The 72089-nt window shown below is 35.3% G+C and overlaps 4 protein-coding genes and 1 pseudogene across 4 annotated transcripts; 3 read left to right on the top strand and 2 right to left on the bottom strand.

The window, feature by feature from the left end:
• Positions 1 to 9053: 9053 nt before the first annotated feature.
• Positions 9054 to 10980, bottom strand: XND1 (xylem NAC domain 1). The gene is made up of 3 exons (XM_078316353.1): positions 10471 to 10980; positions 9702 to 9988; positions 9054 to 9476 (listed from the first exon to the last, which is right to left on the bottom strand). Exons 1-3 carry the CDS (start codon positions 10631 to 10633, stop codon positions 9330 to 9332), a joined length of 597 nt encoding a protein of 198 aa, XP_078172479.1. The 5' UTR covers positions 10634 to 10980; the 3' UTR covers positions 9054 to 9329.
• Positions 10981 to 22996: 12016 nt separating this feature from the next.
• On the top strand, positions 22997 to 25475 carry LOC144566912 (Pentatricopeptide repeat (PPR) superfamily protein). Its single transcript, XM_078316954.1, has one exon. The coding sequence runs from the start codon at positions 23057 to 23059 to the stop codon at positions 24989 to 24991; it is 1935 nt and encodes a 644-aa protein (XP_078173080.1). The 5' UTR covers positions 22997 to 23056; the 3' UTR covers positions 24992 to 25475.
• Positions 25476 to 26027: 552 nt separating this feature from the next.
• Positions 26028 to 29758, bottom strand: QQT1 (P-loop containing nucleoside triphosphate hydrolases superfamily protein). Its single transcript, XM_078316806.1, has 10 exons — positions 29524 to 29758; positions 29299 to 29343; positions 29043 to 29122; positions 28851 to 28925; positions 28299 to 28402; positions 27716 to 27872; positions 27050 to 27137; positions 26877 to 26949; positions 26555 to 26690; positions 26028 to 26386 (listed from the first exon to the last, which is right to left on the bottom strand). The coding sequence occupies exons 1-10, from the start codon at positions 29613 to 29615 to the stop codon at positions 26307 to 26309; spliced, it is 930 nt and encodes a 309-aa protein (XP_078172932.1). The 5' UTR covers positions 29616 to 29758; the 3' UTR covers positions 26028 to 26306.
• A 12713-nt stretch (positions 29759 to 42471) lies between these two features.
• Positions 42472 to 48004, top strand: LOC144566599 (protein disulfide-isomerase-like). The gene is made up of 11 exons (XM_078316648.1): positions 42472 to 42762; positions 43516 to 43546; positions 43660 to 43947; positions 44345 to 44533; positions 44644 to 44769; positions 45068 to 45205; positions 45786 to 45905; positions 46191 to 46308; positions 46624 to 46736; positions 47216 to 47463; positions 47789 to 48004. Exons 1-10 carry the CDS (start codon positions 42590 to 42592, stop codon positions 47456 to 47458), a joined length of 1539 nt encoding a protein of 512 aa, XP_078172774.1. The 5' UTR covers positions 42472 to 42589; the 3' UTR covers positions 47459 to 47463; positions 47789 to 48004.
• Positions 48005 to 53631: 5627 nt separating this feature from the next.
• On the top strand, positions 53632 to 53802 carry LOC144566935 (U2 spliceosomal RNA; annotated as a pseudogene).
• Positions 53803 to 72089: the final 18287 nt, after the last annotated feature.

Below are 72089 nucleotides of genomic sequence, written 5' to 3'. Positions count from 1 at the left end.
GTGCGACTGATTCCGGAGAGGCACGAGAGTAGTAGGCCTTAGTAGCTTACCAGTATATGACCCTAGATATCTTTTGTTGTATAGATTTAGGGTAGGCCTCGTGGTTGGTATCCGGATGAGATACTTTTGTTGTATTATATGCTGACCAGACTGTGTACTCTGATATATATATTAGAAACTTGTTTGAATTGCTTGTTGTTTGGTTTGAAATGTGAGTAGCCTTGTAAGCATACACGGCGTTGTATGCTTACGGCGGGGGACTGTTACGACCCGTGGCCGCGGGGTGTGACACTTTCAAATTTTATTATTTTATTATTTTTCATCAAGAACTTTTTATTTGAGTTTTGAACTCGTGAATCAATTGAAAAAATAATATACATTATTTTCTATATAATTTGAAGTAAAATATCACTGTAAAATTGATTCTATTTTGACTCCTAAAATTAAAATTTTTTCATTTATCACTGTCTGACACGAAGAGTATAGTCTTTTGTCCCCGAATAATAGTGATGAATACTGAGACACCTAGATTAAAGTAAGACACCTAAGGCTCTGTCTTAATCTGCAAATTGATGAACACTTTATTTGTACAACATTTGTTGGAGAACTTACATATTACAACATTAGGGTCTGTTCGGCTGCAGCAACGAAATTACTGTTTACGTGGAAAAAAAAAATTCACTCAGATTATTTTTTTTTTCCCACGTGAACAGTAATTTCAATTTAAAAGTTTTGAAATTCTGTACTCATTCCCGTTTTCCTCGTACCGCCGACCAGGTCCTAATGGATGCTTTTACAAGTTATATAACATGACAGAGAAAATAATTTTTTTGGGATGAGACTACCTATGTAATAGGGACCCGATTAGCTAGGAGGTTAGGCACACGCCCGAATTTTTTTCAAAAACCATAATTAATAAAACGGTTTTTAGGGAACCAATATGATTGATTTTTTTTTTTTCAAAAACCATAAGGACCGTGGGGTTCCCACGGTCTCAAATTTTTTTTGTCAGACCGTGGGGTTCCCACGGTCTAAATTTTTTTTTTTTTTTTTATAAAACAGAATTTTTTTAAATTTTTTGTATTAAAATATTAGAAATGTTGAATATATTTCTTTGAAAATAGATGAAATACAATATAATTTGATTTATTAGAATTACTGCAATAAATAACCCGGATCAATATTTTTCAGGTCGGATTTTTCGCGGCTGTAAGAAAAATTAATATATTTATTTACGTGTTATTAGAAAAAAATAAAAATGCTTAGATTCTGAGTTATTGATCCCGGTTCAAAAGTCACTTCTAGGTAATCCAGAAAATATTGTGATTCTTCTAGGACATTTAATTTATAAAAAGTTATATCTATTTTGAGAATTCTTTTTGAATAACAATTATTAAATAACTTAAAAGTTATTATTTTTTTCAAAAATAGATACAACTTTTCATAAATTAAATTTACTAGAAAGATCACAATATTTTCTGGATTACCTAGAAATGACTTTTGAACCGGGATCAATAACTCAGAATCTAAGCATTTTTATTTTTTTCTAATAACACATAAATAAATATATTAATTTTTCTTACAGTCGCGAAAAATCCGACCTCAAAAATATTGATCCGGGTTATTTATTGCAGTAATTCTAATAAATCAAATTATATTGTATTTCATCTATTTTCAAAGAAATATATTCAACATTTCTAATATTTTAATACAAAAAATTTAAAAATTTTAAAAAATTCTGTTTTATAAAAAAAAAAAAAAAAAAATTAGACCGTGGGAACCCATGGTCTGAAAAAAAAAATCTGTCTTTTTAAAAAAAAAAAAAAAAAAAAAAAATTTGAGACCGTGGGAACCCCACGGTCCTTATGGTTTTTGAAAAAAAAAAATCAATCATATTGGTTCCCTAAAAACCGTTTTATTAATTATGGTTTTTGAAAAAAACCCCACACGCCCCTTTTGAACTTTATGTCACATATATTAAAGTGATCTCCTATAATTGCTTTTACCACATATATTGGATCATCAAATTTTTATCTACTTATGTTAATTAATTAACTTATCTTCCCCCCATACCATTATTTCTTTCTAGTTTGACCCCCTTTGCTTTGTCCTCATAGTTAAAGTTACAAATGTGTTCCATCTTTTTAGGTGCTTATCCAGTTATCCTAATTCTTCGACTTATACAATAATTGTTTGAGAAATGTTAGTTTGACCCCACTTAACTAAGACACCTAAGGATCTTGACATAACATCAAATCATGACATGAATAATAGTGATGCAAGCACACTTTGATTATTTAATTGTGATGTGATAGAGTTGCCGTTTAAAACAAGGAAGCTTAATTTCTTAAATTTTGATAAAGATATTAGCTATCAGTGGGTGTCTATTGTAAGAAATAATTAAAAATACAGAATAGTATGTAGGAGATAATTGGTTGGAGATGTTTAAAAAATTAACATAATCAAGTTTATAAATAGGTTATCCACACACACACAGACACACACACACACACACACACACACACACATATGAGTAAAGCTAGCTAGGGTGTGATGTGCTCACCAAGAGAGTTTGGTGAGCACAACTCCAAAAGTTCATCGGATTGACTTCAAACGCTGAATCTAAACCGTTGAAATCCATGTACTTCATGAGTGATGCATGTACATGCAAATTTTTGAAAGTTTCGAGTGTATTTGCTACACGGTCAAGCGGTCAAAGAAATGAACATTTTATAAGTTAATTTATAAGTTGTTTTATATATTCAATTTTTATTATTTCTTTGACCGCTTGACCTTGGAGCAAATAAATCCGAAACTTTCAAAATTTTGCATGTATATGCATCACTCATGAAGCACATAGATTTCAATGGTTTGGATTCGACGTTTGACGTCGAGTTGTGCTCATCAAACTCTATTGATGAGCACATCACACCCTAGCTTTGCTCTCTCTCTCTCTCTCTATATATATATCTATCTATATATATACACATACACACACACATACATATACATACATATATATATATACACACATATACATACATACATACATATATATATATATATATATAGAGTTAAGCTCGGGTGCTATGGATAGCATAGTGGCCTCTATGCTACGGCTCAATATTCGAGTTTTCAAAATCCAAACGGTCGATCCGAACCGTTCATCTTATTCTCCATATTAATATCTGCTTGGAGACCAAATTTTACATTTTTCTGAATTTTTTTACTATTTATTAAGTATTTTACAAAATTGTTGATCCAACGGTGGCTGCACAAAACAGTAAAACCGTTGGATTAGCGATTTTCAAAGTGGCTTAATAAATAGTAAAAAAAAATCAGAAAATTATAAAATTTGGTCTCCAAGCAGATATTAATATGGAGAATAAGATGAACAGTTCGGATCGACCGTTTGGATTTTGAAAACTCGAATATTGAGCCGTAGCATAGAGGCCACTATGCTATCCATAGCACCCCAGCCTAACTCTATATATATATATACACACACACATACATACACACACACACTCATTCATATAAGATTATTACAAGATCCATTTTTTTGGTATCTACCTCATCTCTCTTTTCTAAAACCATCACAGTATCAGAGCAAGAATAATAATGTTGAAATAAGACAAACATTTATTTTAAAAATTATACCGAGAATGGCTAAGCTCAAAACGTTTTTTCCTAGCCTCCGGAACAAACAACTCGGTTTTCTAATTTTCAAAGTCCAAACAGTCGATCCTAACCGTTAAATGTTTAATCTATATTAAAATGTGCTTGGAAACCAAAATTTACATTTTTTTTAGAATTTTTTTACTATTTATTAAGATGGTTTGAAAATCGTTGTTTTTCAATGATGCAGAATTTTAATAAAAACAACGATTTTCAAACCATTTTAATAAATAGTGAAAAAATTTCAGAAAATGTAAAATTTGGTCTCCAAGCACATTTTAATACAAGTTAAATATCTAATGGTTTGGACTTTGAAAATAGGAAAACCGAGTTTGTTCCGAGGGCTAGGAAAAAACATTTTGAGCTTAGCCATTCTCAAATTATGCCTCTTATCCCATTATGTTACAACTTATTAAAAAAAAATCAGAATAAATCCTTTCCTGTTCATTTCAATTCTCTTGTTACCTAAAACTATGAAATTATAATTAATTAACAACATGAACATAATATTTTTATCCTAAACACATATATTGAATGCACTAGATATCTTGCTTGTTGATGATGATATGAAAAAAAAAAAAGAGTAAAATTATAATTACAATTGAAAATCAAAATTTGTGTTCATACAAAGGTCAATCTTGCACAAAAAAAGGGTGGTTAGGCAATACCTCTTGTGTGTTTTGTGGTCAACCAAAAAATACTGATCATCTTGCTACTAGTCCTTGGATCACATCTATATGGAATTGGATTACTTCTTACAACAATTTTACTTATATTAATTGTGATAATGTACAAGACCTATGGTATATTGATGCATTAATCCCTTTGAAAGACATGTTATTAATAGAATTGATCAGGGGCTGTCCTTTGGGCAGTTTGGTTGAATATAAATGCTCTATGCTTCCAACAAACTCCTACAACAATCAGAAAATTGGTGCTCATCTCTATTGCTTCTTTCTGGTGCAAAGCAAAATCTGATGATTCTTTTTTTTTTCAATTATCTCACATACTACATAGTGATGTGACACTTTTACCCCTACAACATTCTACACAGCTACTGGTACAAAGGGAGGAAATGGTACAGTCCTTAGGCGTGGGAAAGGCAGTCAAGAGGAGGATTAGCTGCAAAAATTATGACTTTTAGTGTTTGAAATATATACAATAATATTCTGGTTAGAAATTATGACCTATGACCTATGAGCGGAATAATTAATATAATGAAGACCTATATATACAATAAATTCTGGTTAGAAATTTCTGAAAGGAGAAATGGGATAAATTAATTGGAGGAAAAACACAGTACAGAACGGACAGTACTGTGATATAATTGGATTAGGAATTTAAACAGTGCCCCAACTTAATTAAGGATTGATCAAGTGTGCTAGCCAATTAGAGACTCGCATGGCATGTATATTTTCATGGAACAACCACTTACATGCCATAAATGACACGCGTGCAATTGGTGCAAACTTAGTGAAGGCGTTTTTTTTGAGTTAAAAGATCAGCGCTCTTTTATTGACGACATAGATAGCGAAATGCTTGCGTAAGCTAGCTCCTACAGAACTACACTTATAAAAATCATGCTGCTTTTGCATGCTTACCCTTGAAATTTCTTATAAATTTGTACACAATATATAAATATTTGCCGCTGGAAAAATTTTAAAGACATGATAAATATTAGTCATGAGTGAGGCTACCATATTTTGTAAAACATATATCATTTTGTATTATGGATCATTGGATCTACATCTATATTTTCAAAGTTTAAACAATCAATATTAACTACTCAACATAATATTCATATGAAAATATACTTCAAGATCAAATTTTACATTTTTAAGTTTTTTTTGTTAAAATCTTTTAGATAGGTAGAAATCACTTGATCTAAGGATTCTAGACCATCCGAAAGTAGTGATACCTATCTAAGCATATAGTACAAAATTCTAAAAAAAATGTTAAATTTGGGCTCCAAATATATTCATAGTACAAATTGAACTTAAAAACTAAGATATATATTCATAGTACAAATTGATATGCACTTTACAAATTATTGTATCCTCACTCTAGAGCCGTTGTCAAATTGCAAATATATGTATACATATATATACAGATACATATCTCTATATACATCTTAATTTATAAATACTATTTTGTAATTGCAGAAGTTGAAAATTACTATTTTTTTTTAAATCGTTGTTTTTTTTATTAATGGTCCAAAATTGTCTGAAAACAATAATTTGTGCACATCTTAATAAATGCTAAACAAATTCCAAAATAAGAAAATTAATTTTTTTTGTCTCTAAACACATTTTAATATGGAGATTATGTTGAACAGTTTAGATCGACTGTTTGGACTTTAAAATTGTAAAAATGACTAATAAATATATGGTGTTAAGATATATCACCATAAAATGATGTAATTGGATCTCTCTCTCTCTCTCTCTCTCTCTCTATATATATATATATATGAGAGGGATCGGATGACACAGTGCATTTTTAAAGTCCAAACCGTTCAACTTGATAGATATGTTAAAATGTGCTTGCAGATCAAATTTTACATTTTTCTGAATTTTTTTACTATTTATTAAGATGGGTACAACAATTCAACGGTATGAATATAACAATTTTGTTAAATACTTAATAAATAGTAAATAAATTCCAAAAAATATAAAATTTTATCTGCAAGCACATTTTAACAAATCTATTATGTTGAATGGTTTGGATCGACTGTTTGGACTTTGAAAACTTTGAAAATGCACGATGTTATCCGATGTCACCAAAAAAGAGTGTCATCCGATCCCTCCTCTATACACACACACACACACTAGTATCGTGCCCGTGCGTTGCAACAGATACATTATGAGATTAAATAAAATATAAAAAAAAAACTTTTTTTATTGACATTTCATCCATAATTAGGAAAAAAAATATAAATAAAAATAAAAAAGCACAAATAAAAAATGAAGAGATTAATAATAAATAACACTAAAAGAAACAACAACAAATGAAAAAAGAAAAAAGAATAATAGATCAACATATTCACATACAAATGTAAAACACATTCTTTAATTACATTCATATTGACTTTTCTTTTAACTGATACATAACAATTTTTTCTTTTGAAGTTTCCTTCAATTGGCATATAATAATTTTTTTTTGTCCTTCAAAAGAGACGAATCCAAATTATAAATTTTTCTCACATGAAATGCATGTGGTCCAAAAACAAAAAAAATAAGAAGCTAACCTAGGATATCAACAGCAGATCAATCGATTGCCAATAATCGTTGATGGGTACGATATTAAGAACAACTCGGAGAGATCAAACTCATTGCCTGGCACAAAACAAATACACTAGTATAGAAAAAAAAATATTATGCAAAATATAGCTTTGAAATGGAGAATTTTGAGAAATGAGAAGGGTTTTGTACCAGATTGAATGCATTCTATAACATAATCAGGACTAACGCTATCTAAATCGACCCTAGATAAATTGATTGAGGGTCCAGAGAAGGACAGTCAGTGATTCCGGATGAACTATTGAGAGAAGGACAGTCAAGGATTTTGAAAATCGTAAGAAAAGAAGAAAATAAAAGTAAAAGATAATTCAAAATGAAGAAGCTAATCTAGGGTCGAGCGAAAGTTCATTCGATTGGGATATTGTTTCGAACGAATGACTGGAGTAGAATTCAACAATATTGATGTCAAAAAAAGAAATCTTTTCTGCAAACAAGTATTATGGTTAAATAAAAGAAATAAACATCAATGTCAAAGAAATAAAACATAAATTGTCTGCAAAAAAAAATATTATGCTTAAATAAAAATAAAAAAAAATGTCAAAAAAATAAACAATATTTTTTTTACAAATGAAGTACAACGTTGACCGGAAAAGCTTTTCATTTGAAGTGAAATGCATTTTCACCTCAAGCATTGATGTCAACAGGCTAAAACATTGTATCTGAGATTAAATCTAAACCGTACTAAGAAAGTAAGATTTTTTTTAATGCTAAAAATGAAAAAGAAAATCGGTCAATACCTAGATCTGTATAGATATTGTACTCGATGTGACCTTTCTAATTTTATTTTCTTTCTCTTCTTTCTGTCGCATTGTTTTGTGCTTCTAAGATTTTCAATTGATTTTCATCATGATATGTATAGAGCACTATAGAATTTTTTTTAATAATATTTCCAAATTTCTCATGACAATAGCTATGAAAACATAGAAGAGAAATAAGGAAACATAATTATATTGCTAAATTGAAGAGGGAGAAATAAGGAATGAAGGAAATAAGGAAACATATTATATCGCTAAATTTCAAAGTTCATTTAACTTTAATTGTAATGCATCATGTGACGGTACGTGTGGCAAGTATGTTTTTAGTTAAATTTAGACTTCTACACATTATTCATATGTATTTAATCAAAATAAGACAATTATGTAATTGAAGGGTTGAGATTAAATCCGAAATTTCATCTTTCAATCGTAGCCATTGGCGAATCAGACACCCAACGTGCTTAATAATAGAATGGAGATGCGCGCGTGTGTAATTTTTGTGTTTTCACAGAGAAAATAACAGAAAATATAACTTCTAATTTGAAACATTGATTTTATTTCTTTTTATGACCAGGGACTACAAGATAAAATAAACTCTTGACGGCTATCAAATCATACAACGTAACGTACACAAGTCACACATTCAAGATAAAATATAACAAATATTTAGGGATATCAATGCAAAATGCACACGTGCATATTAAAATAATGTTCTGACAATTAATGGATTGCCAAATGCCTCCTTTCCTTTGTTTTGTGCGCACTACAGAATGAAGGTCCGCGTGGATTCATCCAAGTCTCACAGAAAAGGGATCATCAATATTGGAAAAGAGCAAAGCATACCACAAAAAGGCATCCTGTAGAATCCGTACTCCCAACATTAACCCCACAAACCTTCCCCTATCCATGTAGCAAACAATAACACATATGCATGATGCACAAAAACTTCAGATAGATATATAGAGAGATAGAGAGAGACAGCCAGTGGCACATATGCATGATGCACAAGAACTTCAGATAGTTAGATAGAAAGAGAGGTTTCATATATATATCACTCTTGACAGCCGCTACCAAGTTTTACAAAAAAAGAAGAAGAGGGGTTTCATATCACTTAAGTACCTCATCGTTTGAGTTCGAATCTGGGCCGTTCATGTGAAATTTTAAATAGGCCCGCGTTGACTCGGATTCATATCGAAGGATTCGATTATAAACACACCAATTACATTACTTTAGAAGATGTGAACTCGTGGGTGGGGGTGGGGGGGAAGGTGGGGAGGGGTTGCATATATAAGAGAGAAAAAAAAAAAATTTACAGTAATATATATATAAGAAATGCTGAGAGATGATCCAGAGAATTAAGCATATGTAAGTACTTCATGTAAATAATACATAGTTCAGAAGTTTAACAATGGATGTATGGTTTTGATGACCCATCAGACTGTTTCAGTTCTAATTGATTAAACAAATACAACTACCTCTACAATATTTGTTCAATATACACTTGAACATGATGTGCTGCAATAATTTGCTTTCTTGGCAGTCTGATAGGCATTGAACTTAACATGTAACAAATTGGCTCGTCGAACGTAATGTACGGGTCCTATTTAGGCAAGCTTACTTCATCGAAATCGTCAAGAGATAAGAAAACTTCATCCAAGCATGATAGTTCATTGCCTTCATCCTGAAAGCTTGATTGCGAGCCACCACTCGAGTCATAAACCCGACAAACGACCCATTTGTTGCTCTCCTAAATATTAATTGAACATGAAGTTAGTATATATATGTATTTCTCCATCTCAAGGGTTTTTGAGGTATATATTGATACATTAGGTACGTGTTGAACTGCTTGTACATACTTCTGATGGCAGTCATCACACATGTAATTGAATGGTCCAAATAATATATATATGAAATGATTTCATTCGAATATATTGAATCGATCAAATAGTTCTAAAAATATGAACACTATTACCTTTGTTGAATGACCTTTTTTTGGTCTACTATTAGCACTTCCACCACTACTGTTTGAATGGCTTCCATCAAGTAAATGGAATTCATGCATAACCCAATTTGTTTTGATTCTCTCTTGTGAGTCTCTGATGTAAAAAACTAGGGTTTTCTTCGATCCAACATCTCTACCACCGCCGGTTCTAACTTGTTCGTCACTACCAACTTGGCTCCAATACCCATTTGGTGTACCTCTACTTTGTGACATCCGGGTGAAAAAGTAGAACGTATCATTTGCTTGAAGAGCTTTACCTTCAAAATTTTGGAAAAGGTGTTTGGTGTTACTTATTGGAAATTTTTTTTTTTATGCATTATTTTTCAAAAGTAAACAACTACTTGCTGAGGTTAATTAAGAACATACTATATTACTTGTTGTGGAATTTAGTACTCAATAAACTCATCTTTTACATATTCCATTTAAAGGCTACTTTTGTTTTTATACTAATTAACAAACTCTAACATTATTAGTTATGTGTCCTACATCAAACTTTTTTTGGACAACATTATAGCAAAATTCCATTGTCATGATCACCCCTCTATTTTAATATAATTTTTGCATGGTATCATAATTAAGTATAGAGGCTTATATATTATATATATGTACAACCACTGCTGTTTGCACACTTTATGAATTTAAATAGTGATGTATGTGCAATTAATGAGTGTAATAATTGATCCCATGCAGAAGGAATATAAGTACAAAAACAAAAGAAGAAGAAATAATAAAAACCAACCATTGAGATCCCAAGGATCGTAATGATGGAGATGAACGGTGGGGATGACGTCTGGATAACATGGCAGTGCCGAGACCTTGCGATGAAGAAAATGAACGACTAATTCTTCATCGGATGGGTAGAAATGAAAACCCGGAGGTAGGCTTGTGATTCCTTCTCCCATGTGATTATGTGAATAATTGTTGATGAATATAAACTTTACATGTGCTAACACTAATTAGAGAAAGTGAAGGTGGCTATCTAGATGGAAGCAGGAAACCAAGTGATGTTGGATCACAGCCTACTAGCTAGTGTAGATATGTTTATATAGTGTTATAGATAGAGAGGAAGAGACAGAGAGAGAGAGAGAGTTTCAAGTATAAGGCCGCTGAGTCTATATAACAGAAAATTAAGTTAGATGAGTGATCTCCTCTTGGAATAGGAATAATAGAGAATTCCATATCTAGCATATGGCAATGCATGAGAGATGCATATATGTACAACAGGGAGGATGTCAAGCTTACCCCACCAAGGTAGGGTCAACATATAAATCTTAAATGATTCTAGTAGATCTATTGGTTTGGAGTTACTTTCTTGGAGATAGTTAATAAATGGTGTTTGAGTTGGAGACGTCCATTAATTTAGAGGTAATGGATAGATGTCATGTCTCAAATCTAATGATGTGTGGTGGGTTCAAATGGAAGACTACTAGTGCATATATGATATTTAGCATAGAGATGTACAAATCAAAGATGTATCCCTTATAAACATGTGGTACATATAGTTTGATCTGTTCAAAGAGCACTCATAAAAGGTACAAAAAGAAAGAGGACAAAAGATAACTTAAGTTTACGTTTGGAGGAAAAAAAATGATTACTTCATTAATTGACGCCTATAATATATATATAGGCAGCAAAGACACTCAAAATCATGCAAATTTATTTTAGTCTCCGAGAGTTTGTATTATATATGGTGCATCATGTTCTTATTAATAAAAAAAAAACAATTTCAGTTCATTTTACTAAATAGAGGAGGCTCCCAAATTTCACATTTATATAATTATACGAGTGAAAGGCTACTGTAATAAGCATATTACGTACATAGTGAGTGCGCTTTGTCAAAAAAACGTACATAGTGAGTGATTCCATGTTTATGTTTTCAAAATTTAAACAGTCGATCCGAGCCATTCAACGCAATTTCCATATGAAAATGTACTTCAAGACCATATTTACATTTTTGTAGAATTCTTTTTAGTGTTTTTTTTTTTAAAATAGGTGGAATATCCCTTGATCTTAAGATTATAGACCATCCAAAAATTGCAATTTTCTAATTATAAAAAAATTAAAAATTCTTGAAAATATAAATTTGGTCTCGATATATATATATATATATATATATATATATATATATATATATATATATATATATTCTTATAAAAATCATATTGATTAATTCGGATCAACTGTTTGGGTTTTAAAAATGCATATGATGATATGGATTCATAGTACGGGCCGGGTAGTATGCATATCACCGTAGCCTAACTCTAATTACATTATTCGTCTCTCTCTCTCTATATATATATAGAGAGAGAGAGAGAGAGATGAGCTACGGTGAGTTGCAAAGTAAAAAATATATAAATGTGAACAGTAAAAATAAGCTACGGTGAGTTGCATCATGTTCTACTTCACGCCGTATTTTCATTTTGAAAGTCCAAACGACTGATCCGAACTGTTAGATGTAATCTCCATATTTAAATGTACTTGAAGACCAAATTTTACATTGTTTGGAATTTTTTTACTATTTATTAAGCAATTTTAAAAACTGCTATTTTGCTGTGAACAGTAAAAATTTCAGAATCATCGGATCAGCGATTTTCAAAATTGCTTAATAAATAGTAAAAAAATTCAAAAACAATATAAAATTTGGTCTCCAAGCACATTTCAATATGGAGATCACATCTAACTGTTCGGATCGGTCGTTTGGACTTTCAAAATGAAAATACGGCGTGAAGTAGAAACGCGTTTTACTTCGCAACTCACCATAGCCCAACTCTCTCTCTCTTTCTCTCTCTCTCTCTCTCTCTATATATATATATATATCTGAAAATTTAAACCCTTTAGGGCATATTTGATTGGAGTAAGAATAGGCTATTCGGAATAGCTTGTTCTTCGGTCATTTTTATTAATACCCAAAAAAATAGAAAATTTTAAGAATACCCTCGGTTTAAATTTTTTTTTACATCTGCCCTGACCGCTTGGTAGACGGACGCTCCATGCTCAACACCAAACCGCTCTGTTTCCGGGCGCTCCATGCTCAACACCAAACCGCCCCATTTCCGGGCGATCCATGCTCAAACCAAACCGCCCCGTACGTGGGCGGTCCATGCTCACCAAACCGCCCCACTAATAGGCGGGCCATTAAATATAAAATATTCCATTTTTTAATAATATTAAATTATTATTTTAATTTAAAAATATTAAATTATTATTTTAAATTTTTTAAATTTTACTGTGACATTTAATACCCAAACCCACCCGTGAACCAACCCTAACCCACCCGTGACCCCACTCTCTTCTTCCTCACTCTCCACTCTCTCTGTCTCTTCTTCCTTCACACGACGCACCAAAAAAACAAGAAAAAAGAATGAAGCTGCAGCAGTAGAAGAAGAAAAAGAAGGAAAAAAAACTCAAATTGCTAACTTCTTCGCTCTCTCTCGTACTTCACCGTTGAATTCGTAACTCCTCTTTGTTGGGTAAGTTTTTAATTTGAATGGATTGAATATTAAGTTATGTAATTGTTGAATTCGATTGAAATAGAATCGATTCGATACGATTCGAATCAAATCGTTTGAATGTTATTGGATGCGATTAAATGTGATTGTGATTGTAGTTATGATTGTGACTAAATTAATAATTGTTATTAAAAAATGTTAGAGTTTTCGAAAAAATAAATGTTAGGATTGTGATTGTTTAGAAAAAAATTCATGTGATTATTAGAATTGTGATTGTTAGAACTGTGTATTGTGATTGTTAGATAAAAATTCATGTGATAAAAAAATATGTTATGATTGTGATTGTTAGAACTGTGTATTGTAATGTTATTTGGTAAATGGTTATTATTTTAATTCGATTAAAATCTATGTGTTAGAGTTATTTAGTTAGGATATAATTTTATATTGTCAAATTAGTAATTGTAATGTTAAGTGTTAATTGTATCATGTATTTTTGTTGTGATAATAAAAATATGTGTGTTATTAGGTATGAATGTTTGCATGCATGTTATAGCATGTTATAAAATATTGTAAAATATTTGCATGCATCTTAAATTTTTTTCTATATGAATAATGTTTGCATGCATCTTATAGTTTATGGTTATAAAAATTATGGTTATAGTTTATGGTTAAAAAAATTAGAGTTAGGGTTTATTGTCGAATTTAGGGTTAGGGTTTATGGTCGATTTTATGGCCCATATTCTATAATTATTATAAAAATATTATATAATTATAGTTATTGTTAATATATTAATATTGAGATGGGCTATGGTGCATTGCAATGCATAGGCCATGGTGTGCATTGGACCATAAATCACTGATTCAAAGTCCAAATGACCGATCCAAACCGTTCATCTTGTTCTCCATATTAATATGTGCTTGGAGACCAAATTTTATATTTTTTGGAATTTTTTTACTATTTATTAAGCCACTTTGAAAATCGCTGATCCAACGGTGGCTTCTAATTTTACTGTTCCAAACAGTCACCGTTGGATCAGCGATTTTCAAAGTGGCTTAATAAATAGTAAAAAAATTCCAAAAAATATAAAATTTGGTCTCCAAGCACATATTAATATGGAGAACAAGATGAACGGTTTGGATCGGTCATTTGAACTTTGAATCGGTGATTTATGGTCCAATGCACACCATGGCCTATGAATTGCAATGCACCATAGCCCATCTCTATTAATATTATATAATTAGTATCTTATTAATTATATATAACTATATAATTAATCTGTTATATTGTTAATATATTAAATAATTAATATAATAACAATTACTGTAGTTATATTATGATATATAGTTATATTATTATTAGTTATTTTAGAAAAAAATATCATATGTTTTAATTATCTATAATTGTCTGTAAATGTAGTATGCCCAGAGAGCGCAAACGATGGAGAGACCCTCCGGATGCTGTGGATCCTCCAGCGGATGCTGTGGATCCACCACCGGATGCTGTGGATCCGATTGGAGCGGGTTCGTACTCGGTGGATCCGACTGGAGAGGGCTCGTCATATGAGGAAATGACTGGAGCAGGATTTGGGGATTCGGGAGGAGCGGGTCCGTCCTCTGCGGCTGGGACATCGTCAGGTTGGCATGATCCTGACACTTTCAGTCCTCTTCTATGGACCCATCATGTTAAACACCGTGTCTCGTTGGCATCGCTTGAGGTACGTGATTATTATACATAATGTAAATAGTACTTAAAGATGACACGATTTGAGTCTCACAGGTTGATAATAAATACATGACGATGTCATGCTTATGGTAAGGCACCGCAGGTCTGAGATTTCGTTCGTTCCCCATCCGTTGATGCAGCGATGCCTCATAAATCTCGGGTTGTTTCAGATTGCCACCATGCCGCAGAGTAATATCAATCAGGCTCTGATGCATGGTCTAGCACAGAGATGGCGTCCTGAGACTCATACATTTCATCTCCCGGTTGGGGAGATGAAATGAGGTTTACCTATTGATGTGAGCGTCCCCATATGAGGTTTACCCTTGGTGATGTGAGCGCCTTATGGGGTTTACCTATTGATGGCGTCCCCATAGGTGGCATCTCAGACCATCCAGACCTACAGAATATGATACCGAAGCTATTAGTGTGTCATCCGAAGATTCTGCAGAAGAAATTGAAGAAGAAGAAAGGGGACGAGGATGACTTCCGTTTTTCCAAGTACTATATTTCTCTAGCGGCACTCCGGTCTTACTTCTTCCGGAATCGGATATTTCCTGAGACAGAGGACGTTGATGCGGTCTTGAGGTACCATTACACTATTTAAAATAAACTTATTAATCCATCTATAATCTGAACTATTCATATCGATTATTTTATATTGCAGTTATACTAGGGCATTTGTGCTGGATTTGTGTGGTGCAGTCATGTTCGTGGACTCTAGCGGTGATGCGGTCCCGATCATGTTTCTCTCTCTGCTGAGGGACATGCTATCTCCATCGAGGTGGAACTGGGGTGGAGCTGTTCTCGCCCACTTATACAGAGCCCTGTGTCATGCTTGTCTGGTAAGTCTGTACTAATTTGGTTATTAAAAATACATTTTTATTTAAGGTTGAATAAGTACCGAGTTCTTATTTTAACTTAAATTTTTAGGTGAAGAACAAGCAGATTCACGGACCGCTTCTTCTACTCCAGCATTGGTCGTGGTCACATCTGCCTGTATGTCGGTCAGTTATACCAGATCCATTACCCCTACGTTGGGGTTGGCCTGATCCAGAGAGATGTCCCGCATACGGTGCCATATAGGGCAGTCATCACGACTACAAAGAGACGGGCAGGGGGATCTCTTATGTCCGGGGTCAGCTCCAGATGCTCCGAAATGCGAATATCGATTGGTTTCCATATCGTATATTCTATCAGCACCACTATCTGAGCCAGCTCACGCTAGAGCAGATATCACTCTGGTATTATCAGGGACCGATCGTATGTTACTGGATTGTAGAGTTTCACTACCCCGATCGGGTGTCTTGACAGTTTGGCTTAGATGCATTCATCCCGGAGGACCCGCTGATGGGCAAGGATGGTACCAATAAGTTCCACAAGTAAGTACTATCTACTTAAATTTCTTTATCACTTTAATTTTGTCACTGTTTCCTGTTTTTCTAATTAAATGTACTTGCAGCACGGCGCACACTAGGCCCAAAGTCGACTGGAGCCAGCATTTCAGCAATGAGTATGACTGGGCTCGACATCTGGACCAGCACTTATGGAGTCCGCCATCTCTTGAGTCGTTGGGTGCCGGTCCCGGGGATTTGAGATATGACGTCTGGTACCAGAGATGGGGCATGTTGTCAGTCTACCTCACAGGCCATTACGGAGACAACCTTCGATGTAGACTGATGGATTCATCTAGCAATTACATGCCTTGGGGTCCGATCAATGCTCGCGCGGTAAGTATAACTGATACACACAGAAAAACTTTCCTTCCCCAATCACCCGTCTTCTTAAAAACTGCATAAAGAATCTCCAGTTCTCGCCGTCCTCTTTATGAACAATTGCAAACGCCAAAGGCAATAGCTGGTTCTCAGCATCATATGCACATGCTATGAGTAGCCTCCCCTCGTAACGACCAGACATGAAGCATGCATCAATGCTGATAACGAGTCTGATGTATGGCACAGCTTGGATACAAGCACCAAAAGCCCATGCTATGCCCTTGAATTGTTGAGCTCCCTCTATTAGTACTCCGTCTTTATCAAAAAAAGGGCCATGTCATCGCTCATATACGGTGCCGACATTTGTACTTGCCATGGCCTGGAGCAATGGTGCCAGATAGCCATATGAATCCTTCCAACTACCGAATATTCTGCAAACCGCAAGTTCATGACCTCTCCACAGCCTGTTGTATTTTGGGATTACATATTTGTATTTGTGTCTGACAGTCATAGCCACCGCCTTGATACTCATCGATGGATCCAACTTAATGTCCTCCTCAATTGCATCGGCAATTAGTGATGCCGTCAGCTGCGCATGGTCTGTCCTTGTGGACGCAGACTTGCATGTATGAGGTGGTTCACACTTCTTAATCATCCATGCTTCCCCTGAACCCACAGGGGTTGCAAAAAGGCAGAACTCACAGCGCGGGTGAGTTTTACATAGCACAACTAACCTTGTTCGGTCCCTTTTCTGTATTATACATTCCCAGTTGCCATGAACATGAGTCTCATTTATTTTCTTTACAAGTTCGTCTATGTTGGTATAAAGTTGTCCTGCGGCAAGTTCTTTATTGTATTCAACACGAGGACCAAAGAAACTAATGTCTGCCTCTTCGAAAGCTGTGGTGTCGTTGAATGTGACAACCGGATGCTTATTCCCCCGACCTCTAATCGGGAATTTTTCTGCCCTGGACAACCCTGGTATATTTGCATCACCATCTGATAAGTCATCAGCTTCCCAAACCCCTTGATATTCATCCCCCGTTTCCATTTCCCTTTCTGGTACGGCATCAATAGCATCTACATCAATATCAATATCAGTTCGATTAACCGGTACCGGTCCTGACTCTGGCATAGTTGGAAATCTAGGGATTATGGGTGTATGTCTCGGTGGTGGTGGTAACTCTTCAGTATTTTCTGGGGAGTTGTGGTACCCCTGGTTGTCATAAGGAGAGTGTTGGTGGTACCCCTGGTTGTCATAAGGGGAGTGCTGGTGGTTCCCCTGGTTGTCATAAGGGGAGTGATGGTGGTACTCCTGGTTGTCATAAGGGGAGTGCTGGTGGTACACCTGGTTGTTATAAGGGGAGTGCTGGTGGTACCCCTGGTTGTCATAACCTGAAGGTCCAGCCCCAGCCGAACTTGAAGGTCCAGCCCTAGTCCGGGGAACCCTCTTTGAATATATGTCCATTACCGGACCCCACTAGCCGCAAATTGAGTGTACACAACTCTCCACAAATTCGCATCTGTTATTGGAAACCTCACAAAGTAAGGTCTAGCCCCCACCCCACGTGAGTTGTCAATCCGTGTAGACAATTCTATTTCATACTTGTTCGGGTTTACAGCAGTCTTTTCGTATATTAGCTGCTTAAGTTCCTGAAATGTGGTATTGTCATTAACCTCGAAGCCAAATGCGGCCTCTTTCGTCTACTGTACACCATCTTCACCTCTTTGTAGCTTGTCGCCCACATACAGTGCAACTAACATCTTTTTCTTAACAAAGTACATTTAAAAAATAATTTTATGAAGATTAAAATAATTATTCATAAATTAAAACGGGTACAATAATCTAATTACAAAATAATTAAAAAAAACTACTACCTTTTGCTACAGTAATTGTAATAGTTAAAGTAATGTACATTAGCAACAGTTACAGTAATAACTAATTTAGTAATACAACAGTTACGGTTACAGTAAATGAAACAGAAAATAATTAAAAAAAAAATATCTGTTACAGTAAAATTCTTCTTCAATCGTCAAATAAATCACCTTCAATCGCTAAATAAATCGCCTTCTCTCAAATAGTAAAATGACTGGCCAGTGTATAGAATGATGGGAGAGAAAGAATAAAGTGTAGAATGACAGGAGAGAAGAATAAAGAATGGAGCCGAGAACAACTCCAATTTTTTAATATATTATATATTGGTGGATCACCAATTTTTTAATATACTGTTGGATCACGGATTCGAATATTTTAATTTTAATTTAATATTTAATGGACCGCCGAATGGGCGAATATTATATATTTAATGAACCGCTAGACACACGGGCGGTTTGGTATTTTAATGAACCGCTAGTATAGCGGGCGGTTTGGTGGGCATGGAGCGCCCCGGATTTGGGCGATTTCCTCTTGATCCAACCCGCTCCGCTTCCTGGCGGTTAGGGCATCAATAAAAAAAAAAACCGAGGTTATTTTTAAAATTATCTATTATTTTTTGGGTATTAATAAAAATGGCCGCTTGTTCTTTGTTTGAATAGAGTTGAATAGCTAAAATAGTCAATTCAGCTCTTTTGTCTTACTAGAATAGTCTATTCTTACAAAAAAAAAATAGATTTAGCTATTCTAATAAAACAAATGATAAAAGAGCAATTTCAACTATTTTTGTTTAACCAAACATACTCTTGATCTCTTCATTAACACTTCATGGCCATTTGCAAGTAAATGCAACATATTTCTTACAGGAGGAGGGTTCAAATGCCTCCATGTTTTTGTGCCTCCATCATGCCTCCATCTCTCTCTATCATTTTCAAAGTTCAAACAGTCGATCCGAACCGCTCAACCTAACCTCCATACTAAAATATGTTTGGAGACCAAATTTTATATTTTTAGGAATTTTTTTACTATTTTTTTAGATAGGTACAAAAATACTGTTTTTAGATGGTTCAGATTTACTGATTTTGTACCTATCTAAAAAAATAGTAAAAAAATTCCTAAAAATATAAAATTTGGTCTCCAAACATATTTTAGTATGGAGGTTAGGTTGAGCGGTTCGGATCGACTGTTTGAATTTTGAAAATGATAGAGAGAGATGGAGGCATGATGGAGACACAAAAACATGGAGGCATTTGAACCCTCCTCTTCTTACAGTCAACATTTGATAATTAATTTTGCATTAGGTCAGCTGCTGTCTTTTCAACTATGTTACTTCAATATCAGCGTATAAGAGATTAATTAGATTGCAATCAAAATGAGCTGATATATATACACCTATAGATTGAGACTTCTTCTTTGACATTGATAAGTGGGAATTCATGACAAATTGTAGTCTCATACATTTGAAGAAAGCTATATTTTGAGAAATATTCTCAAATTAGGTGGTTTGTACTTGTCATGTAAAAGTCATTTCTAATTAGGTCACCAAGTCTTTCTCCAAAATATTAACAAGTTCGTATGTTCTTAGAGTGTGACACAAAATATTACTTTTGGGATGTCAAAACCTTATTTAATACTTAAAAGAACAAAAGCACAAATAAAAATTAATAATTAATTAATAATTAATAAACCCAATAAAGTCATATGGGAATTTGCACTAAACCGGCAAGTCGGCAACCACGCCATACTTGGACATCACATCAAATCTACCCTCCATTTCAATTTAAATGGAGAAACCAATATGTGCATTGTAATTTTGTGAACTTCCCATTATTTTAATTTTTAAGTACTAATTATAATATCTCCTGCAGTCCTGCTAATGATGTTAATTATATACTTATATTTTTAAAAGTTACTCATATAAGGAGTTATTACCAAAAAAAATTTATCCTAAATTATTCATCATGAAAGGCCCAAAAAAAAAATTAGATTTAAAAATTATTAAATATATTCAAGTTTTCTCCAGTTCTTTAATAAATGGAGGGAACTCAAACCGGTTGTGCTTACGTCATGCAAACGTCACATGACACCAGTAACCTTTCTGATCCTGATCAATGATAGATAGCCCCAGGAGCACCATAGAAGTTTGTGACAAAGTACAATAGCATCACTTCAACAGGAAGCCATGAAATAGATTACAATACAAAGCTACTACATTCATACATTCTCTCTCATGTGCAAAATGATGCATATAGAAATTTCCTAGAAGAAAATATGATGCATGTTGAGCGGGCTATCGGGTCGGATCTATCCTCCATCATAAGATATAGGGTATGGCCGTATGGGTTCGTAATTAACGGATCGGATCCTCTTCAAGGTGCAACTGGGAATTAAAAAAAGACCAATAAACATAGCAAAGACTAAGCACACTCCAGCAAATCTTCTCAACTAGTTGATTGAAAATACCTGCCTGGGTAGGATCCGGACCGGACCGCCCTTGGTCCGTACCCGACCGGACCGTACCCGGGGCCAGGTAGGCGGGGTAAGGATTAAAACGAGCCGAGACCATTTTTTTGAAAAAAAAAACCCGTGATAACCCGTACTGTGCCAAACCTGGACCCGCCCGGACCGGACCTTGAACCCGCCTACCCGCCCGCCCAAACCCACCGGTTTTTTATTTATATTTTATTGTTTTAAAGTAATTGATTTAAGCAACATTGTTTTAAAATAATTCGTAATTTTAATTTATATTTTTTTATAACAAAAATTATTGATTTCAAATATGCAATCATGTTAAATGAATTTTGATTTATATTTTATTGGTTTAAAAAGAAAAAAAATAGAAAAAGGAAAAAGGAACATAAAGAAAAAAAAAAAAAAAAAAAACCGGTCCGGACCTGACCCGCCCGAACCAACTCACGGATCCGTGTTACCCGAGGTTGAGCCGGATAAGAATAGGATTTTTGAAAATAAACCAGTGCTACCCGGATCGAGCAATCTGCAGACCCGAGCAACCCGTGCCCGTGCCAACCCCCCGCCCACGCGGGTTTAACCCGGATCCACCCGGTCTGGCCCATTTTCAATCCACTATTCTCAACACGTTTCCATTTCGTAAAGCTGGAGATCTCCAGTCTAAAAGGATTCCTTGCTTGATCATCAGACGTCAGTGTCCAAACTTGGCAAATAAACACGTATTGCTATTTTGGAATTGGAGATATCCAGTCTTATCAGTGTTCGCCCAACTGGAGACGAATTAACACCTTTATACCTACGGTTTTTCTTTATTATTTTCGATATAATGTGCATATACGTATGCTGCTGTTTAAAAACGGGACAACAATCAACAAAATGGTGCCCACAAAATGGAATATTGAAGCAACACTGCAACAGTACTTGAAAGCTATGCATGCATCTGTTCCTGTTAAAATCTACAGTGACCAATTACTGTAGTTCAGATAAGTACTTCTTAGAGATTGAGAAAATAATTTATCTGATGTGAAAATAATTGGTGTTTTCTTAAAGAAAAAATTTGACCTAGTTTTTTATTTATTTTATATTTAGGCGAAATGTGTTTGGTCAAAATTTAATTAATTAATTGCGTCTAATCAATTGACAAGGGTAGAGTAAAAAAATAAGCTAGGATGAGACAAAAGTTTAGGAAGAAAAAAAGGCATAATTTTATTAATAGTTTCAACTGGAAGCGCATTATTACACTTCCGTTTCAAGATATCACATTATACAACACATACTTTAACACCATTTTTTAATCGGGGGGAGGCACTGGCAAGTGTGAAAGTTTAATTTGAAATGAAAGCCAATTTATTGTGGACTAAATATAAGGCCCAAAGTATATCATATTAAAATGTCAATAAAACGTACGTCACATCAATGAAAAATTTACGAGAAAGATTACATTAAAAAGGCAAATAATTTTACTCGTCAAATAAATAAATAAAACACCTCTAACTCGTCTACTGGTTATATTGAGTCATGTTGTCATTGCATAAACTTAATTTTTCGATTAATGCTTGCATGGAAAGAACCATTTATTTTTCTTAATTGTCAAAAAAAAATATTAGCAAAGAGAACTAATAAAAATTGAACAATCAAACTGAAACAAAAGATGAGATTTATAATGGACTCCAAAAGGTTAGAAATTAAGCAAAAAGAAATGTACAGACGGTCCAGGCGGAGATGATGAAAACGAGAAACCCAACTGGAAACAGAAAATAAATATATGGCATTCTTATTTTATGACGCTTATATGATGCAAAGTTGTTGCTGTATGTCAATATGTCATATGATGTTACTTTAACAAGTATTTAAATGGTTATCTGATAATAGTAGGCTGTGGGCCGGAGATTATAAATTTTTGGTTGTTGGGCTAGGCCTTCTTAAGAGCGGAAGTTCGTTCTTTGAAACAAAACAAAAGAAAATAATTCTGATATTTGTAGGGGCAGACTGCAAAATATTTGCACTAATTATCATATTATTTATTATCATTGCGAGGTTCAACTCGATATATTCAATTTATTTTACCGCGCTCTCGTACCCTTCATACAACGGGCGCCATGTCAGCAGCCGCCGGAGCCGGAGTCTCCACCTTAAGACATCTCCTCCAAACCCTCCCTCTTCTCCTTCCCCAATTCAAACACCATCTCTCAGCCTCTTCAATCCCTCCAGTATTTGTCCTCAACAGAGCAATAGAAGCGCTTGCCTCACATGAATTTATTTCCCACGCACAACAACTGTTCGACGAAATGCCTGAAAGAAATGGTGGATCATGGAACGCCATAATTTCTGCATATTATCGTGTGAGCCAGCCAAGCAACGCTCTCTCTTTGTTTTCACTTATGTGTAATGAGGGAGTTCGACCAAAAGATGTGACCTTGGCATCAGTTCTTGGCTGTTGCTCAGAAGTACTAGACCTATCTCTTGCCAGACAGATTCATGCTCTTGTTTTGAAACTAGGGTTTTCTTCTAATGTGATCATTAACACGTCTCTTGTCGATATATATGGGAAATGTGATGTCATGTGTGATGCCGAGAGGGTGTTTGATTATATACCAAACCCCAATGTGGTTTCATGGAATGTATTAATACGTAGGTACTATGAATTGGGCAGAGGCAGTGATGCTATAGAAGCTTTGTTTCAAATGATAAGGGCAGGAGTTATGCCTTTGAATTTTACTATTTCAAATTCTCTTCTTGCATGTGCTGATTCTGGTGTGTTATTAGAAGGGAGACAAATTCATGGATTTGTTGTAAAAATTGGTTACTACTCTGACATTAATAGCCTTGTTAGGAATTGTATTTTACATATGTATGCAAAATGTGGGGCGCTTGATGAAGCAAGTGAACTATTTGATAAATCTGAGAGAAGAGATACGTTTATGTGGACTTCAATGCTCTCAGGTTATGTGGCATGTGGAAGAATTCAAGAGGCAGGGAATTTGTTTGATAGAATGCCTGAGAGAAACATTGTCTCCTGGAATGCAATGATTGGTGGTTACATAAATTGCTCAGCTTCAGCCAAAGCTTTGGATTTCTTTAGAAGGATGGAAGGGGAAGAAGGTGCTTTTGACAATTATACTTTGGGGGCAGTGCTCAAAGCTTGTGCGGAGTTGCTTGATTTGGAGAAGGGGAGACAGGTACATGGGTTTGCTTACCGACACGGGTACCATTTAGACCACTACTTGTGCAATGTGTTGATAGGTATGTATGCCAAGTGTGGTCATTTAAGAAATATGGAGGCACTATTCTTTAGAATTCTAAAGAAAAGAGATAGGGTTTCATGGAATTCAGTCATTTTGGGGTATGAGCGACATTGTAGAGGTGAAGAGGCTTTGTATGCTCTTATAGAGATGTTACGAGAAGCAAGTCCAAATGAGTCAACTCTTACCATAGGCTTGTCTGCCTGTGCTAACATTTTTGCTCTTGATCATGGGAAACAAATCCATGCATACATTCTCAGAAATGGGTACAGGATAGACGACGTAATTAGAGATGCACTAGTAAGCATGTACTCTAAATGTAGATTTATGGATTACTCGATTAGGGTTTTTGAAGAAAGGGAGTCACGTGATGTTGTCATATGGAACTCTGTGATTTTGGGTTGTGTTTACAATGGAAAAGGAAAGTATGCGCTCGAGTTATTTGAGGAAATGCGCAAGAGAGAAATAAAGGCCGATAATGTAACATTTATTGGTGCCTTGCTAGCTTGCATTTGTGAAGGATTTATTGATCTAGGTCAAAGGTACTTTAACTCGATGTGTGAAGATTATGATATTACGCATCGAATGGAGCATTATGAATGCATGATTGAGTTGTTTAGCAAGCATGGTTGCATGATTGAGTTGGAAGAATTTGTCGAAAAGATGCCGTTGAAGCCTACTGTACCAATGTGGTTAAGAATATATGATGCATGTAGGGAGTATGGAAATCCAAGTTTGGGGAAAAAGGCTGAGAAGTACATTAATGAGTCGAATCAGTTGAATCCGAGTTGAGGTTTGAGGGAATGGATGTGGGTCCAAAGGAATTGACAGGTTTTGAGGTGAAATTTGATGCTAAATTAGGATCAACTTCAAATTGGTACAAGGGTTGAATTGTGAGAATAAACTATAGCTGCTTCATCACAGAGATCCTTTTTCAGAATATGCATTGACCCAAGTAAAGATTGTACTTTGAAAAGGGATGTTTAGAAGTAAATAGTTGCCAATCATGGAATGCGCACGAGCAATGAAGCCCATGAAAAATTATGGTATACTACAAAAGAATTTTGGGGATATGAAGAATTGTTTCCGAACAAGGAGATTTCAAATGATTGTTAGTTTTCTTGTACCTGTGTAAATCAATTTTAATTCGTGAGAAGAATGAAGTTAATTGAAAGAAAAACTTGAATTTGCGCTACCTTTTCTAAAACAGGAATAGATTACTAGGCTTTTGTCTTTTGCAAGAAGCCGAAAAAGGTATCCACAAACAATTAACTGTTAGATTACAAGGCTATCTTTTGTCTTTTCACCATTCGACCATCTCATCTTCATGCGCTGCTTAAATGTAAATGTTAGCAAATATAACATACTTGGGCTGTTCTTCAATTTGAAGACTTCAATGCACATGCAAGGAACCAAGTATTACAATCAGCATGCCATAGATATCTCCCTTTTCTCACAAACAATATCACGTTTCTCAATAAGGCATCAATAAATGCTAAGCAAAGCAAGACAGAAATGATTCAGAATTTATCGACAACAAAACAAACTTGATAATATTAAAAATATCTATCAACGTAAGTTCAGAAATTTTCAAAAAGAAAATAAATATATTAATTTTGCATCAAATTTCATATAATTTAAACGAAGTTTGATATTTCATTAAATATTGTTGAACCAATATGTTACAAATTTCTAGTCACTTGATGAATCGTCAAATATGCATCACTTATTAGTTATTATTGATCGTATTTTAAATGTTTGATCTTAAAATTATTTTTAATATTTGTCAAAACTGTTGGTTGCATAGGATTCTCATCTAAAAAGATAATAAAACAAAATCTTAATTGATTAAGACGAAGTGCTTGCAAGCTCCTATCAAAGCTTAGAATCCTAACATATCAAGTGGATCGCTATAGACAAATATTACATCTACTCAAGATGACAAGAAAAAACTCAAATCTGAACTAAACATTCTTATCGTCTTATGATCTTATCCTTAGTCTTGAAAGCTAGAAAAAAAAAAAATACTACGCCACTCAAATCATATATTTCACCTTGTCAGCTCCATCCAACATCAACACAAATATATAGTTGCTTTTCTTTCATATTATATTTTATCGTCTTTTTTTTCTTCCTCCATGTACTCGTCCTTTTCTTCTTCTTCCATGTACTTTTCCTGCACCGCTAGTGTTGTATCTACCAGTTAAGTCCAACAGTAAAAAGAAATAATCACTGATGCTATACCATACTTGTAATTTTATCAACTCAATTTGCGCCATTCATTATTTTTTTTCTTTTTGGTTTTTCTTTTTTGTATTCTCTGCAAAAGAAATGTAAACATAAACACAAATAAAGGATATCTGTAATAGTCCCAGTCAAGGGGTCCAGCTGCAATCTTGCTAAATTCGACGGCACTCGAATCAATGCTTGAGAATATGTAACCATTGCTTTTATCTATTAGTTTCACCAGATTCCCCACACTTTCTTTGTCCTGAGATAAGGAATTATGTTACCCAAATGCAATACTGGGTCTGATCCAAAAAGAAAAAAAATCAATGTCTCCATAAGGTTTTAATTTTTTACTTTCTAGAATCACATAGTGATACAGCAAGGTACTGGATGTAACAATAGTTAACTAACTATACTGGTACCATCAATCAGAGAGAGAGATAGAGACCTGAATATCCAAGGTACTGAAATTAACTAAATTAAAATCCTCAATGACATCACATAGCTCCTTTGTTAATTTCCTGTGAACAAATAAAACAATTATTGTAATGTCTAAATATAGGAAATTTCAGGAAACTAACTACGATCTCCACAATGAAAATAGTAAATTTTCCGACATACCTGTATTTGGCAGAGCGAGGGTCTTGATCAAGGTGGTTTTGCAAATATGACAGATCCTCTACATCAGTGTAGAAGTCCAAATTGAAAGCTGCCGTTTACAATTAATTATAAGCCATTACATAAGGAAATCACTTACAAAAACACAGCTAGCTTCAACAACTTGCAAAATAGTCTAATTTGTTTTTTATTATTTGCCAATAGTCCCAAAATTGCTCATCTCATAAATTAGCCTGAAATCAATCTTTGGATTATTTGCCAAAAATCCCCTGCTTTTATAACTGAAATCACCAACATACCCCTAAATTATCATCTTAGTAAACAGTGTCACTATCTAACACTCGTAGCAACTGCATTAGAATTTAAAACTGAACAATGAACTATACTTTGTTTGGTTTAAGCTTAATTTGGATATGAATTGTTAGAGGCAGAGAGTAATATTGTCAACATTTAACAGGATAAACAAGATTAACTGCATCAACCCAGAGGTTTGGTGTTGCAAATTTTTCATAAAAATTTGATTGTCTGTTGCAAAATGTTCTGATCTGAAAAACTGTTCCAAATTAGGTGCAATTTGCAAATCAACCTCGATTGAACTTATGTAAAGCAGCAACAACCACCCAAACAGGAATAGGGATAATATTTGAGGGCAGATCAATAGAATAATACCTAGTTTACCATAGCTCTCAATAAGGTCGATTTTGGACAGAACATTTATGTGAGGTAACTCAAGGTGTAGCATTGTAGAGAGAGAAAGTAACAATGCACTGATATACTTTCCTGGATCACAACATAGATGCGCATCTATTAGGTGCACAGCTGTCAGCTGTACAGAGGTAAATCATGGTAAGTATACTGATGATGTAATTCAAGCCGTATGACCCTATATTTTTCTATATTATAAGAACTTAAATTAGGTTTTCCAAACTAATACCAAGCTTTGACAAAATAAGAATGTACTGGTACACAGGTCAATATTGGAAATCTGAGCTTCTTACACTAGTGATACTAGTGAGGAATAATCTAGGGAAAAAACTAGAGAGAGAGAGAGAGAGAGAGCTTAAAGTTGGTTGAGATGGTTGCAACTTATATAGCTGGTATATCCAAGAACTAAAGAGCGCAAAATAATCAAATGAACTAAATGCCGCATCATCATGAACTAAAAGAGTGCAAAATACCAGATAATGGATAAAATAGTACAGTAGACATCTAATCATGTGTTATAGACTAAATGATGTAAATCATTACTCACACGCAAGTCTAATTTTTTTATTAGCTTGTTCATGACATTCCGTGCATTTGAGTGAAGAAAGAAAAGCTCCACTTGACCAGGAAAATCAAATAACAGATAATGGTCTGCAAAAGAGAGGAATAAAATTAAAAATAATAACACATGAATTTCCCCCTTTTGAAAAAACACAGGAATTTGATAAACTTGAAAAAAAAACAATTAGACAAGGCTGCCATCATAGTAGTAATATCAGGCATGTAGCTCTAATGAATTATTCCTTTTCTTTTCCTTTTTTCTATGCCTTTTTCCCCTTTTTTGTAGTTTTTGTCCTTTTTTTTTATAAAAGCTTTGCAAGCTGTGAAGTCATGAGAGGGGCTCGAACTCTCGACTTTTGGGTAACCATAGTCCTAGGACTTCTTCTCCTGGCCAACTGTGCTACACCCCATCTCTTTTTGTAGTTTTTATCACTGTTTGTTTCCAGGATTCAAATATTTCACTCGTGCTGCCAAGTGTGCAATTCAACAAACATGCCAACAAAACCCAGAGAATTCTTAATTTGAAAAATAAAATAACCTTTAAGAAGAGGTTTGAGTTTGGATTCGAGCCAATCAATATTCTTCTCCAAATAATCCATACAGTATACAAGACCTGGCAAAGTACTCAGAATGCAATCAATTATAAATTACTAAATTAGTGTAAATAATAAGCCAGAAAATTTTGAAAATAAAAAAAAAACTTAGAACATTGATAACTAGCAATACTAACCTCCATTAGGTCCAAGAGAGTGCTCGTTCATGACATCACTGAGCTTCATTAGGTCCTCAATGTTAATTGCACATTCATATCTAAGTAAATAGTTAATAAAACCCTAAATAATTTGATCCTAGCTAAAAAGTTGGGAAAAAGTATAAATACTTAATATGTTTTAGATAAGTGGATAGCTAATAAAACCCTAAATAATTTTATCCTAGCAAAAAAGTTGGAATTTTTTTTTATAAATACTTAATAATGTTTAGGATACGGCAATGAATCATTAGCTGGGTCTAGATTGATAATAGCCACTTTCCTGCAAAAGAAAAAAAAAAGAATAACAAATCAACAAATACATTCATTTGTTCATATGCAACCTCTTTACCTTTCTTTAGAAACTAGTAACTATCTCTTAATTGTACTTCAAATTTACCAAAGAAAAATCACGAAAATTGTGACTGAGAACATAATAAACAAACTAAATTGTAACAAGTACCTGCCGATGAGATTGAGGAACTGCGACATGCCGTTGCAGTAAGTCGTTTTACCTGAACCAGGTGGACCGATCACTACTTGCCCGAAAACCATTTCTCTTCTCTCTCTCCCTCTCCCTCTCCCTCTCTCGCTCGCTCTCTGTACAAATTTGATTCGAGGGATTCTCTCACTTGAGCACACTGCAGAGAGGTCTAAGAAACGAAGAACCCAGAGCAGAGAAGGAAGCGCTGGATTAAAATATGGGCCAGATTTATTTTCGGCTCCAAGTTAAGGTTAAAATTTTATTTGGGCTCCAAGTAAGATTTTGTTTTGGGCTGAGGCCTTTTAAGTTGAGGCCCTTCGCTACTCATTTGGCATAGTTCCTCGTAAAATAATTGAGACTTAAAAGAAAATAATTATGACTTAAGAAGTCGTTCGTTATGAATCTTACATTAAGATGTGTTGTTATATTTTTTTTAAAAGTATATATACTTGATGTTACTTCTCTATAGTTATTAAGAATAATTTATAAGTTTTTTTTTTCTTTATTACTCAAACAGTAGGTTTGTATTTCATTACCGAGATATATCTTTCTTAAAGAAGAAAAACTTGATAAAAACAAGCAAATGATTTTTTAATTTAATTGTAATGGAATTCAATTTTCGTAATTATAACTGAATTGAGATTGTATATCATTTTTTTTTCTATTTCTAATTTATTTATTTGATAGACTCGTGCAATACATTTGATTTGACTTTTTACTTGATTAATTTATTTTGACCATGTATTCTATCACTTTTATTTATTGAAAGTAAATAAATGAAGTAGAATTCTTGGATCTTATCCGATCACTACAGTTCTTAAAAAAAATGTTTTCAGTTCTAGAAGGGGGAAAAAAATATAAATTTTAGCAGGGTCTATTGAATTAATAGATGGAGCCCAATAGCTCCAATTCTGATTAAATATAAAATAATGAGCTTATGCTATTTTATGAATATCAATGTAACAATAATTTGTTGTTGTCGTTGTTGACCCGTTGTATAAATTTAAATATTTCCATTTGGGCTATGAAAAGGATTTAGATATTTGAGAAAATGAGAATGAATTTGGAGTTTTGTTGGTAGGTTTTTGGAAAATATATTCAATTTGCCAGAGCTTTTGATAAAGATTATGGAATTCTTAAAATAAACGTTTATGGTGACTTAAAAGTTCACTTTCGTGTAGCTTAAAGTTTCCCCAATTTTTAAATCTGTAGCATTAAAAAAAACCAAGTTAAAATTAACGACAAATTTTCTGGAAAATCTCAAAAATATAACACGACCGTTGTGAAAAATACTAGCTCAAAAAGGTTCTGTTAAAAACAACGCCTTAGTTCTTTTTTTTTTTTTACTGTAAGCATGTCTAGTTCAGTCGGTGAAGAACAAGAATAAATTCAGAAATTATTAGTTTTAGATTTGATATTTTTTTCAAGTTACAAGTATTGTTAAATGTTATTTTTTTTTTTTAAATTAAGCTCACTTTTGTGTGACTTGATTTTTGTTTAGTACGGTTAAATATTATATTTTCAAATTTCAACTCCCTGAAGTTTTGTCACAGTTCAACCAAAGTTCGTCAAAATTTAAAAAATCTTACTTAATTGGAGAAATAAATCGTTCCAAATATTGATTGATAAATTCATAGCAACAATAGTAATAATATATACATGCATTTTAGAAACTTCTAAATTGTCTGGTTTAAGTTCCGGGGACCTGTCAGTTGTCACGGACTCACAGTCTTAAATATTTTTCTCTGACGATAAAAACAAATTAATAATAAATTAGTAAATGAAAGATAAATCGTGCAAGATACGTGACTACCACGACATAGCACGAAATCAATAAATCAACACCTTAATGAAATTATGGCTTCAGTATTATACAAAATGGAGATCTACATGCTCTACTAATGTACTACTAGTATCATACCCGTGCGTTGCAACGGAGACATATTATAAGAAACAAATATATCAATGAAAATAATAATTATCTAAAAATTAAAACACATGTTAATAGAAAATTTATATGATTATGTATTTTTAATTAACTTTAACCGTAATCTTTGATAACAATTTGATGATGTGATTATTTTTTTATTTTTAAGTATCAATGATATCAAATAATAGCTCGATTCGAATCTAATATCAAATATCATACAACAATTCAATATCAACATATAATATGATATCAAAAAACATAAATAAAAAGTGTTATCGTGTGTATGTATAGGATATATATACACACACACATATTATAAGAAAAATATATATTTACACACACGTTCCAATTTATATTCTTCTTTGTTTCCAATTTAGAACACACACACACACACACACATTGATATATTATATATCAGAAATATATTCTAAATTGCACACACCAATATGTATAGAAACAAAGAAAGAGAAATAAGGAAATAAAAAAAAATGATTTCCATTGTGATCCGTATAGAAACAAAGAAATAAGGAAATAATAAATAAGAAAATGGAAGGTTGAGTCTTCTCAATTGAAGAGGAGAAATATGGAAAAAAAAAAACAAAAATAAGGAAACGGATAAATATATTGCTAAATTTCAGAATTTATTCAATTTTAATTGTAACATATCATGTAGCAGCATATGTGATGAGTACGTTTTTAACTAAATGTAGACTTCTATACATAAAATAGATGCATTTAATCAAAAGAAGACAAAATATGTAATTGGAGAGCTGAGATCAAATCCGAAGTTTCATCTCTCAATCGTAGCCGTTGGCGGATTAGACACCTAACATGCTTAATAATAGAAATAGAGATAGAGATATATAAGCACAAATAAAATTCTCAGTTGGGAAAGTTTTTAGATTTTATCTCCAGATCAGGGATGTGTACCCGCTGCTCTTTTGTTCTCCCTATCTCTCTCTTAAAAAAAAGAGGAGAGAGAGAAAGAGAATCACGTGGGAGAGAGAGGAGGAGAGAGATAGAGAGAATAGCAGAAGAAGAGGAGGAATTTGAATAGCACTGGATCTTGTTCTTCAGACCAGAGTCAGAATATTCTAGTATGATGGACAAAATTTTAAAAATGAAGTATAATTTTATTAGTATTTTTTATAAAAAAAAAAATCGAAAGAGAAAATATATTCTTTCACTGACGTTGAATAAACTCATTTCTTAATTATTTTTTTGCTATATGAACTTAGTGAACCGTGTAATTCTTGTTCAAGAATATTCTCTCACTTGTTAAATTCTTATTAAATTTTCTTAACATCCCTTTTTATTCGTATTTTTATTTATTTATTTTAGAGGTGCTTTATTCAATCATCTGCCGGGATCACTTAATTCTAATTATTTTTAACTAGTTTTGATGCCAGTAAAAGATTGTAGGCAATTGTTTACGTTATATATTATTTATTTCTATTGAAAATTAAAATTTTAAAAGCATATTCTCTTCAGACAACAAATATTATGTGACTGAAAGAAGGAGCGGCCATTTTTATTAATACCCAAAAAAGGAAATTTTAAAATTGCCTCCGTGTTTGGTTTTTTTTTAAAACAGTCCCGACCGCTGGGACAGCGGACAGCCCAAAACACCAAGCAGACCGCCTCCTACAGGGGCGGGCCACACCCCTACCAGACCGTTCCCTGCAAGGGCGAGCCACACCTCTAGCAGACCGCCCGGGCCAGGGGCGATCCACTAGGGACTAGACCGCCTATGGTCCGGGCGGTCCTCTTTTCTTTTTTCTTTTTTTTAGAGAGATATCTTAATATTTTGATTTAAATAATTTTATGAAGAAATTTTTTTCTTGTTTAGAGTGTATGCCAAAAAATAAGACATTTGATATATTTATGCAGTGATATCGTAACTCTTTATAACTTTGATTTGATTTGTCAGTTGGCTATCATAAGTTTAAAGATAATACTAATTAAGGATTTGGCATTCATTCAAAAAAAAATTCAAGCTCTGACAGCTTGTTGATCTTCTTCTTTTTATTTATGGTACTAAAATAGTAGTTTAGAGCTACTAAAATATGAACAAATCTCAAATTAGATCTCTGTCCATGCACAATGCACCCTAGACTGACATCTGGTATGGTACCAAGTCCAAACTCAGCAACCAAGCACTAAGAAAAGGCCACTGGTATAGTGCAATGCACTAAAAACATCAAATTTGACCTCTTCTGGTAAATCAACAAGTTTGGACTGATACAGGAATCAAACTGCAAAAATAATTATACCAGCAGGCAGAGCATTGAAAAATACACAGAATTGACACAAATTTCAATTTATTTGGATTTTTCTACAATTAGTTATGAATTTCCCAACGCTTAGCTTTTTCAAAACTTCAAATAGCCATAACTTTGGCTACGAATGTTGAATTTGCGCGTATGACGACTTTTCGAAAAGGGGGGAACGAGACGGATGCGAATATTGCCTCAGGGGTTGATGCCGGGCATCCAAAGCATCAGAATTTCAAAAAAAAATCGTTTAGTGCCTCAAAAATTCAGTTTAAGTTTTCGTTCAACGGTAGACGTACAACGATCGGTATTTTGTTTAGTCAAAAGCCTAAGATTATTCAAGAATTATTCATATAATTATTTTAAAATGCATTTACTATTTATTGTGTTCGTTTGCCTATCTCCGAGCAAATGGTATATGTTGACAATAATCAAATAATCCAATTATTCTTTAAAAAAAATTTGACATCATTGAGGCAATCTAACTATATTTTCTTGTGTACCTTTGAATAAAATAAATTATTAAGAATCAATGTCAATTCCTTAATTAATGTTATCTTTAGACTTGTGATATCCAACTGACAAATCAAATCAAAGTTATAAAGAGTTACGACATCACTGCATAAATATACCAAATATCTTATTTTATGGCATACGCTCTAAATAAGAAAAAAATTTCTTCATAAAATTATTTAAATCAAAATATTAAGATCTCTCTCTAAAAAAAAAAAGAGGTCCGCCCGGACCATAGGCGGTATGGTCCCTAGTGGACCGCTCCTGGCCCGGGCGGTCTACTAGAGGTGTGGCTCGTCCCTATAGGGTTGGTCTAGTAGGGGTGTGGCCCGCCCCTGTAGGGGATGGTCTGCTTGGTGTTTTGGACTGCCCGTGGACCCAGCAGTCGGGGCAGTTTTGAAAAAAAAACCAAACACAGAGGCAATTTTAAAATTTTTTTTTTTTTTTAGAGGTCTTAATAAAAATGACCGAAGAAAGAGTTACATGCTCATGTCACTCGTCTATCTTCTTTTTATCGAAGAGACACGGACTCAATTTTCGAAAACTATAGTTAAAAAATGCTAAATGCATGGAAAATCTTTAAGAATAATAAAAAAAATGTGACCGGGATTTTTTTTAATAAATATAACTATAACTGGTACGAGTACGACGAACCACTAACATCTTGTTTGGATGGAGAATAGAGGAAGGGAGGGAATGGAAAGGAACAAAAACTTTTGGTTGAATTGTGTTTGGTTGTTAAAATTATGTCGGAGGTGAAGGATACAGGAAGTGAAAGGTTTAATCTTGTATCATTACAATTAATAGAATTTGTTTCCCTCTCAAATTGAAGCATAACGGATGGAAAGAAATTTTGTTACAAACATTTTTAGAAAAAATCACACAAATACTCAACATTATATCTTTTTTTTATCAAACCTATAACAGTCACCGAATTTCTCACTAACCTCCTAAATTTTAATCAACCAAACAAGAAATAAGACGGAAAGAAAAGTTAAATTTATTTTATCTCATTAATCATCCAAACATGAAGAGATTAAATATATTAATCTTTCTTTCTATACCATTCCATTCCCTTCTATTCTTTACCTCCCATTTCTTCCTCTACTCTCTCATCCAAACAAGGTGTAAAACCACTATCATCGATCGCGTTTTCTTTTCTGTTAACTTCTAAACATCATATCCTCTTTGAGAATAAATAAATAAATCTTAACATATATACTATATACTTTTATGGTGAAATTGCATCCAATCCATAACAAAGAGTAAAGATGAAAAGCGTTCGCATGCATTTATTTTTATGTCTTCATTATGCTTTATTTATTTTTTGAAAGAATATTATGCTTTATTTTTAAAACGTCAAAACTTACAATGTAAAAATTAAACATTAAAATAAAATTTATTAAATATGATTATATTATTTGAGGAGGGTTCAAATGCCTCCATTTTTAAAACGTTAATAAATCAAAATTTAAATTATAAACTTCAAAATAAAACCGTTAGATGTGATCTATGTCATTTTATCTATGTGCTCAAATTTTTTTTATCACATTTCGGTTTTCTATTTATATGAATCAATTAGTTAAAAAATCAACGTCTAGAAATTGTCCACATTAGTACATTTTTACAAGCTTTTGATGATAACAAAAACAAAGTTGAAATGTCATAATTTTTTACAAGTGCATAGATAAAATGATGTAAATCACATCCAACGGTTTTATTTTGACTTTTAAGTTTTAAATTTTGAGTTATTAAAGTTTAAAAAAATGGAGGCATGATGGAGGCACCAAAAATGGAGGCATTTGAACCCTTCTCATATTATTTTTTTCTATATACATGCATGGGAGGGGATAGGTTGAGAAGCTTCCTTTATTTCTTTTCTAAAAAAATGATATGTATCGGGGGCATATTCCATTACTTATTATTTTTTTAAAGGACGCGGAAATTATTAACTTTAAAAAAAATAAATTTACCATTTATAATATAGATAAAAATAATAACATAAATATTTCCTTGATTACATAATAAAATAAATATTAGGTATCATATCGGATAACATATTCATGTACGCATCTGCATTATTAGGGGTGCAAATGAGTTGGATATTATCCGACCGTATCCGAAAATTTAATACGGATATCCGATATTCAAATATCCGTGCGGATACGGATACAAATATGATTTTGAATTTTAATTATCCGTATCCGAATAGTAGATATATATTATATAATTTAATATGAATTATGAAAAAAATTATGTTATTCACTATTATATAAAGTGGATATCCGTATCCGTATCCGGTTAATATCCGATTCGTATCCATATCTGGTTAATATCCGATTCATATCCGTATCCGTATCCGTCTAATATCCGATCCGTATCTGATCCGTTTGCACCCCTACGCATCATGCGCCAAAGGCAAACAAAATGAAGTCTTCTCGGAGACCCCTCACTTTACGACTGAGATTAAATTTTAACTTATTTGGAATTCGGGCTAGCACTTGGAGAGTCTGCATTGTCTGCATTAACTCAAAAAAGTATCTTTTGAGTTATTGCATCATAGCCGTCTGATTGTAAACGGAGCTCATCCGACTCCCCCCTATAATATAGGGGTCTTTAATATTAGTACAAATCTAAATTTGCACGAATTTTAAAGTTCATCGGACGGTTCAGATATATTAACTCAAAAGATTCCTTTTTGAGTTGATGTAGAGGATACGAATTCAGCACAGGCGCAGGTTTTATTGAGCTTTGAGATTCGTGCCAAGTCCAAAAGAACAGTACGAATTCACTAATTGTAAGAAAATCTCTTTTCAGATAATGAAGAGTGAATTTCCTGTTTCATATTGATATTTCATGTGCCAGATTGCCTTGAAGTCGTATCACCTCATATACATGAGATGCAAGTGTTACATCCGAACCTTTGTTTTTTTTAACTTTGCACGAATCTTAGAGCATTTACATCCCTAAAACTCAAAAGAATTTCTAAATAACTGTTAATTACTTTTTAGAAATTATGGTCTTTAAAGTTTCTAACTCTCACATTCTTGAAACTCTAAAATGAGTTTCTATTAAGCCACGTCAGCAACAAATTAAAAAGAGAAAAGGTAACGTCCCCCTAGATCAAATCCCCCGATAATCCCCGAACTTGTTTTGGATAAGATTTTAACTAATTTTTAACGGTCCAACTCCAAACTCCAAATTACTTTTATCTTAAATTCGATCTCTCTGATCTATTTCCCGTTCTCTTTGCTCTCTCTTCAAAATTTCTGATCAGAGAGATCCGACCCGACCTCCCCTCCCACGGCCTTGCCTTCGACGGCCACCGCTCCGACAAGTCTTTGAACCTCCGACGGCCGTCGATCTCGTCTCACTAGTGAAGCCTTACAATTTCATCGCCAGTGAAACGAGAGGATGCTGCCTTTCTCCCCTCCGTTGCCGTTTCCGATCACGCCTTGCTCTCTCCATCCAGCGCCTCTTCTCCTCCGCCCAGCCAAGAACATCAAATTTGGATCAGTAAGCTGGTCTGGGTAAAAATAACAAAATAGAATGTCAGGATGGTCGAAACTACCCCTCATGAACTGGAAATTGATGAAATAAGTTGTCAATGGTTGTCTTTTGCCCCAACTGAGTCCTTCATTTACACATGCATCTTTCTTTTTGTTGATGTCTTGATATTTTCCGATCATTGACTTCTTTTCAATTAGAATAACTAACATACTTATACCTTGGTTTTTGTTAAACTTTGCATGTCATTTTTAAATATGTTGATTATTGTAGCTTGGCTGGCTCGATTGATGTAAGTTGTTGACTGCCAACACTTCTAAAGCTGAAAAGGTTTGTTCTTTTCACATGGCATTTGACATTTGGTCTCTCGAGCTATTTCATTGATTTCCCTCTTTACTTGGGATTCAGTCGATGCGAGTCCCTCACCTTCATCGTCTGATGTGTGAATCCTATAAACCTAATTAAAGAATCCTGTACACTGATAGTTTCGATCCTGTAAAATATAAACCTCATCTCAAACACTGAAAGACTTGAAAGACTTTTAAGTCTTTCAAGTCCAATTGGTAGAATAAATTTAGACTTTCAAGTCTTTAAGTCTTTTTGTGTTTGAGATGAGATTTATATTTTACAGGAACAAAACTATTAGTGTATAGGATTCTTTAATTAGGTTTATAGGATTCATGGAGAGTAACTCTATGATTTAAATTTTATACTTTTATATCAACATAATTCTAAAATTGGATCTGATATAGATTGAAAATGGTTTTAGGTTGAAGCCAAAGCTTGAGGTGCAAGGCATGAGTGGGAGATGGGTTCATGCAACCGTACTGGTACTCATATGATGAAAAAAATTGAAAAAAAGTTATTTCTTCATAATTTCAGTAGTGATTTCTTTTGAAATATGATCTAATACTATATAAGCTTTAACATTGTGTAGTGCATATGGGAATGTGGGGTACTCCTGGGCTACAGTTGTAGCAGATGGCTGACAACAGACGGCACCTGTCAGGATTCATGGACCAGTTTTGCGGGACGAGATGGAGCACTTCAGGGAAAGTTATACTCATAGTTGTTATGCTTTTTGGACGGCTAAAAATATACTACATGAGAGGTGAAAAAGCCTGGAAGTTGAGGTGCACGAATTAGGCCTCATCAGCATCACGAGATCTTAGCATCTTGTTTTAGGAAACATCAGGTCTTAAGAGTTCATAGTCTTTGTAAAATCACATCACTTTACTACCACCAGTGGCCATAATTGTTAGTTCAATTATCTAATTTAAATTTTTGGGTGATGCTTTTATACAACAAAATTTTGATGTCAGCTCCTTGTTGTTGACAAGTATTAATGCCAGTACAGCCCGTAACAATCTGTATTACCCCCAAAGTACCAGGTGGACCACAAAATCCAAAGTTTTAATATATGCTCATGTGATGAAAAAAATTGAAAAAAAAAAGAGAATGAGAAAATTGAGCAGCTTACAGTATTCATTATAATATGAAAAATGTACAATTGTTTACATAACCACGTGATTGATTAAAAGTATTCAACTTTTTATATGAGTCGTTACCTTTGATATCCAACAGAGTAACAATCAGAAAAATTTGTGGAACAAAAATTTAGCTCAAGTAGAATCCTAGATTCCACCAGAAGAGTCAGTTCTTCCTGGTACACTGCCAATTGGTCGAGAGTTCTTTACAAGTTCGTAAAGACAAAACATATATGTACCCGATAATTGGTGTAGGTGATCATACCTAATTTCTTTATAAACTACTTTGAGTAAGGCTATGGTGCTATGCATAGCACGGATTGATATGTACTATGACTTTATATATTTGTTTTCAAAGTTCAAAAGGTCGATCGGCAAATTTTAATGAATGAACAAGACAGAGACAAATTTTATTAGACGGGGGCAAATTTATTTTTGTTGGGAATATATGATTTTTAATATACCTTGAAGTATTTTTTTTTCTTTTTTCTTATTCAACTCTTTTCATAGTTCTTATTCAACTTATTTTTTCATGTTCAGCTCTATTGCCGGTGTAAACCGTTGCTCGTTGGAGCTGTTCAAACTTGCCATAGCCTGAGAAGGAATCGGCACGCGCAAGTTCAAGCCAGATGTCAGGAGATGTAGAAAGTGGATGGACAAGAAAGTAAATTAAGAGAAGAGGTAGAATCTGCAGCATTTGAGCTGTCTCATGGTTTTTATTTGAGAAAATGATAAGAAGTGGGTTTTTTTGGGCACGAGAGATATATAGGTGTATTGATATATATTAGATGTATTAGTTACTCTATTTGGAAATTATGCGTTGACAAATTAAGTTGGTCTGTCTTATTGCATGTACATTAATTCATGAGAATTTGTTAGTTGGTGCTATTTGCATTAAAATATTTAATATACCTTACTGCAACAATGACATGATTTAGTTCAAATTTATGTTGTATAGGAATATTGGTAAGAATTTATACTTCATTTTGTTATGTTTTTTTGGTTTAGAGTAGGAACATGATTTCACTTTAGTAAATACTAGATTGACCTAAGTTTATAGAATTCATACATCAGATTTACATAATTTTTTATTTAAGTTTACAGAATTCTTGACATGTTATTTAAGATTTTAAACACTAGAAGATCATCTTAAATTTACAGAATTCATTGCTTAGGTTTAATAATTATAAGTAGTGTTATGTTAGAATTTTAGTTTACAAAGTTTTACAGTAAGATTTACAAAATTTAAAACATACAATTTTAATTTTTGGATACAGCACATCAAAAAAGAAAAAATTTATAAATTTCAATTTAGGTTTACATAATTCAACACTTAAGTTTATAGAGTTATGTGATATAATTAACAGAATTCAAAATAATTGAAAGAAGTATATAGATGCAGAATTTAACAAAACTAAAATTTTGAAAAAAAAAAAAAAAATTTTTTTTGACCGATTTACAGTATTCAACGAAACTGTCTACAGAGTTATGTGATAAGATTTATAGAATTTAAAACAATTCGATATAGCATCTATATGCAAATTTAAAAAAAAAAAGTTTGAAAAAAATTAAAATTTGAATTTTGTTTACCGATTTATAGTATTCAATGAAATTGTCTATAGAGTTATGTGGTCATGTTTACATAATTCAAAACAATTGAAAGCAGCATCCAGATGCAAATTTAAAAAAAAACTTTAAAATAAAATTAAAATTTGAATTTGGTTTACCGATTTATAGTATTGATGTTTACAGGATTTAGTATTGATGTTTATAGAATTAGTTGAATTAGTTTACAGGATTTAGTATTGATGTTTACAGTATTGATGTTTACAGAATTGAAAGTTTTATGTTTACAGGATTTGTTGAATTAGTTTACATGATTTAGTATTGATGTTTACAGAATTAGTTGAACTAGTTTACAGGATTTAGTATTTATGTTTACAGTATTGATGTTTGCAGAATTGAAAGTTTTATGTTGACAGGATTTAGTATTGATGTTTACAGAATTAGTTGAAAAAAAAAATTGAATTCTTTTTTACATTTTTAAAAAATAAAATTTGAAAAATAAAATAAAATATTGAAAAAAAATTAAACATTGAATTTTTTTTTTTACCAGTTTATTGGATTAAACGAAACTATTTACAGAGTTATGTAGTAAGGTTTACAGAATTCAAAATAATTAAAAGTAGTATCTAGAAGGAGACAAAAAAATTTTGAAGAAAAATTAAAAAAAAGAATTTTGAAAAAAGTTTTGAAAAAAAGTTTTGAATAAAAATTTCGAAAATAAATTTTGGAAAATAAAAATTTCGAAAATAAAGTTTTGAAAAAAAAAATTTGAAAAAAATAAACTCGAATATTATTTACATATTTCTGTTTACAAAGTTTTAATGTAGTCATAGTTAGTTTTTAGTTTTGAAAAACTGTTAGAGATCTTCTAGATGTGGTCCTAGTCAAAGGTCTAGAAGTGGTCCCAGTCAAAGTAGTTAAAGTGGTTAAAGTGGTGGTTAAAGTGATGGTTAAAGTGGAAGTTATTGGGGACCACACATAATTGAAAGTTTTATGTTGACAGGATTTGTTGAATTAGTTTACAGAATTTAGTATTGATGTTTACAGGATTTTGTATTGATGTTTACAGAATTAGTCCGGGGATTTTTGGGGGACTGGAGTTGGGGGACTGTTAACTGCTTCCAATTAAAAAGGAGAAACAATTTAAGCCAATCATTTGGCCAACATAGAGTTTATAAACAGTTTCTTAATAAGAAACTTTTCTGCATAGTTTCTAAATAAAAAACTCTCCCACATCCCTGAAACTCGATTAGAAACTGTCACGTCAGATTAGAAACTCTAATAGTTTCAGAGATGTAGATACTCTTATAACAGTCCTCTACAATCTCAATAGATATCGGATTGAATTTAATTTGACTGAAATTAATTTAGACCGTCCGTTATTTTAAATTGCTCATCAGTACGTGGGGGCACGGACTCGGTTGCCTTGGCAATTTCCAAAAGCTTCCTTTATTTCTTTTCTTTTTTGCTGCCTCGTGTTCAGTTGCTGCGTTGACCTGACGTGTTAAACTTAACCTTCACCGTCCGATTCAATCCAACGACTGATCGTATATCTCCAACTCAGATGCGCAACGTGTCAATCAACCATCGGATGCTTTCACTGTTGGCTGTTGCGCTTGTAGTAATAACAGACGAAATGGCACGCATTTCCGACTCTGGTCAAAGCCTCAACGGGAGCATGAACAATGCCTTGACGGCTTCCTACTTAATCAGCTCTCCTCTCTCTCTCTCGAAATCTCTGTGGATCGGATCTGTGGCTCGGGTCAGCAATGGCGATTTCTAAGTTTCCGATAGTCTTCTTCCTCTTAGCAAGTATTCTTCTCTGTTCGAGTGTGAAGTGCGAGGAGGAGGAAGCATCGGCGGTGATTGTACTCGACAACAGCAATTTCACGGAGGTAGTAGAGAAACATGATTTCATCGTAGTCGAGTTCTACGCCCCTTGGTAATTATTCTCACACCTCCTTTTCTTTCTCTCGTTTTATTTATTAGTTTCTTTACGGAGTGAGTGTATGGTACCATGCATATTACGATTTGGCCCGTAATACGGCTCAATATTCGATATTTGAGTTTTTAAAATTCTAACGGTCAATCCGAACTGTTCATCTTGTTCTCCATATTAATATGTGTTTAGAGATCAAATTTTACATTTTTTGAAATTATTTTATTATTTTTTAGATTTATTGAAAATCACTATTTTTGAATGGTCCAAAATTTTAAGATCAAGTGATTTTTTAAATATCTAAAAAAATAGTAAAAAAATTTCAAATATTCTTCGTAGCATTTCCTTTTTTTTTTTTTTTTTTATTAATTTGAAATAATGCGAAGTAGCATCGTTAGATACACAGGGAGCACTTCTCTTGTATTTGTCTGAAATGTGGGGCCTAGAGGAGTAGTACCGTTAAACTTGCAGTGAAGAGTGAAGTTATAAATTTAGTGCGAAGTTGAACAGTTCGCTAGGATGGAATGTAAAACAGAGCGCGCGCTCCCAAAAAGAAATAAAATAAAATTATATCGTTTTGGTTTGACATTTTGTCAAAATAATTTCGTTCTTTTCCAAACTTGAAGCGATTATCGTACAAAAATAACATATGTTTTATTATTTCTTTATCTTTTTTACGATAGATGAATATAACAATTTCTTCAATTTATGTTACATTCCCAAATTTAATCATTTCAAATCGTATCTTTTTGACAGGTGTGGTCACTGCAAGAAACTTGCACCAGAGGTACAAATTATCTTAATCCTTAACTCCAAAAAAAAGAAATATTGCAAAAGAAAAACATTCCAAGTCTAAAATTTTCACGCACACCCCTAATTTTCCCTCTAATTGCATTCCAGTATGAGAAGGCTGCACAAGTACTGAGCAAGCACAACCCACCGATCGTACTAGCCAAGGTGGATGGTAATGAAAAGACAAACAAGCCCCTCACAGATAAATTCAATATAAAAGGGTATCCTACACTTATAATCATAAGAAACAAAGGTGAGGTCCAGCAAGAGTATACGGGACCGAGACAATCCGATGGCATTGTAAAGTATTTGAAGACACAAGCAGGTCCCGCTTCTTTCGAGATCAAATCTGAGGAAGACGCTAAGAGTGTGGTCGATGATAAGTCAGTCTCTATTGTAAGTTCAGATTTAATTTATTTATTTATTTATGTATATATTTAGTTATTTACCATTTTATCTTTTATTACTTTTTCTGATGGTGTCTATGTTCCTGCTTATGTTTAGCACATTAATTTCTTGTTTCTAATTATTATTTGAGTTTATTTTTGTTTATACTGTAAATAACTTCACAGATAACGTAGGTTTATCCAAATATATAAGTGAAATTGAGGATTTATTGCCCAAGTGAGAATTAACAGATGCAAAACTGGATTTAATTAGGTTTAGTTTACAACTGAGGGTTAATTGAAGTTAATTGCACATAATTGTGAAAATGGGGGCTTTTGTAAACCTAATTTTTCTCTTTTCTCTTGATTAATTGTGCTAAATTATACTTTCTTGAACCCTCTAACAGGTCGGTGTTTTTTCTGAATTTAGTGGAACTGAATTTGACAAATTCACAGAGCTAGCTGAGAAGCTGAGGTCAGACTACACCTTTGCTCACACCAAGGATGCAAAGATCTTGCCGCACGGCGACTCATCAGTGGTGGTCCCATTTGTCAGACTTTTCAAGCCATTTGATGAGCTCTTTTCTGATTACCAGGTATGTCGCCAGACACTAGTGGCACCAAGCATGGTATTATTTTGGCAAGTAAATATTCTTATGCATTGCTGATTTTGTGCTTCGTGTTATTTTTCCTTAACTAATTGTAGGAATTTGAGGTGGACGCATTGCAGAAGTTTATTGAAGCAGCCAGCATACCGTTGGTGGTTACATTTGATAGTGATGAATCTAACCGTCCGTTTATCCTCAAATTTTTCCAAAACCCAAATATCAAAGTATGACGCCTTTCAATTTTTTAATCTAATAACAAATGTCCAACTTAGAACATAATTGCTGCCTTATATGACTTCTATTTAACATTACATTTAGTACAAGATTGTTGAATTGTCAGGTACTATCCCTATGAGTATATTGTCACAAAATATCATCCAGTAGTATCAGAGTTTAAGTTGAAGTTGACTTGAAATATGAATAAATCCTGAGCACTAATGTGCTCAATTTTGAGTTGTTAAATATATGGTTTGAATCCAACCGGACTGACCCATTGGACCTGACTTGCAATTTGTTCCTCAGGCAATGTTTTTCACGAGCTTCACAAACAATAAGATTCAGGATTTCAAAATTGAGCTACATAAAGCTGCAGTGGAATACAAGTCTAAGAACATAAGCTTCTTGCTTGGCGATCCTATGACTAGTCAAGGGGCTTTCCAGGTTTGTTCAAGTACCAGCAGTTTACATTCTCTTATACAAGCAATTTTATACAAGGAATCACTTAATGTGTTCCCTAATAAATATCAACATATCATGTATGTCCCTGCAAAACTATAATAATTTGCTAAGTTTCATTTGGGTCCTCATTGCTCTTAATATTTTTTAAATATGAGTGGGGCTGGAGGTTTATTATTTGTGCATACATCATGCCTCCTCACAAGGGCAGAATTAGAAAATTTAGATGGGTAGGGTTAAAATTAAAAATGCATAATGGATGTAAAGAAACTTTTCAACTTTACTGATATGATCAGAAAAACTCAATAGCATGAAAATACAACAAATAAAATAGACCACCTTTAAATTGTTCTATGAAAGGACAGGTACAAACGAAAATTACAAAAAGAGCCCTCTGTTTTGATCAGAGACTGGAGATATATTTTCCTATGCTTACAACTTGAATATGGGCATCACACTTTGCGATAATCTGTACGACCTGTGATATTTATAGGGGCATATGATTAATGAATTATTTTCCAATTCTTAACATTGAAATTATGTTTCCTTTATTTTTTTATTCTAGTTCTACGGACTGAAAGATGAGTGGTTGCCCCTCTTCATGATACAAGACAACACAAACAGAAAGTATCTCAGTAAGAACGTGGAGCCCGATCAGATCACTACTTGGATTAAGGAATACCTGGTACAATTCAAATCTCATCTTTACTGTAACTAATTGTAACCATAGTTGACCATGATATTTGAAAACTTCATTCCATTCTCTAGTTTACAAAGCAAGATTTCAAATATTTTAGACCCCCTTTTTGATAAAACACTAAGCTAGATCTTTGATATTATCAGATTATTGACGCTAGAACTGGTCCTTGGAAAGTAAAACCTGCATGGTACAAAGAGAATAGATGGATATAAAAAGACAGATATATAGGTCCTGTCATTATAATTATAATTTTTTTATTTATAAATGCAGGATGGTACATTGACTCCATACAAGAAATCTCAACCGATCCCAGAAACCAACGACATGCCAATCAAGATTGTAGTCGGCGAAAGCTTCAATGATATTGTCTTCGAGTCTGGCAAGAATGGTACGTTCTTGGGACCATACGCAAAAAAATTGCATGATACCAGATCACACTAATTTTTCACTTGATCCTTAGATCATTTTGATAGATCAAATATGATTTTGCAAAGTTACTTCAGATTCTCTTGAACCTGAAAATGAAATTTCAACCTTTGACTTACGACACCGAAGTTTTCTGCTACTTATAGCATTTTATTTTCAGATACGAGGAATAATTATAGAACACTATGGTTCAGACAAATAATTTCAGATTGAACATGTGCAAATATTAGTAGGTTGCAAATGTAGTTCTTATATTAACTCACAAAATGCAATGCAGTTCTACTGGAGTTCTATGCACCGTGGTGTGTACATTGCAAGAAACTTGATCCGATGTTGGAAGAAATTGCTGTTGCTCTTCAGAATGACGAAAGCATAATCATTGCAAAAATGGTATATATGTCTTCATTCTTTCTGTTTTTTTCTCTAACCTATTATTTGAAAAATGGATTGCCTATCAATATAACTTTCAAATGTTGTAAGTGGATCCCTCCTCATATATATATATATGATTGCCAAAATCATCATCAAAGTACCTTACTTTTATGATCTCCGTACCTTCTTTACTTTTTTCTGATGCAAACTTCAGTTAAATGTGCCCTTCATGAGTTCTTGGTGTCATGGACTCCATCTTTTACAGTTTAGCAATATGCTGTAGTGTTATACCTCTTTTTGAACCAATATACCTTTTCAAGTTTCTTCTACCATGCTGTTGCAGTTCATTTTATCCATACCTTCTCCTGTGCAAACCAATTCTTTTGTATTTATAAATATTTCTTTTGGTGAGGTGTGTATTTTGTAAGTATTGATATTATTATTTTATAGCCCTCTTTCGACTTAATTCAGGCATATATATTTTTAATATTTTTCAGGATGCCACCTTAAATGATGTCCCGGATGAATTTGAGCTGTCAGAGTTCCCGACATTGTATTTCTTTTCAGCTGACAAAAAAAGGGAAGTGTTTAAAGGAGGTAGAACAGTTGAATCTATAACTAATTTTATTAAAAAGCACAAGTTCCCACTGACCGCTGAGCCTGAGACGACAATTGAGACTGAGGCAGTAGTTGAAGCAGTGGCTCAGTCTGAGGCTGAGACCGTAAAAGATGAGCTATGAAGAAGGTACCTATAAATTCCCTTTTTATTTATCTGGATGCTCCTTTTGTGCTTGTACACTTCTTTGGATAATATCCTATTTTCTTTGTTTTTCTTTAAATGAGCATTTGATATAAAGAATGAGTCATGAATTTAAAAGGATATGTTACAAAATGATAAACTATTACAGTAATTACTTTGAATATTAATTTATTAAATTTTGAGTTATATTCCATCCAATAATATATGCGCGCATTACATGTGACGAACTTAACAACATTTTTTTAGGAAATGCAGTTTAATGAGTTTTTAGGATATAATGTTATTTTTTTCTTATTATATTTTTTGTTAGGAGTTGGTCCAAGGAGAGAAGTGATTCCTTGTATACAACACAAATCATTCATGGTGGTGATGAATTACTCGATGATACTTTTTTTTATTTGTTTTTGTTTTGTTTAAAAGGAGGAACTACTTTTTAATTTTTAGATGGGCTATTTGGGTGGGCCGCAATGTTGAATTTTGTAATTTTGTCAATGGGCAGTTGAATTAAGACAATAACTTACTGAAAGTAATTTTCCAACTCTGTTAATTATACGAATATTATAAAAAAAATTGAAAAAGGATGTTTCTGAGATTCTTTTTGTCCTTTAATTATACATCAACATTTTACCAATAAACTCAAAATAACAGGAAACGCTACACAAATATTACAAAACATAAACAGACTCATGAAAATACGGAGTTTGTGTCTTACCGGCCATTTTTATTAATACCCTAAAAAAAAAGTTTTTTACAAAATTGCCTCCAGTTTTAGGTTTTTTTTAAAAATGCCCCGACCACTTGGCCTAGGGGCGGTCCACCCTCCTAGCAGACCGCCCCTTTGCTGGGCGGTCCTCTATTTTTTATTTTTTTATTATTATTTTTTTAGAGATCTTAATATTTTTATGGTGTTTGCCAAAAACAAGACATTTGATATATTTATGAGTGATGTCGTAACTCTTTATAACTTTGATTTGATTTGTCAGTTGGATATCACAAGTCTAAAGATAACACTAATTAAGGACTTAGTCTTGATTCAAAAAATTTCAAGCTCTGATAGCTTTTTGATATTTCAAAATTTTTGATTAAATGATGTCTTGGAGCTTTGATCTTCTTCTATGAATTTCTGATACTAAACAGTAGTTCAAACCTCAAATTAGATCTATATCCATGCACAAAGCATCCTAGACTGACCTTTGGTATGGTACCAAATCGAAACTCAACAGCCAAGCACTAAGCAAAGGCCATTGGTATAGTACAATGCACTAAAAACATCAAATTTGACCTCTGTTGGTAAATCAGCAAGTCTGGAATGATACAGGGACCAAACTGCAAAAATGATTACACCAGCATGTAGAGCATTAAAAAATACATAAAATTAACATAAATTTCAATTTATTTGGATTTTTCTACAGTAAGTTATGAATTTCCAAAGTTCAGCTTTTGAAAAAAAATTTAAACAACCATAACTTTGGCTAGGAAAGTCGGATTTCGGCGTATGACCACTTTTCGGAAAGGGGGGGGACGAGACAGATTTGAATATCTCCCAGAAAATCCCTGGGCATTTCAAGCATCATAATTTCAAAAAAACGTCGTTTAGTGCCTCAAAAATTCAGTTTAAGTTTTCGTTCAACGGTAGACATACAACGATCGGTATTTTGTTTAGTCAAAGCCTAAGAGATTATTCAAGAATTATTCATATAATTATTTTAAAATGCATTTACTATTTATTGTGTTCGTTTGCCTATCTCCGAGCAAATGATATATGTTGACAATAATCAAATAATTCAATTATTCTCACTCTCGCTCTCCAATTATTATCTAAAAAAGAAGAAGTTGACATCATTGATGCAATCTAACCATATTTCATTGTGTATATTTAAATGAAATAAATTATTAAGAATCAAGGCCAAGTCCTTAATTAGTGTTATCTTTAGACTTGTGATATCCAACTGACAAATCAAATCAAAGTTATAAAGAGTTACGACATCACTCATAACTATATCAAATGTCTTGTTTTTTGACATCACCATAAACAAAAAAATTAAAATAATTTAAATGAAAATATTAAGATCTCTCTAAAAAAAAATAGAGGACCGCCCAGCAGAGGGGTGGTCAGGTCCCTAGTGGACTACCCCTGCCTCGGACGGTTTGCTAGGAGGGTGGACTGCCCCTAGGCTAGGTGGTCGGGGCATTTAAAAAAAACCTGAAACAGAGGGCAATTTTGTAAAAAACTTTTTTTTAGGGTATTAATAAAAATGGCCGGTGTCTTACTATTGTTAATTTGTTATGGTCCTTGCATTTTCTAAATGTTAAAAAACCTTTAGGAATGTTTTAAAATGCAAAGAATAATATATTTTAGAGTCTATCGATTTACAAACATTTTACTTTAAATATAAGAGAAATTTAGATATATACCCATCGTAACTTTATCAAATAGATATCTATCCATCAAAATTTTAAATCTAGTCATTACCCCATCTAACCTTAACTATCTAACCTCAACTATATTATCAGTATACCCATCAATTGATTTAGTCATTAAAAAGCTATATAATTATAATAAAATATTAGATTGACAGTTCCTTTGTCTAAAATATGTTATTGGTAACCGTTGCAGATTATATACCTAATACTTGCTTCTATCTCCACTTTATTTCTTTTCTCTTTACTTAGGTTGATCCACATTTTTCTTCCCGATAGGATAGGTCTCTTCAAAGTAGGAAGTGCTTTAGATGTGCTTGATGGAATTTGGCTTGATACAGATTGATAGATAGAGCTGTACCTCACCACAACTGATAGAGTTGGTGTTGCGACCACACGCCTAACGATAGTATGAGCATCCAAGCTCCGCATACCACATATGATAAATCTTGTTGATGAAGAAAAAAAATTGGTAGCATCATCACTCAAACCTAATCCGTATAAGAAAGCAGAGCTATCTACTTGACCAAAGACGAAAGGATATTTCTTTATATGGATCTCTGGGAACTAGGTAATATAAGAAAAGGCATGATAAGTTGAATCTTAAGGAGGAAGAAGTGAAATATCTCCAAGCAAGCCTTTAAGCCAAATGGCCGGCTCCTTAACGCCTTCTGTGACCACCATGTATTCGCTTTTTGTAGTAGACAAAGCAATATATACCCTCACCCGAGCTTTATTCTCTTCAGACGAGTCAGTTTTCAATGACAGTTCTTTGCCATGAAAAGGCAAAATAGGGTTGTCATAAAGAAACTTTGTTGTAGTGCCTGGTCCATGCTCTATCTTTCTTGGGAAAGGCGCACCAGTTAACCTATCATTATAGTTTGTTGAAAAGCGTAGTAGTTGGGAAATAAAACTCATATGTTAGAATGTAAAGAAAGACGAAAGAGGTACTGGCACTCTAATCTTGACTGTATGCATTGCTTTGAAAGGCCTTTACTCCCATCTCGTAATCTAAAAGACATCAAGACCCCCTTTATATGTCACTCAGCCAAGAAAACCCCTGGTATGCTCTACTTTGAATCCTGTCTTTCGTGCTGGAGCAAAGGTTGTCCATTCAATTGAGCTTTCTTCCTTTCTATTAGTTCTTGTGTTGAACAGTCTGTTTCTGTCCCTTTCCTCTTTTATAGTTCAGCCAGATAAAAGAAAAATACATCTTTCCTACGTAGGGGGAGAAATATAAACTCCGATGGGGGCGAGCTCGATGAAGATGACAACGGTCAAAATGTACCCCCTCGGTAATAGCACATTCTATATGGGGACAACAACCTCAACCAGGCCAGTCCACGAAATGAGAGGGATCCACCTATTTCGCATTGAAGGACCGACGTAGATCGGAATATAGGGCGATTGATGCTTGGCGCGAAGGCTGCTGGTTCGGTACGGTACTAAAAGTCCTCAGACTTTTAGGTAGTTTTTCTTTTTTACTAGTATTACTAATTCGCTTTGTTTGCTATGAACCCTATTCCCTTTTCTTTTAATCAAAAAAGCAATAAATATGTCTTTCTGCTCTCTTCAGTTTAATTAGGGTTCATAGCAAACAAAGCGAATTAGTCAAAAGTTTAATTAGGATGAAATTGTTAAAATTAGTCATAGTAAGACAAAAATAACAATACTCACTGTTGGAAGAGAAGAAAATAAATTTACTTCGACAAAAGTAAAAAGTAAGAACTTGTGCTCTCTTCAGATTGTAGAAACTTTTGAGTAAATATGTCTTTCTGCTCTCTTCATCCTAAATTAAATTGTACGAAAAATGGAGTTACGAATAAATAGATGAGATTATCATACTGAAAGACTATCAAAAAAATATTTCAAGGGACGAAAAGAAAGACGCATTAACCTCATTAATGCACTGATATAATCTTTCTACTTAAGTTTTCAAACCATTGGTAAGAAACAAACGATTGCCTGAGTTCATTTGGTTTTTCTTGTTTGTTTTTCTTTCGAACCTGGAGGAGGACTTTTCTTTTATCATCCAATACAAAATGAAGTTTCCAAAATCAACTAATGGGAAGATATTTAATCGGAAGAAATACTATGCATGAAGCACATATGGACACAAGAATTTTGTTCTGGTGTATGCGGATGAGTTGCACATTCAATCAAACCCGATACAAGTGGCAATGGCTAAAAAAAGTTGATTTTTTTTTTCAGATTAAAAGAGGTTAAGATTTTAGAGAGATCCTGAGGAGGGTATATGTACAAATTAACCGCCTCATTGGAGGTTGCATTCTTGTTCTATTTTTTCAATGACGTCCTTGTAATTTCTTGCTGCCTTTTCCTTGCAGTTATTTCAATAGAAACTACAACAGGGATGAATCACATTTTAGCTTGATGAAAATGCAACTTTAATACTGGGCTTACAGAGATAAGGATTGTGTCATTGCTTACGAGAGGGCACTACAACAATAAATAAAATGTGGACTTAAGAGAGAGGTCAGGTAGACAAGCAAGCGGAGCACCAAGAGAGATTGATTTTAAGCAACCGGTCAAGCATAGAGATGAATGAAAATAAAAGAAGACCGATAATTAATTAACAAAGAGAAAAAATAAATAAGGGCAAAAATATCATTTTATTTGGTTTATCAATATTAGTTAGTCTTTTTAATTGATAAATCAATAGATGGGCATATTGATAATGAGGAGGGTTCAAATGCCTCCATGTTTTTGTGCCTCCATCTCTCTCCATCATTTTCAAAATTCAAATAGTCGATCTGAACCGTTCAATCTAACCTCCATACTAAAATATGTTTGGAGACCAAATTTTATATTTTTAGGATTTTTTTTACTATTTTTTTAGATAGGTACAAAAATACTGTTTTTAGATGGTTCAGATTTACTGATTTTGTACCTATCTAAAAAAATAGTAAAAAAATTCCTAAAAACATAAAATTTGGTCTCCAAACATATTTTAGTATGGAGGTTAGGTTGAGCGGTTCGGATCGACTGTTTGAAGTTTGAAAATGATGGAGAGAGATGGAGGCATAATGGAGGCACAAAAACATGGAGGCATTTGAACCCTCCTCATTGATAATATAGCTAAGTTTAGATTGGGAAATAACTAAATTTAAAGTTCTAATGGATAATTGATATAGTTATGATAGGCATATATCTAAATTTCTCTAAATATAAAAGTCCAACATACATTCATGAGAAAAGAAAAAGGAAAGGAAACTAGTTGTGTTTTGGTGGGCAGTCTTCTTTTTGTGCATGGAGATCTTAAATTTCCCTAAAGATAAAAGCCTGTTAAAAGTCCAGCAGATAAAACATATGAGTCTAGTGATCTAGGGATGCAAATGGATCGGATATAGATCAGATAGTGGTAAAACCATATCCGTATCGGTTTTTAATTTTCATATACAGATCAAATAATAGACAGATACAGATTTGATATCAGATATCCATAGACATATACAAAAATATTTTCATAATATACAAATAATAGAAATTCAAAATCTATCCGTATCCGTATATATATTCATTCGGATATCCGTATCTAATTTTTGGATACAGATCTAATACAGTTAGATAATTTCGAATCCGTTTGCACCCCTATAGTGATATGATGTCTTGACCGGGTTGTTTGTGGCACTTGGTTAGTCCAGCAATAAAATCTAATATCAGATGCGATCTAAGTGAGGCTATAAAGATGGAGATGCAACATCATAATAATTCATACCTTTCTCGGCCTTTTGGCTAAGATCAAGTGTAGTATTGTTCTTTACAGTTTAATATCTGATATGTGGGCCATGTGCTCACAACTATGTTCCATGGATATAGGTACGAGTATTGTATTAGATATGAAATCGATACGGCAATACGATAATTTTCAAAAATTATATATACAATAAGCCAATTATATAAATAACTTTTTATTATTTTGATTATATTATTAATTCAACACTTGCTTTATATAAATTAAATATAAAACATTATGCAGGAGAGATGAAACAATAACTCAAGTATAGATTAAATAACATATCTACTCTATTCTAACAACAAATAAGAGTTATATTAGAGTTGCACCACCCTCTTTTCTTGCCATCTAGAGATACTACTATTATATTGCAAAGACTTTCCATTTGAATGTTGCATTAGAGTTGCAACTACCCTCTTCACTTGCCATCTGGAGACACTACTAGAGAGCTGCAAAGCACTTCAAATGCAGAGATGTATTAGGGTTGCAACTACCCTCTTCCCTTGTCATCTGGAAACACTACTGGAGTGCTGCAAAGGCCTTCAATTGAAGAGTTGTATTAAGGTTACAACCACCCTCTTCTATTGCTAGAGGACAACACTACTAGTGTGCTACAAAGACTTTCAATTAGAGAGTCGCATTAAGGTTGCAACTATCATCTTCCTTACCACATGGAGACACTAATAGAGTGCTGCAAAAACCTTCAATTGGAGTGTTGTTGTCACACCCCGCGGCCACGGGATGCGACAGTCTCCCGCCGTAAGCATGCAACGCCGTGTATACTTACAAGGCTATTCAAATCTTACTCAACAATTCAACAGATAATAATATAAACTAAGTTTATAGATACACAAATCAGAGTACACAGTCTGGTCAGAATATAATACAACATAAGTATCTCATCCGGATACCAACCATAAGGCCTACCCTAAATCTATACAACAAAACATATCTAGGGTTATCAAGTGGTAAGCTACTAAGGCCTACTACTCTCGTGCCTCTCCGAAATCAGTCGCACCAGTACCTGTAAAATAACCGGGAGGGTGGGGGTGAGAATAAATTCTCAGTGCGAATTTTGCCACAGTTTAGACTATTGGACTTGCAATCAATCTCTATATTCAACAATGAAACCCAAACAATAACAGTTCAAACAGATATATATAATCATAAATAACAGAATGCCAATGCTCGACAACAGTTTAATCAACCTGAAACACAGTTTACTGAATTTCCAAGATGAATTTCAAACACAACATATATTTTGGCTTAACTCAATTCAATAGGGCTTGTAGCAATTACAGATGTTCTTTCGAGCTGAACCATTATCAAATCCACATCTGTAGGGTTACTGACACCTACAGATGGCCAACCGCTGGACCCTTTATCTGACACCCATCCGCAATCGCTTGGCTTAACAGTTTATTACGGTCTGGTTTCAAATCATATAAAGAAAATCCTCTTTGGAATCATTTTCCAATATTCGTAATATTCAATCGACCGTTCAAATGCATTAACACGTAGGAGAATGCCACAGAGCCACAGACGTTACACAAGTCACCCACGACCTCAAATCACATCTCATAACATATCTCATATCATCACATAATCACCCTCCCTCGTCCCAACTGGTACTGGGAATATCGAGGGCCGTTCACCTAAGGCCATTAGGATCCTGGGAATCCAAGTCAGCATATAGCCCGACTTGGCAAATTCATTGGATCCAAGTGCTTAACTTCGTAAATCCATTCACATACATATCCAAATCAAATCGTGGTGACTTTCAATCAAATCAGATCACGATAGATCGACACAACCTACAACCATACCAGCATGCAAATCACTCAAGTCATATCAATTCGAGTTTAATTTGATTGGGCTATGCAAATGCTTTACACAATTCAATAATGCAATCAATGAGATTCAACATGACAAACGAATAACAGTTTAATTCCTGAAAATAAAGTATCAAACAAGTCCAAGAATCCCGCACCTTAGTATGACGAGCGTACCGCTTAATTTAAGGATCGGACGTCTCGTATTGTCTCGCTAAGTCTTGCTCAACCGAGCCTACACCTATATTATACGTATACTTGGTTTAATTTGGATTCAGTGGTCCATACGTTTACTTAGGGTTTGTACAGTCCTAAATCAATTCTTATGTTTTGGTATCGATTCTTTTCGGTTCCTTCTTTCTTATTAAAAATCTCATAGAACGGTGCACAATTGCATCTAGGCCCTCTAGCCATATACCCTTTCACTTTGGTAACCATCAATCACCGTTTCACTACTTTGGTTCTCGGATCAATTCAATTTACCGATTGGTTAACCCTAATTTGGTCAAAACCTCAAATCAGTCGTTAAATGTTCTAAAAATTCACGATCAGGAGGCAACCCTACCGATTACAAGTCTAATTGGTCGGGTTAAACAAATCAAATCACGATTATGCCAACTTTCAATTTTGGCACAAAACCCTAGAAATCAGATTTCACAAATCGGAAGAAATCGGGAAAAAGATTGACAAACAAACTAGTAAGGAGTGTAGAGGAACTAGTCCTCGAGCAATTCGAACACAAATCTCGAGTTTAAAACGAGAATCTGAGAAATCGAGAAAATTCGAGGTTTTTGAAAGAAAGAAGGAGAGAAAGAAATACCAAATAAGAGGGTTCGGAGAGATCCTCGGCTGCCTACCCGGTTCCAAACTCGATTTCTCGCAACAATCGGAAGTCTGGAAAAAACGGGAACTTCTCACACTCTTTTTCTTCTATTTGGGCGAAAATCTCATGAAAATGGGGAATGGTGAAGAGAGAGAGAGAGAGAAGGTTGGATTTGAGTTTTAGGGTTAAAATTTCCCTGAATGCGGATGCACCCATCCGCACTGCGGGTGGCTTGACCCGCACTCGAGACTTGGAAAGTTGTCAACAGAAATTTCAGAAAATCCGAGCCTAGTGCGGATGAACTCCACCTGCACTGCGGGTCAACCTCATCCGCACCCAGTACTTAGCCGATTTCAGGAAGTTTAACACAGAAATTCATGAGTGCGGCTGCACCCATCCGCACTGCGGATCCCTCACCCGCACTCACTACTTAGTCAATTTTAGACACAATTCCAGAAAAAGTCTGAGCCAACTGCGGATGCCTTCCACCCGCACTGCGGGTCCATCCATCCGCACTCAGTACTTAGAAAATTCAGACCAACACAGAATTGCATGAGTGCGGATGCACCCACCCGCACTGCGGGTCAATCCCATCCGCACTGAGCCTATAAAATTTCAAAATCTCGAAATTTCGATGCGGTTTCGATTCACACTTAACTTACTTATTTAGGAGAACCTTAATTAAGGTTTAAACTTCCATTTTATTAGTACAATTAGCTTGATTCTTGCTTTTAATTCATTCGAATTTAATTGTAAAAATTTCGTAACGTAACATTTCTCCCCCCCTTAGAATAAAGTTCAGTCCTCTGAACTAAATTGCGTACCTGAGTCGTTGAATAGTTCTGGGTACTTCTCACAAATGGTTTCCTCATGTTCCCACGTTGCTTCCTTAGTCGAATGGCGTCCCCATTTGACCAGGACAAGCTTAATCGTCTTGCTCCGAAGTTGCTGTTCTTTCCGGTCCAATATCTGCATTGGCTCTTCATGATAGGACAAGTCATCTTGAACATGCAAGTCGGAGTGATCAATGCAATGAGATGGATCTCGTACGTATCGGCGCAATTGTGACACATGGAACACCGGATGAACCCGGTCCAATGCTGGTGGCAATGCAAGCTCATGTGCCACCGGTCCCATTCGCCTCAAAATCGGAAACGGTCCAATGTATCTAGGACTCAACTTGCCTGATACGCCAAATCGGTGCACACCCCTGACGGGTGAAACTCGAAGCCACACGTGATCCCCTTCTTGAAACTCCAACGGTCTTCTATGCACATCTGCATACTTCTTTTGTCGCTCTTGGGCCGACTTAAGCCGACTCAAAATGACTTTCGTCTTTTCGGCAATCTCTTCTAACATTTGAGGCCCGGTAGGTGAATACGTACCTGTGGGTCCCCACCATAGCGGTGTGCGACACTGCTGTCCCGTAAGTGCCTCTTGTGGTGACATTCCGATACTCGAATGGTAGCTATTGTTGTACGCAAACTCTACCAAGTACAAATGGTTGATCCAAGATTCTCGGAAACTTAAAGCACAGGATCGAAGCATGTCATCCAATGTTTGTATTGTTCGTTCGGATTGACCGTCGGTTTGCGGATGATGGGCTGTACTGAACCTCAATTTCGTGCCCATGGCTTCTTGAAAACTTTCCCAAAAGTGAGATATAAATTGAGGGTCTCGATCAGAAACAATGTGCCGCGAACATCCATGGTATTTAAATTGGTATTGCAAGAACAGATCAGCCAACTCTCTTCCAGATGTCTCGATCCGGAGTGGAATGAAGTGTGCAATCTTCGTCAGCCGATCCACTATCACCCATATGGCATCATATCGTCCAACGGTCCTCGAAAATCCAGTCACGAAGTCCATAGTGATCAACTCAAATTTCCGCATGGGTATCTCCAGAGGTCTGAGCAGTCCCGCCCTCTTTCGTCTATCCGCTTTGACTTGCTGACAGATCTGAAATTTCTCAACATAGCCTTGCACGTTCCTTTTCATCTTTGGCCACCAGAAGTGTCGCTTCAGATCCTGATACATCTTGACTTCACCAGGGTGAATGGTATACCCCGAGTCATGTGCTTCTGACAGAATCAGATTCTTCAGTCCTGAGTCATTCGGAACGCATATGCGGTCATGGAACCGCAGAATACCATCTTCGTGGAGTTGGAATGGTGAGTCGGGATTTGACTCGAAATGTTGTCGAAACTGCTGGCACTTTGGGTCCTTCTGTTGTGCTGCTCGAATCTGCTCATGTAACTCTGGTCGAACCTCGACCGCAGCCAAGATAATCGAGGCAATTGTAGATGTACCTGCACTATTGCTATCTCCAATCAATGGAGATGAGGTTTCCAATGCAAACTCACGGGATGCACCTACATGCAGATTCATTCTTCTCATTTCCTCGAGAAGATGTGTCTCGCTGGTGATAATCGATGCCAGATTGATCTGACTCTTCCTGCTTAGCGCATCTGCTACCACATTCGCCTTTCCTGCGTGATACTGGATATCCAGATCATAATCTTTCATCAGCTCCAACCACCTCCTCTGCCTCAAATTCAACTCCCGTTGAGTGAAAATATACTTCAAACTTTGGTGATCCGTAAAGATACGGCACCTTACTCCATACAGGTAATGCTGCCAAATCTTTAAATCGAAGATCACTGCAGCTAGCAACAGATCATGGGTCGGATAATTCTGTTCGTGTGATCGTAACTGCCGAGAAGCATATGCTATAACATGGTCCTTCTGCATCAGTACACATCCCAAACCAGATCCGGATGCGTCGGTGTAGACGGTATACTCCTCGTCGGTGATGGGCATGGCAAGAACCGGTGCAGTTACCAACCGATTCTTCAACTCCTCAAAGCTTTGATCTTGAGTGGCACCCCACTCGAACTTCACACCTTTATGCAAAAGCTTCGTAAGGGGAGCAGCTAACTATGAGAATCCAAGTACGAACCTTCTATAATAACCTGCTAGCCCCAGAAAACTACGAATCTCCGTAACTGTTTCTGGCCTCTTCCAATCGGTCACCGCCCGAATCTTTTCTGAATCCACTGCCAACCCTTCACTTGATATCACGTGACCAAGGAAGGCCACTTTCTCAAGCCAGAACTCACACTTCGAAAACTTTGCGAATAGTTGATGATCTCTCAATCTCTGCAACACTATCCGCAGATGTACCTCATGCTCCTCACGTGACCTTGAATATACCAGGATGTCATCGATGAACACCACCACAGTTGAATCCAACAGGTCATGAAACACTCGCTGCATCATATCCATAAATGCAGCCGGAGCGTTCGTTAGCCCGAACGGCATAACCAGATATTCATAGTGCCCATAGCGCGTTCGGAAGGCTGTCTTTTCCACATCAGTCGGACGTATTCTCAGCTGGTGGTACCCCGTTCTCAAGTCTATCTTGGAGTAGATCGAAGATCCTTGCAGCTGATCAAACAAGTCGTCGATTCGGGGTAACGGGTATCTATTCTTGACGGTTACCTTGTTCAGTTCGCGGTAGTCGATACATAACCGCAAGGTACCATCCTTCTTCTTCACAAACAACACCGGAGCACCCCATGGAGATGTGCTCGGTCTAATAAACCCGCTTTCCAGCATCTCTTCTAATTGGGCCTTGAGTTCCTTTAATTCTGTAGGAGCCATACGATACGGACTCTTTGAAATTGGTGTCGTACCCGGTACCACTTCTATGCCAAACTCCACTTCTCGTTCCGGTGGTAATCCGACTATTTCCTCCGGAAACACATCCACGAACTCCGACACCACTGGAATCGTATTCATCTCAGGAACTTCCGTATTAGTGTACACTATTGCTGCCAGATATGCAGTGCACCCTGAATCGATCAGATGCCTAACTTCCACAGCCGAGATGCATGGTATCAACCCTCTAACTTTCCTACAGTTCAGCATGCACGACATACCACCTTTTGCGGTCACAAAACAAATCCTGCGGTGCGGACAGTCGATCGTCGCGGCATGTCTTGTTAACCAATCCATCCCCAATAGAACGTCGTAACCCGTGATCTCCATAACCAACAGGTCTATCTCGAGATCCCTTCCATCAACTCTGACTTTTCGGTTTCGGCATATGGTTATTTTTCGGTCAGTCGAACCGAAAGGGGTTTGGACACTCAGGACTTGGTTATTGGTTTCAGTTGACCAGTTATACTTTTCTACCCAAGCCTTCGATACAATGGAATGGCTACACCCAGTATCTATCAAACAATAGGCACTCTCATCCGAGATAGAAAGCATACCTGTCATCACATCAGCTCGAGAATCAGACGGTTGCGAGCCTTCACCTTCCTCCAGAGTCCTCGTTGCGTCATATGCAACCTCTGCTATACCGAGTGCGTGGGCAGCCACTCGACCTCCAATCCTGCCTCCGCTGGTCTGAGAAGCACCTCGACCACGGAATGGTGGTCTACCAGATCCACGTCCCATGGGCCCTCTGCCACCACTGTCTCTTTGGAACCTTAGTGCCGCATTCGGGCACTCTCTTGCCCAATGCTCCATGCTGCCGCAGGTGTAACACGCTTGGTTGCGGCGTCTGCAGTCGATCTCAGAGTGTGCCTGGTTGCATGAACGGCACCACACAGAAACGAAGCCCGGCCGGAGTACCGGTGCTGCTATCTGCCTCGGAGGGGGTCTAGGTGCCATGAACTGTCTCAGGGGTGGTCTAGCTGTCGACGGTTCTCCCCTTGACCTAAACTGTCGGTTTGGATCCTCCCTCTGTTTCACATTCCTCTCCGTCATCTCCGACCTTCTTCTCTTGCTGTGCAACTCCACTTGCTCAGCGTGATCCATCATGGCCTGTAGCTCAGTAGCCATAGGGGTATCCACAATCATCGATATCCCTCCATCCAGTCCATCCAGGTACTGCCTATGGTATCTCACCACATCAGTCTGCACATCAGTCGCGTACCTGGACAAGGCAAGGAACTCATTGTTATAATCCGCCACTGCTCGCCCACTCTGCTTCAACTCCAGAAATTTCCTCCGCAGCGCCTCTCGCTGGATGTTACTCAGAAACCGTCGAGTGAACTGCAGTTCAAACCACTCCCACGGAATCTTGGCCTCCTCCCCGACATAACTACGTCGGGCTCCATCCCACCAGAACCTCGCACCCTCCTCTAACTGCTGCTCTGCCAGCTCCACCATATCTTGTTCTGGTGCTCTACACAGAACTAGCTTCGCACTCATGCTCTCGAGCCATTCTTCCGCAGCGGCATACTCGCCAGTGCCATTAAACCGAGGTGGATTAAGGCGCATGAAGGAGTCGTACAACCTCCTAAAATCTTCCGGACCTCCTCGGGGAGCCTCCGGTGCCACCTCACGTCTCTCTGCTTGGCGACCTCTCTCGTAAGCCGCGATCAACCTCTCGTCTAAATCTCGATCCCGGTTCTGCGCACCTCCAGGTCCAAGATCAACTCTCTGGACCTCAGGCCCTGCAGATCCGGCCTCGCTCGCATGACCGATCGGCTCGTTCAGGGGATCCTGAATGGGATCACGATTCCTGATTCTAGGTCGTCCCCTACCTCGACGTCCTTCCATAATTCTTAAATAAGAAGAAAATAATCATTAGATTGCATATACTTATCTCATCAAACGAACAAGTCGTTAGTCGTGACGACCCCAAGTATAACGTACCCCACTCACGTATCCTATCAGTCTGGTTAGGGTTTAAACCTTGAGCTCTGATACCACCGAAGAGAGCTGTCACACCCCGCGGCCACGGGATGCGACAGTCTCCCGCCGTAAGCATACAACGCCGTGTATACTTACAAGGCTATTCAAATCTTACTCAACAATTCAACAGATAATAATATAAACTAAGTTTATAGATACACAAATCAGAGTACACAGTCTGGTCAGAATATAATACAACATAAGTATCTCATCCGGATACCAACCATAAGGCTTACCCTAAATCTATACAACAAAACATATCTAGGGTTATCAAGTGGTAAGCTACTAAGGCCTACTACTCTCGTGCCTCTCCGGAATCAGTCGCACCAGTACCTGTAAAATAACCGGGAGGGTGGGGGTGAGAATAAATTCTCAGTGCGAATTTTGCCACAGTTTAGACTATTGGACTTGCAATCAATCTCTATATTCAACAATGAAACCCAAACAATAACAGTTCAAACAGATATATATAATCATAAATAACAGAATGCCAATGCTCGACAACAATTTAATCAACCTGAAACACAGTTTACTGAATTTCCAAGATGAATTTCAAACACAACATATATTTTGGCTTAACTCAATTCAATAACTCAATTCAATAGGGCTTGTAGCAATTACAGATGTTCTTTCGAGCTGAACCATTATCAAACCCACATCTGTAGGGTTACTGACACCTACAGATGGCCAACCGCTGGACCCTTTATCTGACACCCATCCGCAATCGCTTGGCTTAACAGTTTATTACGGTCTGGTTTCAAATCATATAAAGAAAATCCTCTTTGGAATCATTTTCCAATATTCGTAATATTCAATCGACCGTTCAAATGCATTAACACGTAGGAGAATGCCACAGAGCCACAGACGTTACACAAGTCACCCACGACCTCAAATCACATCTCATAACATATCTCATATCATCACATAATCACCCTCCCTCGTCCCAACTGGTACTGGGAATATCGAGGGCCGTTCACCTAAGGCCATTAGGATCCTGGGAATCCAAGTCAGCATATAGCCCGACTTGGCAAATTCATTGGATCCAAGTGCTTAACTTCGTAAATCCATTCACATACATATCCAAATCAAATCGTGGTGACTTTCAATCAAATCAGATCACGATAGATCGACACAACCTACAACCATACCAGCATGCAAATCACTCAAGTCATATCAATTCGAGTTTAATTTGATTGGGCTATGCAAATGCTTTACACAATTCAATAATGCAATCAATGAGATTCAACATGACAAACGAATAACAGTTTAATTCCTGAAAATAAAGTATCAAACAAGTCCAAGAATCCCGCACCTTAGTATGACGAGCGTACCGCTTAATTTAAGGATCGGACGTCTCGTATTGTCTCGCTAAGTCTTGCTCAACCGAGCCTACACCTATATTATACGTATACTTGGTTTAATTTGGATTCAGTGGTCCATACGTTTACTTAGGGTTTGTACAGTCCTAAATCAATTCTTATGTTTTGGTATCGATTCTTTTCGGTTCCTTCTTTCTTATTAAAAATCTCATAGAACGGTGCACAATTGCATCTAGGCCCTCTAGCCATATACCCTTTCACTTTGGTAACCATCAATCACCGTTTCACTACTTTGGTTCTCGGATCAATTCAATTTACCGATTGGTTAACCCTAATTTGGTCAAAACCTCAAATCAGTCGTTAAATGTTCTAAAAATTCACGATCAGGAGGCAACCCTACCGATTACAAGTCTAATTGGTCGGGTTAAACAAATCAAATCACGATTATGCCAACTTTCAATTTTGGCACAAAACCCTAGAAATCAGATTTCACAAATCGGAAGAAATCGGGAAAAAGATTGACAAACAAACTAGTAAGGAGTGTAGATGAACTAGTCCTCGAGCAATTCGAACACAAATCTCGAGTTTAAAACGAGAATCTGAGAAATCGAGAAAATTCGAGGTTTTTGAAAGAAAGAAGGAGAGAAAGAAATACCAAATAAGAGGGTTCGGAGAGATCCTCGGCTGCCTACCCGGTTCCAAACTCGATTTCTCGCAACAATCGGAAGTCTGGAAAAAACGGGAACTTCTCACACTCTTTTTCTTCTATTTGGGCGAAAATCTCATGAAAATGGGGAATGGTGAAGAGAGAGAGAGAGAGAAGGTTGGATTTGAGTTTTAGGGTTAAAATTTCCCTGAATGCGGATGCACCCATCCGCACTGCGGGTGGCTTGACCCGCACTCGAGACTTGGAAAGTTGTCAACAGAAATTTCAGAAAATCCAAGCCTAGTGCGGATGAACTCCACCCGCACTGCGGGTCAACCTCATCCGCACCCAGTACTTAGCCGATTTCAGGTAGTTTAACACAGAAATTCATGAGTGCGGCTGCACCCATCCGCACTGCGGATCCGTCACCCGCACTCACTACTTAGTCAATTTTAGACACAATTCCAGAAAAAGTCTGAGCCAACTGCGGATGCCTTCTACCCGCACTGCGGGTCCATCCATTCGCACTCAGTACTTAGAAAATTCAGACCAACACAGAATTGCATGAGTGCGGATGCACCCACCCGCACTGCGGGTCAATCCCATCCGCACTGAGCCTATAAAATTTCAAAATCTCGAAATTTCGATGCGGTTTCGATTCACACTTAACTTACTTATTTAGGGGAACCTTAATTAAGGTTTAAACTTCCATTTTATTAGTACAATTAGCTTGATTCTTGCTTTTAATTCATTCGAATTTAATTGTAAAAATTTCGTAACGTAACAGTTGTAGTAAAGTCGCAAGTACCCTCTTCTCTTGTCATCTAAATGCTCAACTATACTGCAACAAAGACCTTCAATTGGAGTGTTGTATTAGGGTTGCAACTACCCTCTTCTCTTGCCATCTTGAGACACTACTATAGTGTTGCAAAGCACTTAAATTAGAGAGTATTAAGGTTGCAACTATCATCTTCCCTTGCTATCTGGAGACACTACTAGAGTGTTGTAAAACATTCAATGATAGTGTTGTATTAGGGTTGCAACCACCTTATTCTTTTTCCATCTAGAGACACTACTATTGTGCTGCAAAGACCTTCAATTTGAATGTTGTATTAGAGTTGCAACTATCTTCTTCCCTTGCTATCTGGAAACACTACTAGACACCTGCAAAGCACTTCAATTGGAAAGTTGTATTAGGGTTGCAAATACCCTCTACCCTTGCCATTTAGAGACACTACTAGAGTGCTACAAAGACATTCAATTAAAGGGTTGTATTAGGGTTGCAACCACCCTCTTTTCTTGCTAGATGGAAACACAAATGGTGTGTTGCAAAGACCTTCAATGGGAGTGTTGTATTAAGGTTGCAACTACCCTCTTTCTTTACCATATGGAGACACTAATAGAGTGTTGCAAAGGTCTTCAATTGAAGTGTTGTAATAGGGTTGCAAGTACCCATTCTCTTGTCATCTGAAGACTCAACTATAGTGCAACAAAGACCTTCAATTGGAATGTTGTATTAGGGTTGCAACCACCATCTTTCCTTACCATCTAGAGACACTACTAGAGTGCTACAAAGTACTTCAATTGGAGAGTTGTATTAAGGTTGTAACTACCATTTTCTCCTACTATTTGGAGACACTACTAGAGTGCTGCAAAGACCTTCAATGGTAGTGTTGTATTAGGGTTGCAAACACCATCTTCTCTTGCCATCTATAGACACAAATATTGTGTTGCAAAGACCTTCAACTGGAATGTTGTATTAGTGTTGCAACTACAATCTTCCTTTGCCATATGAAAATACTACTAAAGTGCGGCAAAGCACTTCAATTGGAGAGTTGTATCAGGATTGCAACTATCATCTTTCTTTGCCATCTAGAGACACTACTAGAGTGCTGCAAAGACCTTCAACTAGAGCTTTGTATTGGGGTTGCGACCACCCTTTTCTGGTGCCATATGGAGACATTACTAGTGTGCTGCAAAGACCTTCAATTGGAATGTTGTATTAGGCTGCAACTACCCTTTTTTGTTGCCATATGGGGACACTACTAGAGTGCTGCAAAGACCTTCAATGGAAGTGTTGTATTAGGTTTGTAACTATCATTTTCCCTTGCCATCTAGAGACACTATTAGAGTTTGTAAATAACTTCAATTGGAGTGTTGTATTGGGGTTTCGACCACCTTCTTTTGTTGTCGTATGGAGACAATACTAGTGTGCTGTAAATACCTTCAATTATAGTGTTGTATTAGGGGTGCAACTACCATATATTGTTGTCATATGGAGACTGAACTATAGTTCAACAAAGACCTTCTCTTGCTAACTAGAGACACTACTATTATGTTGCAAATACTTTCAATTGGAATGTTGTATTAAGGTTGCAACTGCCCTCTTCCCTTGCCATATGGAGACACTAATAGTGTGCTGCAGAGACCAACAATGAGAGAGTGTCTCCAAATGGCAAGATAATAAAACATTTACAACCCTAATACAACACTCCAATTGAAGGTGTTTGGAGCACTCTAGTAGTGTCCCTATATGGCAAGATAGGGGGCATTTACATCCCTAATACAACACTCCAATTGAATGTGTTTGGAACACTCTAGTAGTGTCTCCAGATGGGAAGACAATAGGACATTTACAACCCTAATACAATACTCCCATTGAAGGTGTTTGTAGCACTCTTGTTGTGTCTCTATATGACAAGATAATAGGGCATTTACAATCCATACAACACTCCAATCGAAGGTGCTTGGATCACTCTAATAGTGCGTAGTATATTATCGAGTATCGATCACAGGGACGGTGTCACACCCCGGGACAACTTGCCACGTATTTCTACGTAAGACGTGTGCACATCACATACATTATCAATAAAAATATAAATAAAGCCACATTTATTCATAAGCAAAAGAGTCAAACAAATGATCACGGCCGACATGGCTAGTAACACAACACTGCCATGCCGACTCAATGTATCAATTATTGATTAACGAAAAACAAACTAAGCAACATGTGGCAGTTTATCAAGTCTTATATCTTCCCACTTAGTCTCACTCTTGTTCTTGCTCGAATCATTCCTCTTCATTACCTGTAACCCACATAAAAGTGGAACGGGTGAGAGATCAAACCTTCTCTCAGTGCGGGATTTAGTTTCAGCCCAGTTCTCACAAATATGAAAAGAAATAAAATGCACATATGCAACCTAATGCAATGCATCTACCATTATTACATCTACTTCGATATTCTTTTCACTTTTCACAATTTACCATTTTATTGCCGAACCAATGGGAAGTCCAACCAACATTGGAAAGGCCACCAACCCGCTGGGAAGTCCAACCAACAGCGGAAGGCCACTAACTCACTGGGAAGTCCAACCAACAGTGAGAGGCTGTCTCACTAGACGGGGAGTCCACCCTACGCTAGATGTTGACCCATGACGGGAAGTCCAACCAACGCCACGTTAACGAGGGGTCCAGTCGAATACCAGACCCAATGTATACATCCCGATATGCAAGCATATCGGCCCCTGTTCGCTTTCGTTATCTGTTCATTTCACATATATTCATTCAATCATACAATTCATGCCATGCTCAACACATCCTACTATGCAAGTCTTTTGGTCAACATATGGATCCTATCAATTCATGCAATTTATTTGTGTCTACTCAAGGCATACGAATGGTTCAAAAATAACATGCATAAATCCAACTAATGCCATAATAATAAACAGTTGAATGACAAATGGACAAGTAAAATAGTTTTATAAAGTCTAGGAAACCCGCACCTGTTATTTAAGTAGGTTCCTGGTCATCTCTTACGTCACTTAAATCTTCAAACGTCGAATCTAGTGAATAAACATATATCTATTTAGGAATATTTACTTGTTCTCATATCCTAAAATTTATGAATACTTTCTTTTTATGTATTAACATTTTTATTATTTCTTATTCTTAACTTCACTTAATGTATTCACTAATTAAATATATAGTAGATTTGAGACTCTAAAATAGTAATCTAAATTTATCATAGGACAAATTAGTATAAACTATTTGCTGGGATTTTTATTTTTAAATAAGGAAATTCATAAATTTATATTTGCTAAAATATATTTTTAAGACAAAGATATCTATATTTTATATTTGCTGAAAAATAGTTTCTAAGTCTATAAAATAGTAGTGAGTAATTAATATATATGTAGACTATAAATGATATCTCTACTTTAGACTTCGTTATGAATATAAATACAAATTTGCTAAAATATATTTTTAAGACAAAGATATCTATATTTTATATTTGCTGAAAAATAGTTTCTAAGTCTATAAAATAGTAGTGAGTAATTAATATATATATAGACTATAAAGGATATCTCTACTTTAGACTTCGTTATGAATATAAATACAAATCAAAATATCTTATTTGTTTTATTCCATAAACAAAACGGTTCGGATTAAAATTATTAAAATGCTAATAATGACAACTAGTCTTTGAAATCAAATCTTGATTAGTTGATGCAAGGAACAAGTTATAATCAATTATGTGTCAAACTATATGATTAGAAGTAAATATTAAATTGAAGGGGATAATTTCATATTTTATTATACTAAAAATTATTTCAGGTTAATTATAATAATAAGAAAAGAAATCATAAACTCTTGAAATCTAAGAACAATACTTTATTATAACCAACATCTACTTATTGTATCCTAATTGATGAAATTTATACAACAACTATCAATAATAAATCAAGCGTTTAGAGTGCCTCAAAGCAGAAGACCATAGAGGGAAACTTTCATCCAATTTCGAATTTGTAAGATTTGGATTTTTCCTTGGTTCGGCTGCGAAGGAACAAAGATAGATAGACGGGAAATGGTTTTTGCATATTTAAAAGAGGGAGCAGAGATGAATAATTTAAACAGGAGAGGGATAGGATGGTTTAGGCAAGAGGTGCATTGATTAAAATTAATTGGATTGTGGGTTTTATTAGAGCAAAGATTTAGGAGTTAATTATCAAGATATATAATAAGAAAGGTGAGGCGGCAGCGGCCATTAGATGGATCAAAATTACCTCCTCCATTAGACACCAAAGATAAAAGGAAAACATATAACTATAGCAATTAATTATCATTTTATATTTTGGAAAGAATCTTTTGACGTAGCATAATTGATATTTTTCTTATTGGAGAGAGAGCTTATTTAGAGGAGAATTAAAGAAGGCCTAGACGATTCTGTCTCAAATTAAAAACGTAAATATATTTTTATTTGGTCAAATAATTAATCTGAATTTTACTAAGTGTAATGTTTAATGAGAGAAAATTAACAATGAAGTAATATTCAGCCATTATGAAATTTTAAGTTTGATCTACGTACAATCATAATTGATAAAATAAAAATATGCGATCAAATATTCATGCTTTAGGGAAATAAAAATAGCAACTCTATTATTTGTTTTCTTTTGTACATTATTCTTTAAATTACATGACGTTACAGACGGTTCATGTCTTAACTGGATTTCTACCTAAACCAATTAAAGACTAGAAGTTCGAAGAGGTAGATTTTTGGTATTTATATTCCTAATCTGTTCAATGATAGTAAATAAATGAAAGAAAGTAAATTAACTTGGTTTTAATCAATAATAAAAAGGCGTTTCCAGGCTTATGACTTTATCTCAGTTCTGCCTCGAGGTACCCAGTCCGTGTAGTGTCCTACATGGGCCAGGTACTGTCGTATACTGTCCGTGTGGCCCTCGAGTGTATGCAGCAGTTACTATTTGTTTGTATTGTTCCTTTGTGTAGAGTTTTACTAACCAGATCTAATGTTCCCAAACCTCAACTATCGTTTGTTGGTTCATTAATTTGGTATGGAATTGCAATATTTGCCCTCGTCGGGTTCTAGACCTCAACTGTCATATATTGGTCTGAATTACCTAGTTGCTTGTTTGGTATACTAAAGGTAACCTCCTTTCGGCTACTACTTGGTTTTACCCTTTGGATCACTAATCCTACCTCATGTACTTAGTTTGGTTGAGAGATTATAAGGGCCAATGTACCTTCTAGATGTGGCCATGCATCTAGTAGTAAACCAATAAAAATCAAACAATTTAATCTAAGCAATTGAAATCAAACACAAATTTCAACACAAAAATCCAATAACTAACATGCAAAACAAAACATTCGATTACATCACAACCCTAGAAACTAAAAAGTCTACTCAAACATAGTTCTAAAACAAATAAAAGAGATGATAAAAGAAACAGCCATGTCAAAACCCGAAGAACTAACAAGATCCGTCGAAAACTCATGTCTTTCGCTTCTCAATTTCGTCTCCCAGCTTAGCCGCCAAGACAAAACCCTAGAAATCTCTTCTCTTCTCCAGCATGATCCAAGATGCCTCTCTGGTGCAAGAAATCTCGCCTATATAGCCTCTGGGCTGACCTTCCTTCTTTCAGCCTTTATTTCCAAAACAATTATGTTTCCAGAAATGCTTAACACGGCCCATGTGAAAAGCTACACGAGCCGTGTGCCTGTGTTTCTTCTGTGGTAGAGTCAGCGGTAGTGTTAGTGGTCGGGTCGAGGTTGACACGAGCTGCGCAAGATGGTACACAGCTTCCTCGATTTCGCCCGATTCCTGCAAAATAAGAACAAACTTGCAGCAGTACCACATTCTATAGATATTTCAATGAAATAAGACCAATTTAACGGTTTTAACACAGATTTTGGTACAAAATACGGGTCGGATTATATATAAGTTTGCGAGATATCAGGAACACTCTAGTAATGCTTCTATCTGGTAATATAATAGGGCATTTAAAACCCTAATACAACACTCCAATTGAAGGTGTTTGGAGTACTCTAGTTGTGTCGCTATATGGCAAATAGGCCATTTACAACCTTAATAAAACACTCCAATTGAAGGTGTTTGTAGCACTCTATTAGAGTCTCAAAATGGCAAGATAATAGGGCATTTACAACCCTAATACAACACTCCAATTGAAGGTGTTTGGAACACTCTAGAAGTGACTCCAGGTGAGAAGATACTATGGCATTTACAATCCTAATATAACACTCCAATTACAGGTGTTTGGAAAAACTCTAGTAGAGTCTTTATATGGCAAGATAATAGGGCGTTTACAACCCAAATACAACACTCTAATTAAAGGTGTTTGGAGCACTCTAGTAGTGTCCCCATATGGCAAGATAATAAGACATTTACAACCCTAATACAATACTCCAATTCAAGGTGTTCGGAGCACTTTAGTAGTGTCTCCATATGGCAAGATAATAAGACATTTACAACTCTAACACAACTCTCCAATTGCAAGTGTTTAGAGCACTCTATTTGTCTCTCTATATGGCAAGATAATATGGCATTTACAACCCAAATACAAGACTCCAATTCAAGGTATTTGGAGCACTCTAGTAGTGTCCCTATAGGGCTAGAAAATAGGGCATTTACAACCCTAATACAACACTCCAATTTTAGGTGTTTGGGGCACTCCAGTAGTGTCTCCATATGGCAAGAAAATATGGCATTTACAACCCTAATACAACACTCCAATTGAGGTGTTTGGATTACTCTTGTAGTGTCCATATATTGGCAAAATAATAGGACATTTACAACGCTAATACAACACTCGAATTGAAGGTATTTGGAGCACTTTAGTTGTGTCTCCAGATGGCTAGTTAATAGGGCTTTTACAACTCTAATACAACACTCCAATTGAAGGTGTTTGGAGCATTCTAGTAGTGAGGGCATTTAAAACCCTAATACAACACTCCATTGGAAGGTATTTGGAACACTCGGGTAGTGTCTCCAGATGGCAAGATAATAGGGTATTTACAACCCTAATACAACACTCGAATTGAATGTGTTTGAAGCACTCTACTAGTGTCCCTATATGGCAATATAGTAGGGCATTTACAACCCTAATATAACACTCGAATTGAAGGTGTTTAGTACACTCTAGTTGTGTCTCTATATGGCAAGATAATAGGGCATTTACAACCCAAATACAACACTCCAATTCGAAGTATTTGGAGCACACTTGTAGTGTCCCTATATACCAAGAAGATATGGCCTTTACAACCCTAATACCACACTCCAATTAAAATT

Source organism: Carex rostrata, chromosome 15 (genome assembly GCF_964058835.1).
Source record: "Carex rostrata chromosome 15, lpCarRost1.2, whole genome shotgun sequence".
NCBI classification, from domain to species: domain Eukaryota; kingdom Viridiplantae; phylum Streptophyta; class Magnoliopsida; order Poales; family Cyperaceae; genus Carex; species Carex rostrata.
Note: the sequence above shows the minus strand (reverse complement) of the source record. Positions and strands in the feature narration are given on the sequence as shown.

Excerpts from the sequence above, each read along its gene's own strand:
- LOC144566912 (XM_078316954.1), top strand. The coding sequence starts at position 23,057 with ATGTCAGCAGCCGCCGGAGCCGGAGTCTCCACCTTAAGACATCTCCTC.
- LOC144566599 (XM_078316648.1), top strand. The coding sequence starts at position 42,590 with ATGGCGATTTCTAAGTTTCCGATAGTCTTCTTCCTCTTAGCAAGTATT. Across the intron at positions 45,906-46,190 it reads CTTGGATTAAGGAATACCTG|GATGGTACATTGACTCCATA; the intron begins GTACAATTCAAA and ends TTATAAATGCAG. Across the intron at positions 46,309-46,623 it reads CTTCGAGTCTGGCAAGAATG|TTCTACTGGAGTTCTATGCA; the intron begins GTACGTTCTTGG and ends AATGCAATGCAG.
- XND1 (XM_078316353.1), bottom strand. The coding sequence starts at position 10,633 with ATGGGAGAAGGAATCACAAGCCTACCTCCGGGTTTTCATTTCTACCCA. Across the intron at positions 9,989-10,470 it reads CGATCCTTGGGATCTCAATG|GTAAAGCTCTTCAAGCAAAT; the intron begins GTTGGTTTTTAT and ends AAAATTTTGAAG. Across the intron at positions 9,477-9,701 it reads AAAAAGGTCATTCAACAAAG|GAGAGCAACAAATGGGTCGT; the intron begins GTAATAGTGTTC and ends ATTAATATTTAG.
- QQT1 (XM_078316806.1), bottom strand. The coding sequence starts at position 29,615 with ATGGTTTTCGGGCAAGTAGTGATCGGTCCACCTGGTTCAGGTAAAACG. Across the intron at positions 26,691-26,876 it reads TCAGTACCTTGGATATTCAG|GACAAAGAAAGTGTGGGGAA; the intron begins GTCTCTATCTCT and ends TCCTTATCTCAG. Across the intron at positions 26,387-26,554 it reads CTGGGACTATTACAGATATC|TAGCGGTGCAGGAAAAGTAC; the intron begins CTTTATTTGTGT and ends TAGATACAACAC.